Genomic DNA, 72,089 nt, shown 5'->3' with positions numbered 1-72,089 from the left:
AACTTTTATCACTGCTTTGCTATTTCAATGATAGTACACAAAAACTTGATGGATATGCTAGATAATACAATCAGAGCATAACTCTTATTAGTCATAGGCTCTATAAAGTTATTTGTTCAAAATAGAGATAATATTTTAATTGAAATAGGTTCATAAATCTTTGGCCACTGTGAATCTTATAACTGATCATAGCTTCTTTGCTGCCATTAGAAATCTAAAAGTCCGTATCTAGCGTGTGAGAAAGTCCTTATAATATATGTTTTTAGACTCACCTTAACGTGACTTTACTGTGTGTGTGTGTGCTTGTGTTTGCTGCACTTTACAGTGTGTAGACGTATACTCACGCACTCATATACATAGGTTCACACATGCATATGCATTTTGAATGTTTTGTATACAAGAAATGAGTTTTGAGTTTGAACGGAACAATAATTAATGAATTAATTAAATTAATGAACAAATGAAAGACTGTGAGGCATACCAACAATTCTACTCAAATCACCTTTCCGTTTGGATGAAGTCTTTGTGCTACTGTCATTTTCTGAAATCTCCTGATAGATGGTGCTGGTGGTTTATTTTAGCATGCTAAAAATGGGTCAGATATTTCTTTGTTTTTTTTTTTTTTCTCCCAAATCTCATGTGTTTTGTTTTCTTTAATAGATTCCTTCAAAAAGGTGGGATCTTGCCCTTGGTTTCTAATGAAGCCTTTTGTTAAGTTCAAGCCCAGTAATCACAAACAATGTAAAAGCTAATGGTTGAATGAGAGACATAGGTTGCTCTTCTAAGGATTTCAGTTACACTTCAGTTTTTATATTCAGCAAATAAGAATGCCTTTAAAACCTCTCATCTGTACATAAAAGTGAGTAAAAATAGAAAAGAAGTGATAAGAAGCTACAATTACAGAATTTACGATAGAAATATAGAGAGCAAGATAGCATTGGTCCATTTAAGAAAGAGAAATGCACTTTTAATATTTTTATAGAAAAATCCCTTCAGGTTGATTTGCATTGCCTATATTTAGCACAGATAATTGAAAAGAATGTTTGATGGTAGTGGTATCAAAATCAGCCTGTGAGGAGGAGAGATAATGATTGGATTGCGCTGGCACCGTCACCCTCCCCACTCCCCCAAGCTGTGGACCACCGTGTCTGAAGCCTCCTCCCCCTCCTGCCCAGAAGTGCTGGCAGCTTTCTCCAGGTATTCTGTCACTCTCCCTGACCTCGTAGACCCGGCTCACTGTGGACATCCTGGGTATCCTCAGTTTTTAATCACACACAGTGCTATATTGTGTTTTGATTCCAGAGTCCTGATTAAAATTCCTTAACTGGCAGGAGTATATATATTTTTTTAACTGCAAAGGTAGTTAGAAAATAACTCAGCAAAGAGGATTTTGGCTAATTTAAGCTGTTTATCATTCTTCCCCATAAAAAGCAAAGAGAAATAAAGAGGGAGAGGGGCAAGGACAAAACTTGGAGGTGAAATCTATCTATCCTTAAACACTCCACTGGATGTGGTAGCCACCCAGTTACAAAGTGAGAGCACAGAAAGATTATTCTTTTTAGCCTTAGTATGCTCAGCACAGAGAGAATCCTATTATCTCTACTATTCCGTTGAGAACCTGTACTCACCTTTCCCTTATCTGGTTGAAGAATATGCTACTGTGGCATAATAATTTTTGTGAGTTGAAGGCATTAGAGTTCCTGAAATCCCTTATTTGCCTAAAAGTAGAGCCTCCCAAAAGAACTCAACTGTTAAAAATTCCCTCCAGGGAGCCACAAGGGACAGTTGATTCTTATCACCTGAGACAAACAATAAGTCAGCAGCACACCTAAAAGACACTGTCAAAAAGCTATCATAACTCCTGTCTGTTCTCCGAAGGACTCATTTATCTTACCGAAAACTCATTTGTTTTCCCATAAGTGCCTTTCTCTATGCCCCACCTCCCCTTCTAAGAATTTACTTGTTTTCCCATGTGTTCTTCTCCCCATTCCCTTCACCTATATGTTCTAAATTCTAACCACCACTTTGAGTCACATTTTTTGGTGAACTTTCTTATGTGCATAGATGGTTAAAATCTGTCATTTTTCTTGCGAATCTGTCTTCTGTCAATTTAATTTGCAGGCCTCCCCAAACTCAACATAAGAGGGTAGAAGAAAAGTTTTTCCTCGAAGACAGGGTTTTATGCTTATGCTTAACAATTTTAGCAAAATTCTCTCTGCCTTTTGTTTAGGGTGGCTTCCAGACATCAATGTATTATAGAATTTCATTTGTATGTATTTAAAAAGATAAAGTTATAACATGTATACTCATATGTATACATAAATTTATTCCATATAGTTTTCACATATGGCCGTTTATGTAAAACTATTATTTCTGAGATCCCCTTAAAACAAAAGGAATCATGAGAAAACGTTGTCTTTAGAAAAAACTGAACTCTGGTAAATGAGGAGTTTTCCCAAATCCTTTCTTACTACAGAATCCAGTGATTTAAAAGATTACATTTTGTATAATGCGTAGAAAAACTTTAAATTCAAGTTTATATTACCAAAGAATTTTTTATTTTTCCCTTTCCATTTTTTTTTTTTTAATAGCTTGATGCTGAAGAGAAAGATAGAAACTTGGCCCTGTTTTTTATTCCTTTCTTATCATGTTTGTTTTAGACCCTGGGTGGCTAATTTATGGATAGGGATAAAAAACACAACATCCAAGCAACATCTAGCAAAGAGCATATGGATATAGATATATAAAAATCTGGACTTGAAAAAAAGATAGATACTGAACTGTCTGAAGTATTCTTCATTCGGCAATAAAATGCTCTTAGGAGTCTTTTTTCTTTTTAGCAAAATGTCTAATCATATCACTTCCCTGTATAAATAGTCTGCATGATATTGCCAAGGCATTTTACATGGTATTCAAGCCTAATTATTTATCTTCGTCTATTCCTTTATAGCTCCATCATAGTACCTATCACATTCTATTATGGTTATTTGTTTACTTTTCTGTATTCACGACTAAATTAATATTCCATAAAACAGGAATATTTAATGTCTCTATCTCCAAAAACTAACACAAATTATATCTGTATGCCAGCACCTAACTCATGTTTAGCGCACAGCAGGTGCTCAATATATGTGTGTTGAATAAACTCATATTTGGAATGCCTCCGCTGATCTTTCTGCCTGCTTAGCTCTTTTTTTTTTTTTTTTTTTTGCGGTACACGGGCCTCTCACTGTTGTGGCCTCTCCCGTTGCGGAGCACAGGCTCCGGACGCGCAGGCTCAGCGGCCATGGCTCACGGGCCTAGCTGCTCCGCGGCATGTGGGATCTTCCCAGACAGGGCCACGAACCCGTGTTCCCTGCATCGGCAGGCGGACTCTCAACCACTGCGCCACCAGGGAAGCTCTGCCTGCTTAGCTCTTATACTTCAATTAATATTAAATCCAGAAAATCTTCTTTTTAATGGCTAGCCTGGTCTCACAGGCTGAATTAATCACACACTAATCTATGCCCCCAGGGCACTCTGGTCATAGCACTAGTATCACATCGAAATATAGTATTTTAAGTGTTTGTTTCTATATGTCCTTTCAGGTAAGAACTAGATCTAATTCATTTTTATCGCTCAGAATCTAGCATTGTGTCTATCAAAAAAGAACTGCTGAATAAATGTGTGTGAAATGAATAAAGGAGCAGCCTCAATGGTGGGAAATATACAAGGTTTTATTTCCTGGGTGGAATTGTATCCCCCAAAATAATATGTTGATATCCTCAATCCCAGTACCTCAAAATGTGACCTTATTTGGAAATAGGATTGTTGCAGATGTAACTAGTTGAAGAGAGATCATGCTGGAGTAGGGTGGGCCCTTAATACAATATGACTGGTGTCCTTATAAGAAGAGGAAAAACAGACACAGGGAAGATGGCCATGAAGACAGGGCTAAAGATTGGAGTTATGCTGCTATAACCTGAGGAACACCTGGGGTTACCAGAGGCTGGAAGAAACAAGGAAGATTCTCCTCTAGTGGTTTTGGAGGAAGCATGATACTGTCAACATCTTGATTTCAGACTTTTAGTGTCCAGAACTGAGACAGAATAAATTTATGTTGATTTAAGCCACCCAGTTTGTGGTGCTTTGTTAGGGAAATGCTAGGTAACCAAAACACCTAGTATGTTTAAGCTGTCTTATGTATGTTACTTGGGGTTATCTTTAAAATGGAATTGGTGTAGGCAAGAAAATAAAAGCATATGTGATACTTAAGGATTGCCTCTGCTCTGTAAGGTGTTAATGGTCTCCCAACATGGCATCCACCTGAAATGTGAGCTCTTTGAAGTGAACAAACAAATGAATGAACATATAAGTTACTGGGTAACAGTAATGTATGGAAAGTGATGCCCTTTGTTTCCAAATGTCTCAAAATTGGGAGCAAACTGTCTTTAGAATCATAAAAAAGTGATAATAAATTTTTACTTAGAATCTATAATGAGAGGAGGACACAAAATGAAAGATAGTAGATTCATCTATTCATTATCCCCTGTTTTGGGGATACAGCAGTGGGCAATAAAATGAAGGTCGCTTCTCCTGGAGATTATATTTTATTGGGGTAGAGCAGAAAAAACAAAATATAGGATACATTGGATGATACTATGAAAAAAAAAAGAAGTAGGATAAGAAGATGAGGAATATTGAAGGGAGGTTACTTTTTCAGTTGGGGTTGTCAGACGAAGTGTTTTTCATCAGATAGCATTCGGGTAGAATGGGGCAATGAGCCATATATATGGATCTATATAGATATATATGTGTATATATACATCAGATATGTGTATGTGTGTTTATGGATCTATATAGATATATATGTGTATATATACACATCAAATATGTGTATGTGTGTATATGGATCTATATAGATATATATGTGTATATATATATATATACACACATCAGATATGTGTATGTGTGTGTATATATATATATGTGTGTATATATATACATATATATATATATACACACACACAAAGACACACACACACACACACAGACAGAGAGCGAGAGGGCAAAGGAAACATGTCCTAAGGTAGAAGAGTATTGTTGGAATAGCAAAGGAGCCACTATTGCCTGTGAAGGGGAGAAACATGTGACAGGAGATAGGTAAATGAAGACCAGCTCATGTAGGCTATGAAGGCCATTTGAGAATTTTTCCTTCTCCTCTGAGTGAGTCTGCTTATGGGTTAGTTGTAAGCAAAGGAATAATATGATCTAACATAGGATTTCAAGTGTCCCTCTGGTGGCTGTGTAGAGGAATTCAGCATGGGGTGAACAATGGTAGAAGTTGACAGACTAGTTAGATGGAGACTGCAGGAATCTATTTGAAATGTCATGGTGACTTGAACTAGTATGAGAAGTGGTTGGAGTTCTTACGTTCTGAAAATGGAATCTGAGATTTGCAGATGGGGTATATGAGTAGACCTGAAATGAGTTTTGTCAGACAAGTAAACATCACGGTGAAGAGGGTAGTAGTGAAGGTGGGAGTGGAAGGGACAGCACTGCACACCTATCAGAAGGCATGGAGGCTTAAGGAAAGAGTACATGCCTGAGGAACTGGAAAGCCCTTGGAGGAAGAGGAGAAGAAAAGCAAATGACAAGGGTGATTTCAAAGCTCAAGTGGACCTAGCTTATATAGGATCTGCTGCTGTGTTCTGGAGGCTGGAGTTTATCCTGAATGTGGAAAGGGGTCCTTGAAGGTTTTTTGAGGAGTGAGTCAGTTTTATATTTACAGTGTAGGATGCTAATGCTGACAGTAGATTGGAAAATGGATGGAGAGAGGGCAGGGATTGAGGATAGAGACCAGGCTGGAGATTTTGCAGTATCTCATTTAAGAGACGATGGTGGCAATAGCACTATAAATAAGGAGAAATAGACAGACAAAAGACATTTATGAATAAAATGGCTAGACTTAATCATTAGTTGAATACAGGAGGTGAGGGAGAGGGAGACAGCAAGGTAACTCCAAATTTTCTGACTTGGGTAACTGGGTTGTGATGGGCCATGACCAGCCTTGTCCACAGATACCTTCTAAAAGGACATAAACAGAAAACTCCTAGGGTCTGAGAGCAGAGGCACAGATCAATGACGATTGCGCACAGTGCAGGCACATCAATAATGCCAAGGCCTGAGGGCCGAGCCTTGTATGACAATTTGCTTCAAAGTGCTGATGTAGCAACAGGTAAAGAGCCAGTATCCCCAAAGTTCTGTATTTCCTCTGACCTGGCAGGCATCTCTTTCTCTGTGAGTGGTCAAGAATACCAAATTTTGGAGCTTCCCTGGCGATCCAGTGGTTAAGACTCCATGTTTCCACTGCAGGAGGCATGGGTTAGATCCCTGGTCAGGGAACTAAGATCCCACATGCTGTGTAGTGTGGCCAAAAAAAAAAAAAAAAAACAAATTTTGAGCACTCCTTCTCATGAAAACAAGGAATGAATTGGGAGCCATGCCTATCACTTGTATCCTTTGCACTTCCTATTGTGGCTTCATGAATAAACCATAGAGAAGGGCAAGCCAAGCCAAGTCATCACCATCTCTAAGCTTTCAGCCATTACCAGACTAGCTCATGGGTGGATGATTGTGCCATGAATTAGGTTTGTGAATAATAAAGATGAAATATATTTGGGGGAGGTGGGGGAGGGTAGGAAAGACAAGAAATCCAAGAAGAGATTTCCTGGGCCTGTAATTCAAGTTTAAAACCTGTGTCTAGAGACCCCAGATGAGGTCTGGCTTCAACCATAGATATGGATGCCATTAGGGAACTTAGAAGATCCCAGAATGAGGTCAAAATAAGGAGACAAAAGAGTCAGGGATTGATTTTAGGAAATTTCAGAATGCAGGTTATTAATATAGGAATAACATCATTCTGGAAGAGGAGACCAAGAAGGAACTTCCAGCAAGCTAGTAGAACAAGGAGAAAGTGGATCTCAGAACCCAAGGGAGAAGGGATATTTATAGGTTGCAGAGAGACCTACTGAGGTACAGAATTAAAACTCCCCACTGGATTTATAGGAGGTCATAGGTGATGTTAGGTGTAATCACTGTGATAGTGAGGTACAGAAATCAGATTTCACTGGGCAAATTAAATGGCAGGTGAAGCACTGGAGACAGCGCGGGTTTAGCACTCTTTCCGATGTACAGGCTTTTAGGTGAAGGAGAGATCAGATGATGGCCGGAGGAGAATGTGAAATCAAAGAAGATTTATTATGTTAAACTGAAGCATATTAAATTTTTTAAGAGTTTATTTGAGCAAAAATCAATTTGAATATGGCAGCATTCAATCTAGCGGATAGAAAGGAGCTCTGAGAAGCTGTACAAAATGAAAGACTTTTATAGGCAGAAGGGAGCAGGAACAAGGAAGTTATACTAGTCAAAAAAGCAGATTGGTTACTGCAAGGTTACTTTCCTTTAGGGGATGGCAGGTAATCAGACAGATTACCTAACTAGTGCTGATCAGGTGATTCCTGATGGACTGGTTTAAGATTTCCTTTCTGGGAGAGCCAAAACAGTAATTAAGTCTCAGTTTTGGTGACCTTGGGCTCAGCATAAGTGGCTCAGTTTTGGGCCCTGTTTTCTTATTTTTTAACAATTTAATGTGGCACAGCCATAGAACACTTGCATGTTGAGAAGAGAAGCAAGTCTTAAGCAAGTTTTTAGAGGCATCATTTGAACCACAGCTAGAATAAGCTATCGAGTGAGGCATTGGAGAAAGCAGATGGTTCCATTATTCTAAGGTTTAGATTTTACCTAGTGAGTTTGCTGGAAGAATATTTGCACTGGGTGTTAAAGTCATTGTTGGGAGATTTAATGGTTTAAGTAAATCAAGTCTAGGTTACTAGGAGTTGAAAGCAGGAGGGGACTAACTCATTAAGACTAACCCTTCATCCTCACAAAAGCTGGGAGGTTAAAGTGAGAAAATGGTAATGTGGCACACAGTGAGTATTCCATCAGTGCTGGCTCTCTTTTGAATAATCTGAAAAAATATATATAAGAATGTGAGACCCCCAAAACGTGTCAAAATTAGAGAGTTCATTATTAGCTCTAAGAAAACTTGTCTCCAGTAGGACACTGCAGAAACTGGGCAGAAAAGTCTTAACAAAGGCAAATCCCTAATTCAGAGTCTTTTTGTGTGCCTTAATAAAGGAAGGGGCTTGAGGAAATCCATGGCACAATGGCACCTGATTCAGACAGCTTATCAAGAGTCCAAGAAATGCTGCACTTCTGAGTTCTTGTCGAATAGATTCTATAAATGCTAGACTCTTAGGAGACAAAGAAGTGCTAGAAATATATCTAGTGATCTCTGAGACAAATGCAGCAGACCAGCTCTGTGACTGGTCTCACCCTTATTCCTATTTCAAGGCAAATGCTTCTAAATATTGGCCCATTCACACTCAACAAAGAATTCCTATGATCACGTGTGTATTTTAAAATATGCTTTAAATTTTTTCACTTTACTTTTTATACTTTCTTTTTTTTTTTTCCTTTACACTTTCCACAATGCTTTGAAGAATGAGCCTTTGTTGAAAGAATCTAGATTTCAAATAATCCCTCTCTATCCTCCTTCAGTTCAGTACTACTTTCCTCTCTTAGGCTGTCCTCTACCAGCCTTCTAGATGACTGACCTCCTTGCAGGCAGAGAACCTTGCCCTTTGCACCTTTCAGGCCATCATTAGTCATTTCAAAAATTTTACAGAGTAATGATAAAGAAAACTGTTATTTGAAGGACTTGGGCTGTGCATTATTTTTTTGGCCTTGACAAATACCCATGGTAAAATGAAGACTTCAAAGGGCCTTCGTTAGGGCCTAAGAAAGGAACAGTGGGAAAGTTAATTACCTGGAGCCAAAAATCCTATTTTCCCTTTAACAGCCCAGGGCTGCACTTTACAAGCAATCAAATGGAGTGATTTCTGGCAAATAGTCAGCCTTTCTTGAAATGCTGAGTGCAATTAGATGCTCTCCTGTCTGTCATTAAAGACAAATTGTTTATAAATGGTTAACATTTGAGTACTACACTGTCTTCAACCTTTATCATAATTATATTTCCAATATTGACTGAAATATTCTAAACTGAGAAATGGGAGCTTATTGCAAGGTTAATTGCTTGATAATAAATTACTGTTGATCTTAAGAACACTAGCACTGTTTATTTATTTTGCCTTCATTTTCTTCAGGGGTTTTGACATTTGCATTTCAAATATATTCAGAAGAAGTCTTCTGTGAAAAGAATCATCCATCCCCTGACAGTGGCTAATTTTCTTCCTAATTGGGACTGTGAACCATTCAAAGAAAACAAACTCTCAACCCTGTCCAAAACCCACTGGCTCAAAAGAAACCCAGATGTCATTAGGGTTGTCAGTGCTCCCTGATGAGAGAGAAGGGTGAATAAAGTATTTTTGACTTGTAGAGGATGTTTCGAGATTGTGATATCATATGCTTCTCCCATGCTTGATAGCAATTTACTTCTTTATATTGTATTTTAACTATTCAATGCACTATTCTAATCTGTTTATTCAACTGCACTATTCTTATTCAGTCACTAGTCACCCTACATAAAACTAGGAAGTTCATACAAAAGGACACAAGGGTCAGGCTCCTGAAATTATGGTGATACCAATTTAGACTCTTCCGCATCTTTCAAATGATAAGGTTTCAAACTGGCACTTGGGTCTATTTCATCAGTACTATTTCAGTACTTTCATCTTAAGAACTGAATCTAAGAGGGTTGAGGAGAAGTTTTTTGTTCAGAATTCTGAACAAAATAATACGGATATCTTCCTAGTTATAAAATTTAGAGCACGGTGTTTCTAAGTGGTAATTATCATCATTAAAACTGAATGTTTCAAGGTGTAGATATCAAGTCTATTCTAGGGACATCAGTAGAACCCAAATGCTCATTTATCCATTGCCTGTCCAATAAAACCTCTATTTAATAATAAATGATAAACTATGAAAGAGTAACTTAGCCATTAGTTATTTAGAAGTTACTATATGCTAAGGGAGTGTGCTAACTCCTTTTATGTATTTTACATTTAATTTTCATAATTACCCTAAGAAATAGATTTTATCCTTTCCCTTTTATAAATGAATAAACTGAGTTTTGGAGACATTATTTTCCCACAACTAGTAAATGGCAGAGCTAAAAATCTGACGAATATTTGTCTGTTTCCAAAGCCATGTTCTTTCAAGTAGACAATTACCTAATAATCTGAACATTATATGCTATTATTACCCACTTTTTCAAAAACAGCATTATAAATACTATAGAAATAATGAAGGCTCTTGACAAACTAAGTACAGGAAATTAAGTAAAAATCTTTGTTAACAAGTTGAATCTTAACTGCATTATCTATATTTAATGTGTGTGTCCTGAACTTACAGTAAAAGTCTAGAGTAGGATCTGCAAACCACAAACCCCTAGCCAATGACTCTTTTTGTAAAGAAAGATTGATTGGAACATGGCCATCCCCATTCATTTACATACTATCTATGACTGCTTTCATTATAAAACTATGAAGGGTCCTAGAATATACCATTGTGGCATAAGGATTATTTTGAGCTAAAGACAGTTGAGAATCAATAGATGAAGGCTTTTTCTGAACTCCCTTTATCTGCTTAAAAATAGAGTCTCCCAAAAGAATTCAACTGTCATAAAACCCCTCCCTGGAGTTTCACAACCAGGGAAGATTAACTCCTATCACTGGAAAGAAGTCAGCAATGGGGATAAGAAATAAACAGAAATTGTCACAAAACTATCATATCTCCCATCTGTTCTGCTAAGGGCCCACGTATCTTTCCTAAAAGTCATTTGTTTTCCCACAAGTGCCCTTTCTCCTCAACCTGTTCCCCTATTGATATGGTATATAAACCTCAAATTCTAACTGCCTCTTTGAGACACGTTTTGTTTTGTTTTGTTTTTGTGAGCTCTCCTGTGAACATATGAGTAAACTTTATCTTTTCTCTTGCTAATTGGTCTTTTGTCAGTTTAATTCGCAGGGCCCCAAGTAATAGACCTAAGAGGGTTGAAGAGAAGTTTTTCCTCCCTGATGACTGCTTTGTCAAGAAGTTGCAACAGAGACCCTATGGCCTGTAAGTGTAGAATGTTTGCCATCTGGCATTTAATAGAAAATTTGCTGAACCTGGTGAGGCTGAATGAATATTCAGAAATGGAACAGAGTACTTCACTACCTTTTAGCCAACTTCATAGTGAATCTGAAGTTTATAAGAAAAGGCACAGCCATATTATCTACTTGCAAATAATCATGTAGATAATAAGGAAATATATAAGCTTCTTTGCTGCCATGTTGTTTATGTGGTCACCAGCAATGAGAACCTAGGAAACTTTCTTGTCCTAAAGGTTACCGTATAATTGTAAAAATTTTATCAAATGATTCTGGTTTAAATTCCAATGAGATATACAGTGTGTGGTATGTATGTAACACAATAACATTCAAATACAAATAATCTGGAAAAATCATTCTTTAATTTCTACTTTAAAATTTTTACAGAGTTTGATTATCTAATAATATAGCTATGTATGCTTCCTCTTCTGTTAATTTTTTTTAACATGTTTCTTGGAGTTTAATTGCTTTACAATGGTGTGTTAGTTTTTGCTTTATAACAATGTGAATCAGCTATACATATACATATATCCCCACATCTCCTCCCACTTGTGTCTCCTTCCCACCCTCCCTACCCCACCCCTCTAGGTGGTCACAAAGCACTGAGCTGATCTCCCTGTGCTATGTGGCTGCATCCCACTACCTATTTAACATTTGGTACTGTATATATGCCAGTGCCACTCTCTCATTTTGTCTCAGCTTACACTTCCCCCTCCCCGTGTCCTCAAGTCCATTCTCTACATCTGCATCTTTATTCCTGTCCTGGCCCTAGGTTCTTCATGACCATTTTTTTTTCTTAGATTCCATATATATGTGTTAGCATATGGTATTTGTTTTTCTCTTTCTGACTTACTTCACTCTGTATGACAGACTCTAGGTCCATCCACTCACTACAAATAACTCAACTTTGTTTCTTTTTATGGCTCAGTAATATTCCATTGTATATATGTGCCACATCTCCTTTATCCATTCATCTGTCAATGGACACTTAGGTTGCTTCTGTGTCCTGGCTATTGTAAAGACAGCTGCAATGAACATTGTGGTACATGGCTGTTTTTGAATTATGGTTTTCTTAGGGTATATGCCCAGTAGTGGGATTGCTGGGTCATATGGTAGTTCTATTCTTAGTTTTCTAAGGAACCTCCACACTGTTCTACATAGTGGCTGTATCAGTTTACATTCCCACCAACAGTGCAAGAGGGTTCTCTTTTCTCCACACCCTCTCCAGCATTTACTGTTTGTAGACTTTTTCATGATGGCCATTGTGACTGGTGTGAGGTGATACCTAATTGTAGTTTTTTTTTTTTTTTTTTGAGTGTTCCCCATTGTTTTCTTTCTTCTCACTGTAGTTTTGGTTTGCATTTCTCTAATGATTAGTGATACTGAGCACCCTTTCATGTATTTGTTGGAAATCTGTGTATCTTCTTTGGAGAAATGTCTATTTAGGTCTTCTGCTCATTTTTGGATTGGGCTGGGTTTTTTTGACATTGAGCTGCATGAGCTGCTTGTATATTTTGGAGATTAATTCCCTTGTCGGTTGCTTAATTTGCAAATATTTTCTCTCATTCTGAGGGTTGTCTTTTCACCTTGTTTATGGTTCCCTTTGCTGTGCAAAAGCTTTTAAGTTTCATTAGGTCCAATTTGTTTGTTTTTATTTCCATTTCTCTAGGAGGTGGGTCAAAAAGGATCTTGCTGTGATTTATGCCATAGAGTGTTCTGCCTAGGTTTTCCTCTAAGAGTTTTAGAGTGTCTGGCCTTACATTTAGGTCTTTAATCCATTTTGAGTTTATTTTTGTGTATGGTGTTAGGGAGCATTCTAATTTCATTCTTTTACATGTAGCTGTCCAGTTTTCCCAGCATCACTTATTGAAGAGGCTGTCTTTTCTCCACTATATATTCTTGCCTCCTTTATCAAAGATAAGGTGACCATATGTGCATGGGTTTATCTCTGGGCTTTCTATCCTGTTCCATTGATCTATATTTCTGTTTTTGTGCCAGTACCATACTGTCTTGATTACTGTAGCTTTGTAGTATAGTCTGAAGTCAGGGAGCCTGATAACTCCAGCTCTGTTTTTCTTTCTCAAGATTGCTTTGGCTATTCGGGGTCTTTTGTGTTTTCATAAAAATTGTGAAATTTTTTGTTCTAGTTCTGTGAAAAATGCCATTGGTAGTTTGATAGGTATTGCATTGAAACTGTAGATTGCTTTGGGTAGTATAGTCATTTTCACAATGCTGATTCTTCCAATCCAATAACATGGTATATCTCTCCATCTGTTTGTATCATCTTTAATTTCTTTCATCAGTGTCTTATAGTTTTCTGCATACAGGTCTTTTGTCTCCTTAGGTAGGTTTATTCCTAGGTATTTTATTCTTCTTGTTGCAATGGTAAATGGGACTGTTTCCTTAATTTCTCTTTCAGATTTTTCATCATTAGTGTACAGGAATGCAAGAGATTTCTGTGCATTAATTTTGTATCCTGCTGCTTTACCAAATTCATTCATTAGCTCTAGTAGTTTTCTGGTAGCATCTTTGGGATTCTCTATGTATAGTATCAAGTCGTCTGCAAATAGAATTTGCCTGTGAAGCTATCTGGTCCTGGGCTTTTGTCCGTTGGAAGATATTTAATCACAGTTTCAATTTCAGTGCTTGTGATTGATCTGTTCATATTTTCTAATTCTTCCTGGTTCAGTGTTGGAAGCTTGTGCTTTTCTAAGAATTTGTCCATTTCTTCCAGATTGTCAATTTTATTGGCATATAGTTGCTTGTAGTAATCTCTCATGATCCTTTGTATTTCTGCAGTGTGAGTTGTTACTTCTACTTTTGCATTTCTAATTCTATTGATTTGAGTCTTCTCCCTTTTTTTCTTGATGAGTCTGGCTAATGGTTTATCAATTTTGTTTATCTTCTCAAAGAACCAGCTTTCAGTTTTATTGATCTTTGCTATCATTCCCTTCATTTCTTTTTCACTTATTTCTGATATGACCTTTATGATTTCTTTCCTTCTGCTTACGTTGGGGTTCTTTCGTTCTTCTTCCTCTAATTGCCTTAGGTGTAAAGTTAAGTTGTTTATGTGAGATGTTTCTTGTTTCTTGAGGTAGGATTTTATTGCTATAAACTTCCCTCTTAGAACTGCTTTTGCTGCATCCCAAAGGTTGTGGGTCATGGTGTTTTCATTGTCATTTGTTTCCAGGAATTTTTTGACTTCCTCTTTGATTTATTCAGTGATGTCTTTGTTATTAAGTAGCGTATTGTTTAGCCTCCATGTGTTTGTATTTTTTACTGATTTTTCCTGTAATTGATATCTAGTCTGAAAGCATTGCGGTCAGAAAAGATACTTGATACTATTTCAATTTTCTTAAATTTACCAAGGCTTGAGTTGTGACCCAATATATGATGTATTTTGGGGAATGTTCCATGATCACCTGAGAAGAAAGTGTATTCTGTTGTTTTTGGATAGAATGTCCTATAAATATCAATTAAGTCCATCTTGGTTAATGTATCATTTAAAGCTTGTGTTTCCTTATTTATTTTCATTTTGGATGATCTGTCCATTGGTGAAAGTGTGGTGTTAAAATCTCTTACTATGATTGTTTTACTGTCGATTTCCCCTTTTATGGCTGTTAGCGTTTGCCTTATGTATTGAGGTGCTCCTATGTTGGGTGCATAAATATTTACAATTGTTATATCTTCTTCTTGGATTGACCCCTTGATCACTATGTAGTGTCCTTCTTTGTCTCTTGTAATCGTCTTTGTTTTAAAGTCTATTTTGTCTGATATGAGAATTGCTACTCCAGCTTTCTTTTTATTTCCATTTGCATGGAATATCTTTTTCCATCCCCTCACTTTCAGTCTGTATGTGTCCCTAGGTCTGAAGTGGGTCTCTTGTAGATAGCATATATATGGGTCTTGTTTCTGTATCCATTCAACCAGTCTGTGTCTTTTGGTTGGAGAATTAATCCCTTTACATTTAAGGTAATTATCAATATGTATGTTCCTATTACCATTTTCTTAATTGTTTTGGGTTTGTTATCATAGGTGTTTTCCTTCACTTGTGTTTCCTGCCTAGAGAAGTTCCTTTAGCATTTGTTGTCAAGCTGCTTTGGTGGTGCTGCATTATCTTAGCTTATGCTTGTCTGTAAATGTTTTAATTTCTCCATCAAACATGAATGAGGTCCTTGCTGGGTAGAGTAATCTTGGTTGTAGGTTTTTCCCTTTCATGACTTTAAATATGTCTTGCCACTCCCTTCTGGCTTGCAGAGTTTCTGATGAAAGATAAGCTGTTAGCCTTATGGGGATTCCCTTGTATGTTATTTGTTGTTTTTCCCTTGCTGCTTTTAATATTTTTTCTTTGTATTAATTTTTGATAGTTTGATTAATATGTGTATTGGCATGTTTCTCCTTGGATTTATCCCATATGGGACTCTCTGTGCTTCCTGGACTTGATTGACTATTTCCATTCCCATATTAGGGAAATGTTCAACTATAATCTCTTCAAATATTTTCTCAGTCCCTTTCTTTTTCTCTTCTTCTTTTGGGACCCCTATAATTCAAATGTTGGTGCATTTAATGTTGTCCCAGAGGACTCTGAGACTGTCCTCAATTCTTTTCATTCTTTTTTCTTTATTCTGCTCTGCAGTAGTTATTTCCACTATTTTAACTTCCAGGTCACTTATCCATTCTTCTGCCTCAGTTATTCTTCTATTAATTCCTTCTAGAGAATTTTAAATTTCATTTATTGTGTTGTTCATCATTTTTTGCTCTTTAGTTCTTCTAGGTCTTGTTAAATGTTTCTTGTATTTTCTCCATTCTATTTCTAAGATTTTGAATCATCTTTACTGTCATTACTCTGAATTCTTTTTCAGGTAGACTGCCTATTTCCTCTTCATTTGTTTGGTTTGGTGGGTTTTTACCTTGCTCCTTCATCTTCTGTGTGTTTCTCTGTCTTCTCATTTTGCTTAACTTACTGTGTTTGGGATATCCTTTTTGCAGGCTGCAGGTTCATAGTTCCCCTTGTTTTTGGTGTCTGCCCCCAGTGGCTAAGGTTGGTTCAGTGGGTTGTGTAGGCTTCCTGGTGGACAGGAGTAGTGCCTGTCTTCTGGTGGTTGAGGCTGGATCTTGTCTTTCTGGAGGGCAGGACTGTGTCTGGTGGTGTGTTTTAGGGTGTCTGTGACCTTATTATGATTTTAGGCATCCTCTCTGCTAATGGGTGGGGTTGTGTTCCTGTCTTGCTAGTTGTTTGGCATAAAGTGTTCAGCATTGTAGCTTGCTGGTTGTTGACTGGAGCTGGGTCTTAGCGTTGAGATGGGGATCTCTAGGAGAGTTTTCACCATTTGATATTACGTGGAGCTGGGAGGTCTCTGGTTGACCAATGTCCTGATCTCGGCTCTCCCACCTCAGAGGTACAGGCCTGACACCTGGCCGGAGCACCAAGACCCTTTTGGTAAGTCTGAGGTCTTCGGCCATCATTAAGTGAGTGTTCTGTAGGAGTTGTTCCACATGTAGATGTATTTCTGATGTAATTTTGGGTTGGAAGGTGATCTTCATGTCTTACTCCTCTGCCATCTTGAAGGTCTCCCTCTTCTGTTAATTTTCTGTTCAAATTTTACTGATCTTCTCATAAATATTTATAAACATTATATATACGTATTTGCTTTTAATACTACATGAATAAAAGTAGTGGGCATCTTTGTTTTGTTCCCAATCTTTGAGAAAATGCTTTCAGCTATACACAATTGAGTATGAGGTTGGCTGTAGGTTTGTCACATATGGTCTTTATTATTTTGAGGTATGTTCCCTCTATACCCACTTTGTTGAGAGTTTTTATTATAAATGAATGTTGAATTTTGTCAAAAGCTGTTTCTGCATCTTTTGAGAAGATCATATGATTTTTATTCTTCAGTTTGTTAATGCAGTGTATCACATGGATTGATTTGCAGATGTTGAAACTTCCTTGCTTCCCTGGTATAAGTCCAAGTTGATCATGGCATGTTATCCTTTTAATGTCTTTGTGAATATAGTTTGCTAATATTTTGCTTAGGATTATGGCATCTATGTTTATCAATTTTATTGGCCTGTAACTTTCTTTTTTTGTGCTGTCTTTGCCTGGTTTTGGTATCAGGGTGATGCCGGCCTCAGAGAATGAGTTTGGAAGCATTCCTTCCTCTTCAATTCTTTGGAATAGTTTGAGAAAGATAGGTGTTAACTCTTCTTTAAATATTTGGTACTATTCACCCCTGAAGCCATCTGGTCTTGTACTTTTGTTTGTTGGGAGTTTTTTTCTTTTAATTGCTGATTCAATTTCATTACTGGTAATCAGTCTATTCATATTTTCTAATTCTTCCTGATTCAGTCTTGAGTGATTGTAAATTTCTAGGAATTTATCCATTTCTTGAATGTTGTCCATTTTATTGACATACAATTGTTTGTGGTACTCTCTAATGATCCTTTGTATTTTTGTGGTGTATGTTGTAACCTCTCCTTTTTCATTTCTGATTTTATTGACTTGGGCCATCTCTCTTTTGTTCTTGATGAGGCTGGGTAAAAGTCTATTAATTTTTTTATCTTTTGAAACAACCAGCTCTTAGTTTCAATGGTATTTTCTATTGTTGTTTAGTCTTTATTTCATTTATTTCCCCTCCGATCTTTATTATTTCTTTACTTCCACTAACTTTGGGTTTTGTTTGTTGTTCTTTTACTGTCTCCTTCAGGTGTAAAGGTTAGATTATTTGAAAATTTTCTTGTTTCCTAAGGTAGGCTTGTATTGCTATAAACTTTACTCTTAGAACTGCTTTTGCTGCATCCCATATGTTTTGGATTATTGTGTTTCCATTTTCATTTACCTCCATGTTTGTTTGTGTTTTTTTTTTTGCGGTACGTGGGCCTCTCACTGTTGTGGCCTCTCCCGTTGCGGAGCACAGGCTCTGGACGCGCAGGCTCAGTGGCCATGGCTCACGGGCCTAGCCGCTCCATGGCACGTGGGATCTTCCTGGACTGGGGCACAAACCCGTGTCCCCTGCATCGGCAGGTGGACTCTTAACCACTGTGCCACCAGGGAAGCCCTACCTCCATGTTTTAAAATTTCTTCTTTGATTTCTTCAGTGACCCATGAGTTGTTTAGTAACATATTGTTTAGCCTACACCTATGTGTGTTTTCCTTCTCCCAATCTCATTGTGGTTCCTTCTTTGTCTTTAGTTGTGGAAAACCTTTTTTGCTAATCTTCAGGTTGTTCTCATAGATAGTTGCTCTGTAAATAGATGTAATTTTTGTGTGTCCAATGGAGGAGATGAGTTCAGGGTCTTTCTACACTGCCATCTTGGCCACCTCTTGTTCATTGATTTTACTTTTCCAAAAATGTATTAAGTAATTTGGAACTTAATTTAGATAAATAGGTAAGCATTAAATCATATCAGAGACCCCAATTTTCCAAACCTTCCTGTTAGCATAATAATGGTCACTAAAAGTTGCCAAATCTAGGAATACTCAAGGTGTCGCCTGCCCATTCTTAGACATGTTTCATTTTTGGTGTACTTTTTAACACTTTTAATTGGACACTTCTAATGCAGACAACAAAATTGCAGGTGATGTGCATTACTTCAGTGTTTTCGCTTTCAAGAAAGTGAATTTACAGCAGGAAGCTTATATAAAACTGGTAATAAAAATATGTACTTTTTCACCACCCACAGCCTAATAATCACAACTAGTACCCGATATTTATTAGTGGGAACCAAGAGCTTAATTTAAAAATAAGAATTAGAAATACTCATATGTGAGAATATTAAGTTTTTTTCTGGTATGTACCAAGCATGCTGATGTATAAGTGCCCAGTAAATGTGTGTTGAATGAATGGAAAATTGATAATATTTTCCATAGAGTCGATCAAATCCTTGATATTTAAGGTGAACTGCGGGTTTATCCTCTCTACTCCTTCCTACCAGTCCTGGCCGAATCCTCTTGATCTTTATTCTCCCTTCTAAGACAATACATAAGTATAACCCCTCTTCTACATGTAGTCTTTCATATAGTTTATGACAGTTTTAATTTCCTATGGAAGATACTCCTGATTTTTTAATATGTAAACTCTATGTGAATAGTATTGAATTTATTAAGAGTGACACCAAAATGTCTGATACAGAGTAGATACTGAATAGTTTGGAGGATAAATTTTAGATACATACAGTGTTTCCAATATACTATATCCTATATTTTTAATATTTTAAATACTATATTTTAAATCTTAAATACTAAATTTAAGTATTAAATACTAAATACTAAATTAAATACTACATTTTAAATTTATATTTTAAATCTCTCTGTAAGTAATATTTTTTCCTGTATGTTCACATTCCTCTTCAAGCATAGTATACAGAATTTAAGGAATTGTTATTTTGATGAATGTACTTCAGTCAATGCAGACTAGGATCATATTAGCCCTTCAACAAACATTATATTTTTAGATTAATTATACCTCCCTATTCACAAGTTAGCTACTGAATATCTAGCATATGCACAAACAGAATGTTAAAAAGATATAAAACTGTGTTATTTTGCCATATTTATACATCTGGATGTTTAAGTCAAGTGCACATTTGAGTGCCTTTAAATTTCTTGAATTTTCTGAGAAAAATAAAAGAAGATTAAAAAAAAAAAAGTGGGTGATGTTTTGGCTGGTGATAGACATCAAACATTAAAATGCCAGAAGAAATATTTAGTTTTGTTCACATCCCCTATTTGACCTGTGTCCTCTAACATTTATGCTTTTTGGTTTCCAAGGGTTGTTGAGTGTTTTAATCATAAAGATAATTAAGTAATGTCATTTACCTTTTATTGCACCGGGGATCTGACAGAAACTGCAAATACATATATATATATATATATATATATATATACACACACACATATACACACACACAAGGCCTTAAAAAATATATCCCAATGCTTTCTCCCAAAAAGCAGGGTTTAAAAGTGCTTGAAAATTGAAACAAAATGCTCCTCTGGCACATTTGTGTTGAACAAATATTCTACTTTTTAACTATTGGGGCTCCAGGTCCAGTCCTGGGGCATCTGTTGTGTTGATAGTTTCAATATTTTCTATATTTTCGAACTGGCTTCATATTATGCAAGACTTTTCCTTGTGTAGACTGCAGAATACTGGGATAAAACCCATGGATGAGCACACATGAAGGAACATGGTAAAAGTCTAATCAATCACTCTTATTTGCATCGTTCTACTTCCCAAGTACATTGTAAAGACTAAGAAAAAGTGATAATTAAAGAAACCTAGGGCTTCCCTGGTGGCGCAGTGGTTGAGAGTCCGCCTGCCGATGCAGGGGACATGGGTTCATGCCCCAGTCTGGGAAGATCCCGCATGCCGCGGAGCGGCTGGGCCCATGAGCCATGGCTGCTGAGCCTGCACGTCCGGAGCCTGTGCTCCGCAACGGGAGAGGCCACAACAGTGAGAGGCCCACGTATCACAAAAAAAAAAAAAAAAAAAAGAAACCTAATAATAGGAGGCATTTAAATTAATTTTGCATTTAATTTTATTTTCCTTTTTTTGCAGCTTTAGAGTAGATAGCTAGACAATTAACAGAGGAGAGTATAAGGATCGTAAGAAGAGATGGTAAATTAAATGGATGGTTCTGAATTCAAAGAATTTTCCTAAAATGGTAGATTCTAATGAATGAAAGTAGTTTTCTGAGTTATGAGTTTACAGCACAATAAAATTAACATTCAAAGTTTCTTATATTGTCCTATAAATAGCTACAATTATCTCAGATTTATAATCAGATTGACCACATCATTTCTTCTTGAAACCAGAACATTTTAAGAGTGAATGGGTGAGCTATGGGTAATATGCCTGGGCAATAGGCATAAACACAGACTGTTCCAGCCAAACAATGTATATACGGTCATGCCCACACAGTGTTCTGTAACTAAGAGATTATCACTGATTTCTATCAAGTTTTGAGTTTTTGTTTGTTTGCTTTCTTTGATTCCTTCTCTTTTGTTCTTGCCTTTCCTCTTTCTTGCAGTGTTTTTCCTCAGATTTTCACGTAGCTGACAACTTCTTATTCAAATTTTAGCTGTAATATCTCATTTTTAGAGAGCCCTTTTTTAGAGCACCCTATGAAATGCCACCCACTCCACGGCCCACCCACTGCCACCCATCCCACTGCCCACTCACATTAATATATCATTTATTGTTTTCTTCTCTTCATAGTTATAATCATGATCTGAAATTATCTCATTTATTTATCAATACTTGCTAATTGTCTGTCTCTCCCACCAAAATGTAAGCTCCATGAGAAAGGGACTTTCTGTGTTGTATACTGCCAAATCTTTAGACCTTTGAAGAATCTCTGGCTCAATAAAAATGTGTTGAGTTCCTGAACAAATAACTAACCAACCACCATTACCAGCTTATATTGGTGTTTAGAGCTGGAACTAGAAACAATGGGAAATAACTTGAATTTAATGTGTAGATTACTTGAAACTTCTATGATTTCATGGCTTTGGAAAATGCAGATTTTGTTCTATGTTAATTACATTTAAGAAGTTTGGGTCATTTGAACAAAAGAAATGGATTATGGTTTAGGGTATAACATCCTTTATCTCAGATTCTTAGTTCACTTTATGGCAGATGTACATAAACACAGATATACCATATGAAGGATTCCAAAGATTAATGCCTTCTACATGAAGTTTTTGGTTTTTTTTTACAACGAATGAAAATCATTCTGCCTTCTTAGGGAGGTATAGAAATAGCCAAGTACACTATGTACCAAGGGGGAGATTTAACTCTATGTTTGTAAATCTCAGGATGTTTCTAAGTCAGTTTTATCGATATGCAATTACAACCTTGAAACTCATCTATCATTAACTGTAGTGGGAGATAACCTGAAATTCTAACTGGCAGATTCCCCTCCTCTCTTCTTGAACACAGTACATAAATAATCCTACAGAAGTGTCCCTGTTATCTCAATATTAATTGCATCAAAATTCCTTGACCAGCACATTATATGCCACTGAAAGAAAGGGGAAAAAACCTCTCAGATGGGTTGAATTTTCTGGAGATTTTGCCTCTTTTTCAAATTAAAAAAATCTATTAGGAAGAATAAACTCATAAAATTCTACTTAAAGTTGAATGAGGAAATGGTTGTTCTTCAACTGAAACATTTTTTAATTGGTTGTAGGATTCTTCAAACAGCTACAAGAGAAAAATTATTAGAAATAAGATTAATTTTTCATGTGATATAACTATTCAGCTTGGTCTAAATGTAGTAGCAGAACTAGAATTCTGCATAGACAGTGTGGGCAACATTCAACATTTGAAGGACATTGAAAGAGCAACCTATCTAAAAATCTCTTACGCTCTATTGTCCTTACTTCCCCCCATTTTTTTGTCCTAAAAGTATTACCTTAAAATTTTATCCACAAGATGTCTTTGATAAAAGATTGTTCATTCTCTTCACACTTGTCTCCTAAGCTCTTCTTTTCCATGCTTACTATCTTTTTCTGTTATTAATAAAAGTATTTTAAGTGCAAACCTTTAGTGAATTCCTGGTGACATCTTTATAAAGAGTATTTGAAAGATTATTTCTAAATCTTAGTTAAATGTTATTAAGCCTTTAGGGAAAGTGGCAAGTATAGTCAGTGATACCAAGTTAGAATCTTTTAAGTATGAGGAAATGTCCAGTCACAAACAGTTGACTGAAAAAAAATGCTTCTGATTCCTGACTAGAAGATCTAGCATGGCTGCTAGCTTATCCCTTAAACCTAAAACCAGAAATAGAAAGAAGAATGACACTGATGGGTTCAATAACCTGACAAATGGTAAGAAAATCCTGGGGAGAGAGAAGACATTTGGGATCACATCTGTAATGGGGACCCTGGGAGTTGAGGTCAGAGGAGAATTAGATGTTTTAAAGCGGGCAAAAGCTTTATAGTTGTGTCTTTCTCTCTCCCCTACTTAAGCATGGGGGGATAACTGCCTGTATTTGCACTATTCTGGGACAGAAAAACCAGTGACGTCACAGTGAAGCCAACCAGAGGTGACAGGGTAACATCAGTACAGAAAGAGGTCCAGCTGAGGTGGAGAGCACATAGTATCTAGAGCTAATAGGGGGGTAGCTCCTGAGAATTTTCCTCTCACCACTCTTTGTCTAAATGATTTTACCTGAAAGAAACAGTTCAGGGCAAAGAACAAAGCCAGGGATCAAACAAGATATACCAGGAAAATATCAATTCAAAGAAAAGCTGTGATACTGATTTTAAACTTATTTAAAATATAATATACAGGTTTGGAGATCCTGGCTAAAATATAAATGCACTAAAAAAATATTTCTTATTTTCAGATGACATGATTATCTACAAAGAAAGCCCAACAGAATCAAGAAATTAATAAAGTGAAAAAGAGAGCTTGCTGAATATAAAAAAATCTTGCAAATATCATTAGCATTTTTCTGACCTAGTAGTAAGAAACTAGAAACTATAACTGAGAACACAGACACTGTCCCATGTAAGCTTCGTAACTTAGAAATTTGGTCTCTTGTTTTTGCTATGGTTATTAAGAGAGAGCTAACATGTTATTTAATGAAAGTTTATTGACAAACAAATACAGCAAAGCACTATCCCTGGTGATTAGCACAGAAAATTGTCAGAAAGACAAAATATCAGCTTTGCTTCAAGGGAACAGCCTAGTAAAATGGAGGATGATCTCTACCAATGAAGGTAAGTTTGTATGTTTATATATATATACAAAAATAAAATACATTTTTCTTAACATTATTGCTTTTGAAACTAAATTTTTGACTGAAGATGCACAAAACAGTATTATATGTATTTGCCTCTTGAGAATACTAGTAACTGTTTTTTAAAAATAGGTACCCAATTATCTGACATAAATTAAGCATTTATTGTAATCTTACAGCTAGTAGTGCACACAGGTCTTTTAGACAGGAATATGAAATAGAAAATATAGTTCCTGAGTATAAGGCCCTTAGAAGCTAGTTGAGGAAATAAAACATAGGCACAGGAAACAACATGATAGCAATTACAAAACAACTATCAACCTGTGTAGTAAAACCTCTGTAATGAGAACTAACTAGAAATAAGCTAATTTAAACTAGTTAAATATGTACTTACTTCTTCCAGGTATATAAAATAGCTCACACTAGGCTAAATAATGCTCCATAAATTAGTATGTGCTAAATAATTTTGCATAAATAATTTCTGTGGTGGAAATACCTCCACTGTGGGCAATTTCAAGCTACCAATAAGAATTCCTTAATATTTACAGAATTACCTTAATACTCATGAACCAGTATGAGCTGGCTCCAGCACACCACAGTCTATATTTTAAAAGCATATTCTCTTTCATTATCTCTGAGAGTTACTACTTCCCTTCCCACTCTGACTGTTGGAGAGAGATGTGGAGATGTTTTCTTTATAGTCAATTTGTTTCAAAATGTCTTACTTCTTATATGTTTTGTTAGAAAAATATCTACAAATGTCATCTGAAATATTTGAATCTTTCGTCTATGAAACCATACCCTTAACCACTGTGTGGTTTAAAACAAACTTTGTGACAAGATATATGTATAGGTATTATATTTGTTAATGATATGTTCTTTGCATTTCATTGAGACTATTTGCTTCAGAGAGTATCCTCATCTGAGAGAAGACTTTATCTTCTCAGTATCCTCCAGCCAAATTCATTTTTCTCAATTTTTTTCATGTTACTGTTTCCTAAAAACTTAGCACTTACTTGTAAAACATCTTGGACTTGGTTTATCTGAGATACTGCAATGTGGATTATTTGTGATAGGAATATTAGAGAGTTAAGCTGGATACTGTTCTTTGACAGTTTTTCTGTTGATGTTTTTTCATCAGATGTTGGAAAAGCTGCTGTACCCTGGAGCCCTTGGGCATAATAATGTTAGTGCCACAAGCCGGTAGCAGTAGGTTTTGAGCTTGGGGAGTCTTGGAAGCAGGGGTAAATACAGACAGCTAGTCTGAAATTCCAGCTGTCTGTCCCTTTTGTACATGAAGAGGTAAGGATGACGTCCAGATTATTTTATTTTCCAGGAAAGACTGTGGGGGAATATACGCTTAAATTGCAAAGGCAGTTTCACATCAAATCGTTTATTAAAGTCATTACCATTTAGCCTCCATAAATCCCCACAGGTCACTTAGATGGAGAAAGTAAGGATATGACGTGCAGTAATATAATGTGGGCGGGGGTAAGGTGAGGATTTAGTCAGAGAAAAAGGAAGAAGGAAAATGTTTTGAAAATGTATTGAAAATGCATTTATATCAAAAAGACTCATTTAAACTATATGGTTTCGATAAGGAAAGGAAAAATAACTCATTTATATCCAGGGCCATGAATAAGTGCATGTAACATATATTGAAATCTCACTTAATCTCACAAGTAAATTGAATCAGTTCCCTGGAGGAAGTTTCTTCATCTGATACATCATAGTATAAAATAAGAAAAGTAATGAGGTAAAGGTATGATCTTACTACGTATGGCTTTTAGAGTATATGTAAAGATGTTTGACATTCTTATACCTTTAAAAGCATGAATTGACAGAAATGAAATAGGTAATGATGAGATGGTGCTTTCAACTGAAATTGAACAATGATTTATTGATAATGTAAATATGAAAATTATTCTGTAGGTACTATGGTGACCACAGTTATGAATAAACTGCATGCACTTAACCATTAAGAGCATATAATTTAGCAGAGGAAATAAAAATCATATATAATTAGATTTAAAATGCAGCAGGCCATAATAAGATCTTTATACAGTGGTGCAAATAGGCCATACGAATTTAGGGAAGAAAGAACTTTTAGTTCTGAGTGGAGGGTACCTGGGAAAATTTTGGTAAATATATAGCTTTGAAGCAGAATATTAAAAGGCACCTAGAAGTTATATAGGAGATATCTGAGGAGTAGGGGCATTCAAAATACAAACCTTTGCTTTTTAATTGTTAATTTATTACTCAAAATTTATTGATTGTTCTATTATATGTCAGACCTTGTGTCTGATGCTGGGAGGAAGGATGAATAAGGTGTGGTCTCTGCCCTCAAAGAAATAATAGTGATGGTTCATGTTATGAAAGCAATTTATCTTTTTTCCTTTTTCCTCCTGTAGTATAAATACATTGATACAAACTTTTTAAAAATTGTGTTTAACCAGTCAGTTAGGGTTATAAGTGGAGAAGATGATATATAGAGAAAAGAAGTTGAAAAGTAATAAATCAGAGCAGGTAGCATATAAATATGATAAAATGTGTAAAAGCCAACCTAATTCTTGAACTTTAGCATCAGCGTTGTTTAGCACCTAGCCTAGTTGATATATTTTTTAACATCTCTCTGTTCTCTGTGACAAAAATTGTTTTGAGTAATAATTAAGTAGTATTTAATAATAATTATGTTTATTTGTTCTTTATTAATAAAACTTAATAATTTAAGAGAATTACTTTCAATTTTAAAGCTATTAAAATTTATTAAAATATTTCATGTGTGAGCTAAAATGGCACTTAACCAATTGTAGTATTTCCTAATAGCTGCTATAGCTAATTGCCACAAACTTAGTGACTTAACACAAATTTATTGTCTTACATTTCTGGAGGTCAGAAGTACTAAATGGGTTTCATGGGACTAAAATCAAACTGTTGGCAGAGCTATGTTCCTTCTGCAGGCTCTGGGGGAGACTTTCTTTATCTTTTCCTGTTTCTAGAGGTTTCCCCTCTTCTTTCTTCAAATCCAGCTATTACATCACTCCAACCTCTTGGACCCTTGTGATTACACTGAGCCCACTCCATCTCAAGATCCTTAATTCAATCACATGTGCAAAGTCCTTTTGGCTGAATAAGGTAACATTCACAGATTCAGGGATTCTGACATGGACATCTTAGGGAAGGGGTCATTATTTTGCCTATCATACCAATCAAAAATATTGTGTCTTACAGTTTGCCCTTTCTTTCACTGTTTTATATTTTAAACACAAATAAAAACTCCAAATGCTCACATTGAAACTGAGCAAGACCCTGCGGGGCCTTCCCAAGACCCCCCGCCTGCCCCGCAACTGTGTCCCCTTCCTCTTGTTTGTTGAAAAGTGTTAGCCTCCTAGGCCTTCCTAGAGTTCCAAAGAGCAAATTTAATCAGAGAAATGCAGAAATGAAAGAAAACAGTTAAGCAAGACAAAATGATAATAGTTTAAAAATAAACTACTCCTTTAGTTCCTTCTTAAGGAGTATATCCTTGAGTTATTCCCTTGAGGTTTTTTTGCAGCTACTAAAGCCCCCACCAGGTGGAAGAAATTAACTGGTGACCACCAGCATGTAGACACCAGACTGGTTGGAACCAGAAGGTTGAAGATGTTGACTCCCAAAATACCACCCTGTTACCTCACCATCAACCAATCAGAGAATTGTGCACAAGCTGAGCACACACCCTGTGACCCTCTCCCTCACACTGTCTTTAAAAATCCTTCCCTGAAAGCCAATAAACACTGTACTTTCCTTCGCCACAGACCTGTGTCAGTAGACTGGCTTTACTGTGCGTTGGGTGAGTGGACCCAAGTTTGTTTCATGAGCATCATGCATGGATTGACAGAACTGAAGGAACTCAAGTACTGGGTATTTTGTCTTTATTTTTACAATCACTGTGCTCAATTCATTTATTTCTATCTAACAAGCTAAACACAAAAATATGTTTATTTCTAATCTATTAAATAGGGTTTTTCATAGGCATTAGATAAATGAACTGCACCCAAAGTGAAAAATTTTGAATTGCTATGAAATTTTCTTGAAATAAACTTGCATAGTTGAGACTATATGTTTCAGGGCCAGTTGTATAACTAGATTTTGCCTGAAATAACTTTAATGAAAGAAACAATATTTATTAAAGGATAAGCAATGAAAATGTGCTAATGTTAAACTTCCTTGTACATTAGTGAAACTCAAGAGTAACTGTAGCACTTGTTTAAAAGTTAGACCATCAAAAGATCCTTTTCATGGAGAGGTAATTTACCACTAATATTGTTTAGGATCATGATAAGAAAAAGAAGATCAAAAGACATCCTTTCATCATCTCTACATAGGAGGGGACTGTTCCTGCGGCTCCACCTTTGGTTTGCCATTGAATCAGTTACATTCTTTCCAGATGCATTTTTAAAAATTTCTGTTTATCAAAGTCTAATCTGGCTATTTCAGGTACAGTAAGTGCTGCTATAATGAGACATCTGTGTGCCTAAAAATGACTATACAAATTCTCAACACTGGGACTTCGTTAAATTAACAATTGCTACGTAAAGGCCTGGGTATCTGAGGTGAGCTGTGGTTCAACAAAAGACCTCAAGAGAACTGAAAAAGAGAAGTTTATTAGTCACAGATCTTGGGGGAGGTAAAGGCGTTCCTCAGAGACTACATGGAGAGATTAAGGCAGGGTGTAGGCAGAGAGAGTGGCAGGGCATGGGGCACATGCCTTCACTAGGGTCCGTGGGCAGAGGGCTTTGGGATTCCAGGGCTAAAACCAAATTGGCTTTGAGGGGGTCTTATATAAGTAGCGCACAAGGAGAGGGCCCTGGGAGGTGGGAGAGACTGCTTATCACGAGGGCAGTTGCCGAGAGTCATATCAGGAACTTACATTTACTTGTGACTCTGCAGGCTATCTAGGGTGTGTAATCGAGGGTGTGCCTAGTGTCAGTTCAAGGTACCTGTAGGCTGTTTGCCACGTAAAACAGATGCTGGATGCCAAGGCAGTAATATAGTTAATAGTTTAGCTAAACTCTTAACGCACAAAAAAGTCAAGATCACAGGACTTATGGGAACAATGGGGTTAGAGCTACAACACTCAAAAACTTCTGTGACACATTAAAAAAAGATAGGAATCTAATAAAAATGTTAGCATAGTTTTACACATTTTAAATTGTTAAGAAATAGATAAATAATTCAATATGACACTTTATCTTGACAGAGACCTGAAGTTTACATGGAAGGGGGTTTTGGAAGGGTTGTAGCCTGAGAGTTATTGTGAAATGGCAAAGGGAGGGTTACCTGAAATCAGTCCGAAAGCTGTGATGGCAGCTGTGGTTCATAACACATTGGATGAACTGCGATAACTAGTAGATATCTGAGGTGTGTGCCTGTATGTATTACGTATATTCATATACGTCTTGGTTCAGCAGGGTGCAGTTTTTTGCCATCACGTAGCTTTTCTCACTGATGAAATTACACATAAGCAAGTGTGAAATTGGCATGATGCTCAAAATATTCCTTAATAGATAAATTAATAAATCAATTGGGACAAATTTGTGTTTTCAAAGCAAGCATAATAGCAGGGCCCACCATAATGTCACTTCAACTCTGAGTGGCAACATGGAGAAATACAAAAGCATGTTTTCCAACTTGCAGATCAGAGAACATGCCTAGTACGGAGAGACCAGAAGGTTTCATGTCAAGTACACAGCACCTGTGACAAATACTGCCCCCATTTTTCCAGGCAATACCAACATATCCCAGTACTTTTCCCTCTTGGGTCTTAACTCTACCTCAGAATCTTTCTAAAGACAAATTTCAGGAGAACCACTGCTAATCGGCTGGAGTTGGCATCAAGAGATGGAAAACCGCTTTGCCATTATCAAGGGTGGAAAAAAGCAGGAGTTATGACGTCTTTTAGACTTGGGTTCAAATCTTGGTTTTCCGCTCTTACTTGTAAGTTGTGAGTCTTGAAGAATTACCTAGACTCTCTTGGCCTCTGTTCTCTGAACTATTAACACTGAGCTAACAATGCCTACTACAAATAGCTGTTGTGAGAATGAAATAAGGCCACATAGACAAAGTACCTAATGCAGTGTCTGCATCAGTGTGCCTTCAGCAGTTTTCTTAACTTCCCCTTGGGCAAACAAAGAAGCAGAGAAGTGTCTTGATTGGGGGTAGAGGATAAGATGGAGGTATATCACGAAACTCACAAACCAAAATAATCATCTTACTTTTAAGTGTGCATGCTTTCTGTGCCCTCTGCATGAAGACACATTTGAATGAAATGTTACCAAACCACAGATACATGGCACATTTATCCTGGGTAAAATACAGATCCTCTGAAATACTGCTTATCACTTCTCGTCATCTGTCCTAGTCACCAGGCAATGCTTTACAGAACTGAACTTTGAACAAAATATTTTGGTTGCTTCTCGTGGTAGGCAGGTGTATGGGGGATGGATTTTAAAACTAAATGCAAAGATAAAGGTGCCAGTGGAGAATGCTTGGCTCTCTCTCTAAAAATGTTGACGATGACTTATGATATGACCTCAGGCACACTTGACTGAAGGAAAAAAGCTCCAATTCATAATCATTTCTTAATGATATCACAAAAAATTAAGCACAAAAAGCATGGAAATTCTTGCTTATATTATTCAAAAAATAAGGAAATAGTTGGGCATTAAAATAATTTTAAAAGATGTTGTTGAAAAGCAATCAGTGTATTTCTCTTAGTTGGTAAAATAGAGACCCTCTTGCACTGTTGATGGGAATGTAAATTGATACAGCCACTATGGAGAACAGTATGGAGGTTTCTTAAGAAACTAAAAATAAACTACCATATGACCCAGCAAACCCACTACTGGGCATATACCCTGAGAAAACCATAATTCAAAAAGAGTCATGTACCACAATGTTCATTGCAGCACTATTTACAATAGCCAGGACATGGAAGCAACCTAAGTGTCCAGCGACAGATGAATGGATAAAGTAGATGTGGCACATATATACAATGGAATATTACTCAGCCATAAAAAGAAATGAAATTGAGTTATTTGCAGTGAGGTGAGTGGACCTAGAGTCTGTCATACAGCGTGAAGTAAGTCAGAAAGAGAAAAACAAACACTGTATGCTAACACATATATATGGAATCTAAAAATAATAATTCTGAAGAACCTAGGGGCAGGACAGGAATAAAGACACAGACGTAGAGAATGGACTTGAGGACATGGGAAGGGGGAAGGGTAAGCTGGGACGAAGTGAGAGAGTGGCATGGGCATATATACACTACCAAATGTAAAACAGATAGCTAGTGGGAAGTTGAGGGGTGGGATAGGGAGGGTGGGAGGGAGATGCAACAGGGAGGAGATATGGGGATATATGTATATGTATAGCTGATTCACTTTGTTATAAAACAGAAACTAACACACCATGGTAAAGCAATTATACTGCAATAAAGATGTGAAAAAAAAACATACTGTTTGCAGTCTGCCAAAAATGTGGATACTATTTCTTGAGGAGGTAAATTGCCCAGCTATAATATTTGCTATCAAAGGCACTACATTATAAAGCTTTAGTCCTCATTTCAGAGGCAGAGACCTGTTTCTTTGGTATTGTAATCTTTAGACAAGAACATTCATGCCCATAAACATGGACAACAATAAAGCTACCCAGGACAGATGAGACTTGAACACTGGCAGAGCACATTGTCGTTTCTGCCATGGTTGTGCCAGTTACACGGTCCCTACTGGAAGCTGCTCGTTGGCTGAGACATCATTTCAATTCAGAAGAATTGAATACCAGTGAGGTTTTGTGTTCTGGTATAAAAATGGAAGTGCTGAGCTAAAGTTAAATAAAAGTCAGAGCTCCAGGAAAGTAGAAGAGGAAATTATTTCTGCTCCAAGTTAATGCTAAGGATGTACAACAGATTCATGCCAAAATTAACCTCAGTTTAGACTGGATACGGTGTCAGATATGTTTTCATTGGGTAAGAATCCTGATGAGGAATTTTATATGTTATTAGTATTTCTATTATTTTACTGTGAAAGTGATGATTTTCCACTATTCTAGCCAACTGTATTTCAGGAGGTAAAGGGAATATAGTATCACTGTTTCTTCAGCCTGACAAAAAGATGTGGCTTGTGTGTCTGATACTATAGAGAAGATGCATTCTGATCTGTTAAACCAATAGCTATTTCACAACGTGGACTAGAACCACATGCCCTTCTCTGTTTGAACAGTTAAAGGACTGGGGTTCACCTGGAAGCTGGGGTGTTTTTGAAATAAACCTTCAGATGTACAGTGTCTGAATATCCCAATCATTGCCCAACATTCTCTATTTTCATTGTCAGTGGCAACAGGTCTGATGGAAAGCAGTAGATAGCCTTGTGGTGTATCAAGGTGGTACCAGTGTCCAATGAAATTGACTTCCTGCTGGAAGATGTCACTTAATATGGCATTATCTAGCCTGCCCACCTAAACCCAGTTGACTTGCCATCTGCTCCACAGTGAAAGTGGCACAGTTTCCAAGAGGAAACATCCTGCCATCCTATATAATGGCCTTTGGGATGGAAAGCCAATTGACCGTGGTAAGTTAAGTTGATTAATTGTTGATGTTAAAATTAAGACTGCAAGCCAAAACAAGAAAAAAAAAAGTAAGATTCTAGTTCATCCTGATTTTTTTTTTTCAGTCTGAATTTTTATGCTGAAAATGATTCAGGTTGTTTGCTAAGGTGCTATATTTTTAGAATTCACATTTACAGTAAAATATCTATATCTATAGATATTTGAGACTAATAAATAAGGCTTGTGAAATTATTAATTATGTACTGCCAGATTTTGAGACAGAATGCTAATTTTGTAGTTTTCTACAAATTACACTCAGACTCAAGACACGGACACATGCATACATCTTTGTGCTTGTACTTAGCATACTATGTTACCCGAACATCCTCAGATATTGTCCTGATAGGCAATTTTTCCTCTGCTAAGAGAAAATGACCTCAAAGTTACATTATATGACCATTAACTCACATCAGTGTACTCCTCTCAGAATAGTTCCCTTTGAAAGGGATTACCTTGCCTGATCTAGCATAGCACCAAGAACACAGAATGAGCTTAGTGATTAACATTTTTATTTGATATTACATAAAATTTATCTTCATGAACTTCTAAGGTTGTAATTCAATGACACTTGGATTCTGCAGCCACCAGAGCTGTAGTTTTTCTCAGTGTGTGTTCTTTACCCGTGATGCGCTGTTGCGTCAAAGTCTATGTCTCTCATAGTTTATCGGTAGTTTGAGGTTTTTCCCACCTTATAGCCTAAGCCTTTCCCCAGTTTATAGTTTAAGTCTATGCCCATTTTATAGTTCATATATATGTAAGATCAGTTTTTAATTTCCCTATATTATGTTTAAAATTAGTCACATTGGTTTCTTTATGAATTTGTTTTCATATTTTTTGGGGTTTCCTCATGAATTCATATTTCATCTAAATGATTGTTGAACTCATGTTCAGGGTAGGAGACAGCTCTACTCCGCAAGGGCAGCAGAGAGACTAAATAAATAAATCTAGATGGCCCTTGGTCTCACATGGGCAGATGCACCAATCAACCCCACGGTGAGAAAGCTATAATGATGAGATATGTTATGGACTTGTTGGCTTCAACTCCATCAGTCGTGGAAAACACTGAGAGCAATTAGATTTGACATTGATACACCCTCATACTCAAAACTCTGGGGGAAGGAATTTCCCCCTGCCACAGCCACCTGCTTTCCAAACAGGATCTTTAACTGTTTGTATAAAATGTCTGGCTCCTTAAAGAGTGAAAGTATCCAAATTAAACCTAAGCAAGGGGCTCTGTTAATTCTGAATTGAAGATTTCTTCTAGGCAAGAAGGCAGATGGCATTTGGAAAAGGATTGTAAGATGATCCTTGAAAATCCTTTGGACTTTCTCTTTCCAGATATGCATGAAGACATTTATAAAACTTAAGGGAGGGCAAACCATGGGAAATTTGATAAATTTATAAATATTAGTAAATGTACAATTGTTTTGTATTTCTTTTCATTACAGAAGATTTTGAAAATACATATTTGGAGTATTTAAATATGTGTAATATAGATATATTGTGGAATGAAGATCAAACAAAGCAGGAAAACATCTTTGGTAATTGCTGAAGTTATGCACAGTATTTAGGTTTAAGCATTGCTGTGAAGATAATGTAAAATATTTGACATACTATATATATTTTAGTAATTCTGGCTCAAACATTTAAGGAACAACTATTCCAAAAAGCAAATTAAAAAAAAAAAATCCTAAGAATTACTCTGTTTTATTGTTTGCTTAAGATTCCTTACCTGGGCTTCCCTGGTGACCCAGTGGTTAAGAATCTGCCTGCCAATGCAGGGGACACAGGCTGGAGCCCTGCTCCAGGAAGATCCCACATGCCACAGAGCAACTAAGCCTGTGCGCCACAACTACTGAGCCTATGCTCTAGAGCCCATGAGCCACAACTACTGAGCCTGTGTGCTACAACTACTGAAGCCCGCGTGCCTAGAGCCTGTGCTCCACAACAAAAGAAGCCACCAAAATAAGAAGCACGCACACCACAACGAAGAGTAGCCCCCGCTCATCACAACTAGAGAAAGCCCGCGCGCAGCAACGAAGACCCAACGCAGCCAAAAATAAATAAATTAATTAAATAAATTTTTAAAAAAGAATGAAATTAAAAAAAAAAGATTCCTTATCTAAGATAAATCGTATTGTATAAATGGTTGAAAGATGATTCTAATTGTTTTTTAAATATGCTTTTTCTTTATTAGCCTTCTTTAAAAAACTGCTTTGTCATTTCTATTGGTCAAAGTCTATGAATACGTGAATTTTTCCCTAAATGGTCCTATGTTAGTAAATAAAATGCGATTCAAAGGTATTTGTTAACTTTTTTTGAACAGGCTTGGGACAAAGCATATAAAAGCATATAACGATGGAAATCGTTAAGACCACCTGATCTCTGCTTCACAGCAAAACTGACATATGTGAAATTGGACTCTAGCTTATCATCTAAAAAAAAAAAAACCTAAATCAATTCAAGTTATTGCACCTTCAAGATCATTTTAGGAAAAAGATATTAAGACAAGAAGCCTTATTCTTAGCCAGCATATTTCTCTTCTCAGGGTAGAACCCCTGAGAGCAGGTATATGGTCTCTTTCACATGCTCATCACAGCAGTCAATACAAAGAAGCCTTCTCGTTTGTGCCCCAGGCACCGACACCTACCTTCCCTATCTCCACCTGTCTTTTTTATTTGTTGGTTTCAGTTTGGTTAGATATTTTATTAAATGGCAGTAATATAAGCAAGACAGGAATTTGTTACTTTCTTATACAAAAGAAGACTTCTTTGATTCTAACTTTCTTCTCCTAGGATAATGTCATCATGTAATGACATCATGTCACTACATTTGAATTTCAGGCCTAAAGAGGGGGACAACTAAAGGTGAAAAGGGAATAGTTCACTGAGAATAAATTTTGTCTAAAGATATGTTGTATACTATATTAACTTCTTTCACTAGAATATTTATGAAAATGTTTATTAATTTATAGTAAGGTGATTTTCTAGAACTTGGCAGGATCTGTTTTTTCTTTTCCTTGTCTAGATTTACTAAAATTATGTGGAGACTATGGATATATATAGTTGTAGTTTTCTGTATATAATATGCTTTTGTGACATAAAATAAAAATCAGTTAATTCCAAAATGACATCAGTCTTTCCTAAGTTTTTTTTCATTCCTCATGCAACACTAAGTTGAGAGAATCCCTTCATGTGAATGTAAGAAGAGACACTGTGGGCATGGGCTCACTACCCCAGTGATCTGATTGGACTGAGAAAGTAAGCACCACTTCTCAGTGATACCTGGAAAAGTAAATTCCTTTGAATTAGGTGCCCTCACAAATAAAAGCATTTCCTCTTTATTTTTCTTTCCTGCTTAATTCTGAAGCTTGATACAGAGACAGAGTCAGAATATGTCTATTTGTAACTTCAAAGACCTAGGGAGGATTAGACGCTCTGAGAGCATATCCAAATCTAGGGGTTTGCTGTGACATAGTTTCCTTGAGAAATCTGTTGAGAATCTAAACTTACATGAAGAAACTCCAGAGGAGGGGGTCAAAGCTAATATTTGTTTCTTTCTTCCTACATCAGTTATAAAATCCATGATATGCTGATCTAGCTAGAAGCTCAGTTGTCTTTGACCGCAGTACTCCTTCATTTGATCCAAATACACAAGTGGAAAAGGTGGCAACTATTTATATCAACAATCAAATTTCTCAGTGAAAGAATTTAGAGCTATTACATTGCACAAATAATTAATCTAACCACCCACACAAGCAACCATGCAAATTTTGTAAAAAGAACTATTTTTATGCACATCTATCAACCCAATTACATGCTCAGGAATCAGTATCATTAAAGGATGTCCTTATGTGTACAGTGCACTAGAATACTGAGGTCCATTGCTTAGACTTCTGGTGTCCTATGCACGCCTCATTCCTGAGATTTTAATGTGTGGCTGCACAGTGAATACACTGTACATATTTTACCACTTGCCCATTGTATTAATTTTGTAAAGTCAGAAAATCTGTCCTTTGTGGATAGAGACAAGTGGACACAAGCTTATAATCTTTGCAGAAGCATTAGTTTTATCATATGCAGCTGTGAAAGAAGGTTGGGTGCATTTAATTAGGTTATTTGCCTCACGTTGAACCAAGTGGATGCTCATTTCAACATTCCGCTTTGTTGTTTTTGTAGATCTGTATGGATGTCTGGGCTGAATTAAATGTGAGGCAGACAGAGCAAATCTGTATACTTTAAAATGTAAATTTTTATTGCTTATCCAGAATGAGTCTGTTAATCTAGGAAGACATAAAGTTTATATTTATCATTTAGACTGGAGTAAAATTTATGTGCATTCCCTTAATATATGAATTATGAAAAGTCAAAATGTATATAAGGGATTCATTACTGTGCTTGATTAGAGGTATTTTACCATGTTTTGCTTGCTTTTGTGTTTCTTTTTTTTTTTTTAACATTCTAATGTGTGCCAATAAACACTCTGTGGAGTGTTACTAGACAAAATTTGAATGAAATTAGGGGGTAAAATTACATGAAAATAAAATGAAAAGAGTTTTCAGGCAGAAGAACTTTAAGTATAAAGGCCCTGATTGGGTACAGGTGTGTTGGGTCTTAGACTTAGCTAGAAAAGAATGAGATGAAGAGTGGTTAAGAGATGAAATCAAGGAGATAATCTGGGATCCGAGCATGTAAAACCTTTTAAGGACATGGTTAGGACTTTGGAATTTATTCTAAATGTGTAGCAAGTCACTGGCGAATTTTGAGCAAAGAAGTGATATGATAAGCTTTATGTTTTTGTTTTTTTTTTTGCTGTACACGGGCCTCTCACTGTTGTGGCCTCTCCTGTAGCAGAGCACAGGCTCTGGACGCGCAGGCTCAGTGGCCATGGCTCACGGGCCCAGCCGCTCTGCGGTATGTGGGATCTTCCCGGACCGGGGCATGAACCCGTGTCCCCTGCATCGGCAGACGGACTCTCAACCACTGCGCCACCAGGGAAGCCCCAAGCTTTATGTTTTAAAAGGATATGTCTGGTTGCTGTGCGGAGCAGGAATTCACTATTCATAGGAACTGTCTATGAATATTACTTTTTCTTTCTTTAACATAATGATATAATTAATTGCACTGATATATTTCCTGATATTAAACTATCTGTGCATTCCTGAAGTAAACTACACTTTATGTAGGGTGTCACATGCAGTTGACTTTAAGTTATTATTTTTTCTGAGATATTTATATTAATGAATGAGGTTTCTTTTCTAAGTTTTATCAGGAAGTTAGGAGAAACTGAAGCAGGTACTGTTAAATTAAAACACAATTTAAACTGGGTATCTTAGTGATATATTTGAAACATACCTAAGAAAGTAATCAGAAAAGAGCTGGCAAATGTAAAATTATATTTGGATTAGCAAAGTAGATTTTAAAACGAATAGGTTGGGATCAGTATTATTCACCCTTTGCTGTTAGATAGGAAGTGAGAAGTCAATCTAGCATCTGAAACAATACAGTGGTTTGATAAAACAGCATTTTACTGATTTTTATGCTTTCATTCCTTAGTGGAACAAAGGAGTGAATGAATAAGTGAATGGATGGATGGATGAATAAATCACCAACATTTTCATAGTACTTTTCAGAATACAAAGCTCCTTTCCCCAACATCACTCACAATAGTTTTTGCAATAAAAACTCTAAGAAGTGAGCTATTCCAAGGTTTTAAGAGAAGCAATATATTAAAGTGGTTAAGAACACCCAGAATGCTGGGATTCAAGTCCTGTCTGTGCCTCCTATCACATGTGTAGTATCTGGTAAACAACTTCTTTGCCTCCAGTTACCTCATCTGTAAGATGGAAATAATATTTTACGGTTTTATTGTGAACATTAAATGACTAAGGCATTTAGAACAATACGTGCAGAATAGTATGTGTTTAATAAATATTTGCTTAAAAAGAGAGTGAAGGTAGTATTAATTGTATGGAATAGAACTGGCCACAAACAGAAGTTGTTTCAAAGTAGCACTCTTTCCATTAATAAGGCTAATAAAAATACAATCACGAAGGGCATGCTAAAAAATTTGATCTATCAGCTCAGTATTCTCACAAAAGAGAGATAATGAATATTTAGTGTTTTGCACATTAACTGGCACATAAGTGCCATGGTTATTATAAGTTCATTTAGCCAAGTTAAGGACCTAATTATTGTAAGGCTAAAGCATTTATATAAATATAGCATGTTGCTATGAAGACAGTAGCAAGCTATATACTAGCCAGAGATTTGCTGTTTGTCTCTACTGGCTATAGACAGCTCTTTTCAAAGCACAGCTTGTTATATCGTCCTAAATGCCATTCAACCCAATTTTCCTCTAGGTGTCCATGTGGACAATGGTATTTTGCAATGTTACTCATCTATTAGGAAACAATGTCATTTTCAGAGATTAGAGATGACTATGTTATCTGGCCAGGGCTGTTTGTCACTCCCCGACACTCGTTAGTGAGCCCGGCAACAGAAGATTCTGCACACAGTGCCACCTGTGTGTTCAAAAGCTTTTACTCCCATTTACTCTGAGTTTGCTCAGTTTGGAAGCATGACCAAACTCTAAAAGTCATTTACCAGCTGGGTGGGAGGAGAGATAAAAACAGGGCCAGAAAAATTCTGCCCAGACCACCTGAAGAGGTATTTCTAAACATATCACCAGACCTGAAAACGTTCTATTTGAAATGAATGTATGTACTACCTAACATGAATGAATGTATAATACTGACAATTTTTTTCATAGTGAAATAAAATTAAATACATGAGTGTGAATAGTCCTGTTTATGCTATCATCTCAAATATTTGGCAGTGATAATTAAGAACCTGGCATTTGGCAAGTTTTTCTTATAATAGTCATAGTGTCTTTATGTGTCTGTGGTCAAATAATAGATGGCCATTTCAGCTGAACATGTAGCAGTCTCCAGGAGTTGGCTTCTCTCTCTTTTTGGGTAAGCATTTCAAGTTGAATCTTTTTTTTTCTTGGTGTTGAGGTATTCTGTCTTTTATGGTAAGTGCTTTACAACGTAATCTTGGAGAAAACATATTAGCCTTATTACTATATAACCCTATTAATAGTGAATGAATGCATTTTATTTAAATTAATAAAATGGAAGCTCAAATAGAGAAAGATTGAAGGATTGGGATTTTGGGGGGAAATATAGAAGCTAGCATTTCTTATAATTCATATCCTCATGAAATACTTCAGTAATATCTTCCCATTACCCTTCTCTGTGGAATTATAATTTATCCAATAAACCCTTCTGCAAATATAAAGTCTGCCTCAACTACTTAGTGAGTTTGTTTTTAAAATTAGTTACTCCTCATGCACTTTTTTTTTTTTTTTTTTTTTTGCATACGCGGGCCTCTCACTGTTGTGGCCTCTCCTGTCGCGGAGCACAGGCTCCGGACGCGCAGGCTCAGCGGCCATGGCTCACGGGCCCCGCCGCTCCGCGGCATGTGGGATCTTCCCGGACCGGGGCACGAACCCGTGTCCCCTGAATCGGCAGGCGGACTCTCAACCACTGCGCCACCAGGGAAGCCCCCTCATGCACTTTTAAATGTCTTTTGTTAAAACAGTTTTTTGTTGTTGTTGTTTTTCCTATTTATTTATTTAGTTAGTTTTGGCTGCGTTGGGTCTTCGTTGCTGTGCGTGGGCTTTCTCTAGTTGCGGCGAGCGGGGGCGACTCTTCGTTGTGGTGTAAAACAGTTTTAATCATGAGGAAACTGGGTGAACTCATGACTAAAATTCTTGAGAGGATAATCTTAAATGTCTGGGATCATATTTCCTAAGCGGTCTTTCTGCCTCAGAAAATGATTTATTAACCAGAGTTCAGCTGCTTTTTGCTTTTGTTGTTGATGACAAAAGGCATGTTTAAGCATGTTAAATTAGCTTAACGTAGTGGACAGAAATGTTGGTTTACCATAGGAGAATTCGCTGCCAATGCATATTTCTTCTTTGTGTTACATATAAGGAATAGTTAATCTGACCTCAAAGAAAAGAAACATATGCCTCCCTAGATAAGGTTCTAGAGATGAATGAGTCTGTCTGCTATATAGCATTTGTTGGTCAGAGAGAAGGGAGAAAAAAGGAGGGTGGAAAATAAGCAGAAAATGAGACTCACCAAAGGCCTGATTCTAAAGGGAAAAAGTGAAATAAAACAGAAATGACACATAAAATGGAAGGAAAGTGGGGTGAATAGATGTGGAATAAAAAATAAGCACAGGTATATTGGCAGTATACTGCTGAGTCTCTCTGGGGTCACGTTTGTTATTTGTCCCTTAGCATATGATTCTGGAATGTTAAACAGTCAATGTGCCTGTTTCTAATAAATTAGGCTGTCAAAAATAAATAAATAAACTCAATTTGGGGACTGTGGTCCATCAATTATATAATTCTAACAGGCACAACTACTATCCAAATTCTATTTTGGGCAATGTCTCTATGTACTCAACGAATTAAGACTGCAGTCTTAATTGGCCCAGTTTGGTGTGGTTCAGGTAGCTGGAAGCTGAAAGAGGTGGTATCACCTAATTCATATCACTGGGACAATTCAGGATGGCTGTATTCAAGTTCCACAACTGCTTTGCCACCTATTACACTGTCCCATTTTATGCCTGCTTGTCTTACTCATTACCCTTTCCTTACTCTCTTTTCCACTCTACTCCATTTTCTAAGTTGGTTATACTTTATTTTGTTAAGAATACTTATGCCAGGCAACTCCTCCTTGATCTTCCAACGTTACTCGATTTACTGAACACTACTTTATTCTTAAAATTGATCCTTCTATTTTCAAGATGCTTCACTTACCTGGTTCTCCTTCTACCTTTCTGATCACTTCTTGTTTCCTTTCTTTCTCTCTCTCTCTCTCAAAATGTTTATAAACAAATAATAGTCAGTGAGAAAAGTGCTCTTTTGTCAAATAAATTTGGAAAATACTACAAATAACACCCTCTTCTTGGTAACTTACCAAAGCATTTAGATTCTTTTACACGTCCTAGGAATAAAGAATCTTGTTTGTGTTTAACTCAACATTTAGCACTATTTCAAACACTCTTTTTGGTTTCTTGTTTACTGCTATATTTTAAAGGATCATGTATCTGCAAATAACTGCATATAATGGGCCTCAGTTGCTATGTCAAACATTAATCCAACATTTCCACTTACCTGTTGAATATCTTGGTCTGAATATTATGTCAGAACTTTGAATCAATATTAAAAGACATGTCATTTTTCCCCTTAATAAAAATATTTATCAGTTGGCTTCAGTGAGCCAGGCACTGCTGGGTGCTAAGGATAGAATGATAAACAGGATGTAGTTTCTGTGATGGAGATAAGTAAACATAAAGTGTGGTGGGGTTTGGGAGAGATGAGGACAAGAAGGGCGACAGATCTAAACAGAGATCAAATTGTGAAAAGCATGGAATGCCATGCTATGGAGTTTGAAGTTTTTCTTGACAACAAAAGGCAGCCCTTGAAGGATTTTAAGGCCAGCGATGATCAGATTTTTTCAAAGACCAGTATGACTCCAGGATGAGGTATACATTAAAGCAAGGCATAGATTCTTCATGGAGTCTATGAAATCAGTTATCGTAAGACAATAAGACAATTATGAAATTAATCAGGATCTGCCTCATGTTATTCTTGGGTGTGAGCACTTTTCTATTTTCTAAATGTGAGGTCCTTAAGGACAGTAGTATCTTGTTTATCCTTGTATACTTGCCCATCCTTAGCATATTTCTTTGTACAGACTAGTTGCTTTCTTAACGATTGCTTGGTGAGTAAATAAATATGAACTTGTTACTGTTTAAAACATGTTGTAGAGCACATTTCCTCAATGGACTGATAAGCCAAAAAAAAAAAAACAAAACAAATGAAAGCAGTTAATGAGAATCAAGAGAAATAGGGAATTAGCGATGGGTGAAATACAATCATAAAGAAAGAAAATAAAATTTGATGATAGGAATTGCCTATTTAGGAGACATATGAGTTCAGAGGCCTGGTAATTTAGTACAAAGACTTTCACTTCTAAGTCACAGAACTTCAGTCTTCCCATCACCATTAAAAAAAATAAGTAAATTGTTGGGTAAGCAGCCACTGCTCAACCTGCCACCCCTCTCTCTGGGATTGCCCAATCAGTGCCCTGCACCTGGAACATTCCCTTATACGGAAGACAGGTGCCGAAGTGTCAGCTGACTCCAGATTTTTCTTTCTTATTAGCAGGAAACTTTCCCACGTTCTGGGTACACAGTGAATTTCCTTGTATTGCTTACATGTGTGTCGTATGGACAGGTCCACCAGTAAATCTGCCCTCCCCAACCCAAGGTAAAGGGGTCTTCGCCCACAGCATGAGAGAGGTGCTGAAGCCACTGCCTTGTGTTGGCTATCAGAAGGGACCTGGTGGCCATGGATGACAGCACACACTATAGACACTGATCTCGCTGCACCTCTTCTCCTTTCTGTGAGTAAGGCTTCTTCCAACCAGCATATTATGTGTTGAGTCCTCTTTAGCAACTCTGCACCCAGAGGAGATGCAGTGGGCCGAGGGCTGTGGGCTCCTACTTCTGGAGGTTGGCATTGTTATGATCTCTGCCATCTTTCATACAGTGGAAATCCTCACTTGGCATTGGCAGCTGGTTCTGCCTCCCCAACATAAACCCATAGTTTGTCAGGACTAAAACATGGAGTAAAGTCAAGGGGCAGACAGTTTCAATTTGGTCACTATTTGGTAACCACACCTGAAGTAAAGCTCAGTCCAGGGTGCAGAAAATGAGTAAAAGGAAGCCTTAAAATGCTGGTGGTTCCCTCTCGTGCCTGTCAAGAGTATGAAGTTGAAGGAGTGTTTTGCATATCCATTGGTTATTATGTTTTTGAATGATAAGCTTTAAGCTAAGAGTCTAGAACTATTATCTGGTTTCAGTGAACTTGGAGGAACTCTTCTACATTCTCAGCAAATGTTAAAAAAATATAATGTGGTATCAATAGTTTCTTGAATATTTATTATGTGCCAGGATCTATGCTATCGCATACAAATCATCTCTACCTACCCATTATTATCCCCACTGTAGAGACAGGAAAATTGAGGATCATGGGGATTAAATAACAGCTAATAACTGGCAAAATATAGCTAACTTCAAAGTTTATGATCTTCATCTCTATATTTCATGCTTCATCACTTCATCGAAAGAAGAGAAAATAATTAGCTTTCTCATGAGCTCAGCAGTGCCTAGGAATTCTTTTGGCTTCAGTTTGGATTAAAACTGCTAAAAAGCCATTTATTTCAACTGCGTTTATTAAAAATTCTGCCATGCTAGTCAAAATATTAATAAAAATGGAAACTATAAGCCACCATTAAAAATACTTTTCCCTTGGTTATATGTTCACCTGGATCAAATATGTTATCTTCCTGACACCAGGAAAAATGGCTCAGATTTGCCCAGCAAAAGCTTGGGTGCCCTGAAAATTCGTATTCTAGTAGCAGAGATTCACACATTTTGATGTGATCATACAAAAATGTAGGAATATTTCTATTAGCCGTTATCACCAAAATAAAAATCAAAGTGTGAAAAGCTCCAATGATGGATGATAATAACAAGTAGCCAATATTGTTCCCTATGTTTGATGAGTATCCCAGGCAAAGCCAGAGTTAATGTTTTATTCTTTCTAATGCATATTAAAATTTTTTCTTCTGTTTTTAGCTTTTGAAATTGTTTTGGCTTTTGAGTTGTCTCGGCTTCTGGGTGGATAAAGCTGCTACCAAACTTGGTTTTGTGTGCTACGCTTAAAAGGAAGCAAACAGACCATTTTAAAGTGTCAGCAGAGATATATGTAAAGACAGAAGTGAATTACTCCTGCAAAGAGTAGAGGAGTCCAGCAGCCTGAAGTAGACTCATTAAAATTAGCTTCATCTAGTATCATAACCAGGGCCTTAGGAAAATCTATGGTATTTACTCTGTGGGCAAGAAATAGCTATGTCATATTTTAAAGGGAATCATTGATTCTGTATTTTTCTCAACCTTGAAACAAATAATAAAGTGCAGAAAGGAAAAAAAGAAGCTGTTCTGATTATTTTCCCTGAGACAACGGGTAGAAAGGCTTGGACCTAATAGGAAGGTTATTTTGGAAAAGCTATAACTGTATCAATTTCAAAGTAATATGAATAGATGCTCAACCTTGAGCAGCTTGAACAAAACACTGCAGAACTTGTGGATGCCCAGAGAGCATATACAGAAGACTCACTGAACAAGGCCTTTCAATACAGGTAGCTCATACATTTTCTCTTTTTTGCTGAAGCTGAAGCCTGAAGTAGAATAGAGATAGACAATTCTCACCTTGGTGATAGTTACTGACAGCGAAAATGATATTAGGAATAGAGCTCATTCTGTAAACTATCAGAAACCAAGCCTTTTACTCTTAACTTGGAAACATTGATATAGGCAGAGGTTATGTTGAATTAACAAGTAGAGCAAGGACTAAATCTTTTTTTGAACACAATCCTGGTTAGAATGTCCTTTTGTAGAGGTGTTCTAGGGGAATTTGCTTCCACAGGCCATAAAATTTTCTACCTTTGTCCCATTCAATGAAGTTTTATGTTCCTTTTAATGAGGTGCTGAGAATTTTTGTTTCCATGATTAGAGAAATGGCTTATATATCTATGGAAGCACAACTGAATATTGGCTAAAATTCATATTTACCTAAAGTTGATGCATTTTACTTTATTGATTGATGGGGGTGAGGTAAGAGAAAAGATATCTTGGAGTTCAGATGTTGAATGGAAAAAGATAATAAAAAAATAGGAATAAGCATGTGGAGAAAAAGTCCAGCTACTTAACATTGGGGCAATATGTACTATTATAATACTTTCAGAGGCATTTCATACAGGGCGTCTTGCTTTTGTGCTGAACTCAGGACTACTGGAACAGAGAAGTTGATGGAACAGCTGAAGTTCGAATTGATTTCCCCTAATGTTCAAGGAGGTAAGACTTTCTACTTAGAATGGAGATGTATTTTAATAATGTCAAGATAGTAGGAATAAATTCATTCAGCTTAATCCCTAGGCAGAGTTTTCCTCATGGCAACATTACCAGGTGAGCCCTAAAAGAAGGGAGCCGATACTAACAGCCCTGTGGGAACACCCTGCCACCTTTCCTCTACACAAAATACAAGTTACTCCATAAGCCACTGAGAAAGATCACCATTTTCCTTGTAATACTCAAATAGCAATCAGTGCAAAAACAATATTTGTACTCTGTTTTAAGAAACTTAGCAAGATCAGATGACCCAAATGCTGTTTGAGTTTTATTAAGAATATGCCAGTCTTAGTGAAAATGTGAAAAAATCAAGATTGTCATAATAAAACCACTTATTGTGGTGACAAAAAAAAAGTCAGTCTAATAGTTTCTTTTTTGTTTCAATATTAAGAGAGAAAAGTAACTTTTAATTTTTATTTTAAAAGGAATCAGAAGAAGATATATATGTTGGATTGTTCCAGAATCTTGTTACACTCAAAAGTGAGCATGGATCTAGTTCTAAATCATTTTCTTGGCTTAGATTTAGAAAAGGTTCCCTGTAATTCAGGTAAATTGGTCCTCAAAAAACAAACAAATAAACAAACAAAAACCAAGTTTTTAACCTCCAAGTTGCCCTTGGCTGAAGCTTGTTGCTCCATAGGCTTCCCAGCTGGTGCATCTGGCTCCAGGACAGGGCGTGTCAGGTTCTGTCTATCATAATGCTCCACTTGACCTCATGGTTCAGAGACGAGTGCAGATGATGAAAGGAGATGCTGTCACTCATAATGTGAGGTGTCTGCTGGGGAAAGTCTCAGAAACCCTCCAACACATTATTAAAAGGAAATAAATTGGAAAGGAAAAGCTCAGCTTGCTGGGCAAATTGAATTTTATTTGGTTCAAAATTTTCTCTCAGACAAAGTTAAGAACACATGGGAGTAAACAAAGATTACAAAGTTGGGTTTGGAGATTTTTTTTTAGTTCGGAGATAGATGTCAGAATTCTCCCACTTACTCAGCTCAGGCTTCATCTCACTTGCTAAAAATTCTTTGATTTATCTGGCCATTATTTTAAAAATAAGTTAGAAAAGCCTGTGTGGGTTTTCAAATTGATGATACAATCTAAGATATTACTTAAATCTACACAGTACTTATTACCTTTCAGAAATAAATGCTTTTTGTTTTATGCTATTTTGTAATTGGTGCCCAATGACACCAAAACATCTCTCTGTGTTTATGTGACATTCTTTCACATGGAGGAAAACTGAGACTGGTCTTGGTTAAAAAGCAGATTCAGAGAGAAAGAAAAGAGAGATCTAGAGAGTAAAAAGTTAGGAATAAAACTACAGAATATTAGAGTTGGAAGTTTTCTTAGAAATCATCTAATTCCTAAAATATACAGAATTAAGAATATTATTTTCACACGATGTTCCAAAAATAAAGTTCCATTGTTAAAGAAACATGAGCAGTAATGTATACTAAACCATCATCTGTAGATGCTCATTGTATATTAGTGTATTAAAGACCTGAGAATTAAAAAAAAATTTTCAAAAACTGTTTAACACGTTTCTTCATCATTTCCTCAAGTAATGTAGTGTGGTGGTGACGACTCAAACAGATTTGGCTCAGAATCCTAACTTTACTATTCATTAACTGTGTGTACCTGGTTAAGTCAGTTAGCATCGCTAAGCCTGAATTTACTTATCTAGTAAATGTGGGATAATATTATTTACCACCTAAGGTTGGAGTGGGGATGAAACAAGAAAATGATAGTAAAGATCCTAGCTTTGCAGCACCTCACACATAGTTTGTGTCCTCTTCATATGGTAGCTTAATTAACAAGATAGCCTTTGATAAAAATGACACAGGAAAACATAGTTGTTACGGGAATTAAAGCAATGCATAATTTTGAAAAGGAAATTGTAATAAATTGTTAGTGAAAGTAAATGTCATGCAATACATAGAGTTACTAGTAAGATGTGAAATCTTTGGACTCCTAATAATTGTCCTCTTTCATGATGGTTTAGTCATCTTTCATGGATTATGGATTAGGTGATTACATAGAGTAATGATAAAGGTACACAATTTGGTACTGTATCATCTAGATTCAGATTCTAACCTGCCAATTCCTAGTTCAGTAATGTTAGCAAGTCACTTGACATTTTGAGCCAGTTTTCCTATTTGTAAACCATGAATTAAAATATTATTCCTCTTTCTAAGAGTTGTTGAAGATAATTAAGCTATAGAAATTCACCATTCGTTGAGAGTTTACCATATCCTAGGCCACAGTTCCTAGGTAAAAAGGTAGTAAATGTTTTGCATACAGTAAGTGAGCAACTGTTCATGAAGATGCTGTACAAACTACAATGCTATTAGTAAATATTAGTTAATAGTAACAGTTAATGCTGCTTGGCACCCCATGGTTTCTGAGTAATTAACTAAATATCTGTATGACTTCAACGTCTAGTAATTACATGGAGGAAGAAAAGAAGATATACTCAGTCCCCAAGTAATTTTGACCTTTTAAAGAACGTTTAAAATCTGTTCTAATATCAAATTTCAAACAATGCAAGAATCCAGGTTCAATTTGCCCTGTGCTATCTGGGATCTTAGTTTTCTTAGCTCAGACTTTCAAGGTGTCTGTCCCTAATCAACTGTGGATGTGTTAGGGTTACATAAAACTTTCGTGGATGGACCCAGTAGAAATGAGAGTATGTATTATTATTCTGATTTTTCATACGAGGAAACTGAGGTTCAGACAGGCCAACCAACAGAAAGTTAGAGAGTCAGGACATGCACCTAACTTTTAAATTTCAAAGTCTAGGCCACCTTCTATTGTGTCCAAGATATGAAAAAGAAAGATAATTTAACATGATTTCTAGAGCTCAAGCTCTATCAGATTAGCTTTATTAAAGGATTGATTTACTTTAAAAAATGATCCCTGGGGTTATATTATGTATTAAAAATATAAATTTATTCTGGGAAGTTTTATGCCAGTTAATTATTTTTATATTCATAAGTGGTTACCAAAGATGCTTGAGGAATGTTCAGTCTGTACAGTTTTAAGGATAAGAATTATAATCTCCCATAATCCCTCTATGGAGATAGAAAGTAAACTGGGTAATCTATGTTCAGCTCTGGTACTATGTTTGTTTTTTGATCATTTTTGCTCTTCCTTCTCTAAATTTTATACATATGCTCTCTAAAACACAGGACAAGTATTGAATAGTTAGATATATAATTTTCCAACCACTATCTATCATTTAGGATTAAAAAAATCCCTTTTGGGTGAAAATCTTTTGGGAAATGACTTATCATATAATCTGTATAGAACTTTCATCAGTAAACACATATTTCAATGAGTATTTGTCAAACATCTTTGCAGTCAAGGTGTTGTGCAAGGTAGTAATGGCCTTCCTGTGTTGAAGGAAGTTAAGAATCTGGTGAGTGAGGTGGACAAAGTCAGAGAATATTTAACTGATAAGGAATGTACTGGGCCAGCACATGGACTAGGTCCTTTGCTCTGCCTGGATGTGCACACTAAGCTTCTCCTAGTGCTCTGTTCATTCATTCTTCCAAGGCACACTCACTGTGAGTCAGTCAGATATCAGGAATTTCATCAACCTCTTGTGATACTACCATAAAAAAATTAACATAGATCTATAAACCTTGTTCTCAAGAAATATGAATTTAATTGACTATTAGTGACTATGCTATTGCATTATAGATTGACATGATATAGGAAGTAGAACAAGCTATTGGGATATATGGAATGAAAACTGCCCAGACATGGGAACTCAAGGAAGTCTTTCTCAAAGTGGCATCTGAACTTATAATTGAAGTCAGAGAAAGAGTAGCCAGAGAAAAGTGGGGGAAGTGAAGGAAATATTCCAGCCTAGAGAAAAGTACATAGGAAGAACAGCCTCAGCTTCATACACTAGAACAAATAGAATTGAACCAGTTGAGTAAAATTTTTGAGAAAGGGAAAACCATATGTGAAGTTATAGAGGAGTTAAATCCACCATGTATATGAGGAAGCACTAGTATTTGGGTATACTTCTATAAAATTCTGCAGTAAATTCAGACTATACTACAAAGCTACAGTTATCAAGACAGTATGGTACTGGCACAAAAATAGAAATATAGATCAATGGAACAGGAGAGAAAGCCCAGAGATAAACCCATGCATATATGGTCACCTTATCTTTGATAAAGGAGGCAAGAATATACAATGGAGAAAAGACAGTCTCTTCAATAAGTGGTGCTGGGAAAACTGGACAGCTACATGTAAAAGAATGAAATTAGAACACTCCCTAACACCATACACAAAAATAAACTCAAAATGTATTAAAGACCTAAATGTAAGGCCAGACACTATAAAACTCTTAGAGGAAAACATAGGCAGAACACTCCATGACATAAACCACAGCAAGATCCTTTTTGACCCACCTCCTAGAGAAATGGAAATAAAAACAAAAATAAACACATGGGACCTAATGAAACTTAAAAGCTTTTGCACAGCAAAGGAAACCATTAACAAGAGGAAAAGACAGCCCTCAGAATGGGAGAAAATATTTGCAAACGAAGCAACTGACAAAGGATTAATCTCCAAAATATACAAGCAGCTCATGCAGCTCAATATCAAAAAAACAAACAACCCAATCCAAAAATGGGCAGAAGACCTAAATAGACATTTCTCCAAAGAAGATATATAGATTGCCAACAAACACATGAAAGGATGCTCAACATCACTAATCATTAGAGAAACGCAAATCAAAACTACAATGAGGTATCACCTCACACCAGTCAGAATGGCCATCACCAAAAAATCTACAAACAACAAATGCTGGAGAGAGTGTGGAGAAAAGGGAACCCTCTTGCACTATTGGTGGGAATGTAAATTGATACAGCCACTATGGAGAACAGTATGGAGGTTCCTTAAAAAACTAAAAATAGAACTACCATATGACCCAGAAATCCCACTCCTGGGCATATACCCTGAGAAAACCATAATTCCAAAAGAGTCACGTACCACAATGTTCATTGCAGCACTATTTACAATAGCCAGGACATGGAAGCAACCTACATCTCTATCGACAGATGAATGGATAAAGAAGATGTGGCACATATATACAATGGAATATTACTCAGCCATAAAAAGAAATGAAACTGAGTTATTTGTAGTTAGGTGGATGGACCTAGAGCCTGTCATACAGAGTGAAGTAAGTCAGAAAGAGAAAAACAAATACCGTATGCTAACACATATATATGGAATCTAAAAAAAGAAAAAAAATAGTTCTGATGAACCTAGGGGCAGGACAGAAATAAAGATGCAGACGTAGAGAATGGACTTGAGGAGACAGGGAGGGGGAAGGGTAAGCTGGGACGAAGTGAGAGAGTAGCATTGACATATATACACTACCAAATGTAAAACAGATAGCTGGTGGGAAGCATCTACATAGCATGGGGCAATCAGTTTCGGTGCTTTGTAACCACCTACAGGGGTGAGATAGGGAGGGTGGGAGGGAGACGCAAGAGGGTGGAGATATGGGGATATATGTATACGTATAGCTGATTCTCTTTGTTATACAGCAGAAACTAATACAATATTATAAAGCAATTATACTCTAATAAAGATGTTAAAAAAAAAAAATTCTGTAGTCAAGTAGATGGAACATGAGCCCTGAGGAGGAAAGGAGGGTCAAGATTAAAATGGATCTTGATGTTATTAGGTAATAGGAAACCATTGACAGGCATCATACTAAATCATTGCTTAGACTGACTACCTCAGATTTACAGGTAATAAATGGAGGTCCAGAGAGGTTCTATAATTTGCCCAAGGGCACACGGCTAGTTAGAAAAAGAATTGGAAATATAATGCTAGTCTATAGAGACCTGCTACACATGCCTCACCTTCAGGCATTTAAATTATTTGGAAAGCTTAAAACAATGACAAATTGATTGTCTATCAAGTAACTGGTAGAAGTGGCTCCTCCTCTCAGGAAGACTCCTAAAATATGTTCTTCCCAGTGTAAATCCTGGGATGATGGCTAGATAAACATAAAGGAAGGCAATGCTTGCTTGATTTGCAATATTTTTCTTTTTCATCACTCCCTTTACACCTCACTTATTTTTGATTATTCATTGTCTCTCACCCTGAATATGAGTTTTAGAAGGTCAGTGTCATCTTGTCACAGACTGAGAGCTGTCTCCCCTGAGTTCCCCAGCACCTGCGCACAGAGTTCACACTGATTCAGATTAGCTCTGGGTCAGCAGCGCTGTAAGGAGACGGTTTTAACCCCTTGTAGACCTGATTTCTTTCTTGGAGTGAGGCTGAGTAAAACACATTTGCAGAACTCCTCTTTCCCTGATCTTTCCTGCTCACTTCCTGCCCTCTCTCCAGAGCAGGCCGAATTTTCTCCCTCAGCCTGCAAACTTCTGTTTTCTGCCTGGCTGCGCTCACCGCCTTCTTATGACACCTTAGGGAATTGCCCTCTTATTACCACAATTACAATCTGTACACATTTCATTAAACCAATATCGCTTCGCACAGGCTTTCTCCACAGAACTGCACAGCTGGAGGCCCATTTCTTTTCCTCAGCTTAAACACTTTGACAGGTTAAGAAAGCTATTATGTCTGAATAACAGGTGTTGCAAAACAATGTGCATTTGATGCTTAAATGAGAGAGCTTCTTTATTGACTGGCTTTATTGCAGCTAAGGCTCTCCTTTTTCACAATGACTGGATTTTTATTGTTTTTACTGCTTTTTAAAGTGTATTCTCTTGTTTCAGAATAGGTCTGAAGTGACTGTGTGTGGTTATTTGTTATTCTGCTGTCCTCTCTTTTATATTATTATTATTAGTGCTTCTTGCTTTACTTTTCAGGTGAAGAATAGTTGCAGAAATAAAAGGGTTTTATTGGGTCTCTCTTTCTCTCTACTAGAAGAACATCCACTTCATGAACAGCTCCCAGAGGACCTCCAATGGGATCCTTCTCTATTATTTTCCCTCCACTTATATTGCCTTACTCACTTCTCTCACCTACCTTCCAGTTACCCAATTAATTGGCTCCCAAATGAGAAACAATAAAATACATCTGGAGGGAGAGTTTACTGTTATGGTCCCTTATCTGAATATCACTCACATTTTTTGTTTAGGACCTGGCTGCATAGAACATACACACTGGTATATAATTTTTGGTATTTATCCTTTATCTCTTGACATTTTGTTTATTTTTCCTTACATTCATCAATGTTAAGCAAATCTTTATTCCTTTTCTCTTTTTCCTCACACAATACCATGCTCAGCAGGATATAGTCTGTTTTATTATTTCAATAAGATGACTTTTGCTGAAGAGACAATCACGTGTTAAAATACCATTTTTCAAAGGCAAGTGCTCAGTGAGAGAGAACACATGATTATGAAAGCATAGAAATGGATGGAAATAAAAGATGGCTTTGAAATATTTACATGGGTATCCTTACAGTATCTAGTGTAGTTCTCTTCATATTGTGGGCACTCAGAAATGCTTATTAACTCAAAGATAGGCCATAACATACTTTTTAAAAGAGAAATTTGGGTTTCATGTTTAGTTACATTTTTATGGTAGTAAAAAGCCAGAAGAAAAAAAAATGAAGGCAAGAAAAAGCTCATTATTTCCTTGAGCTGAATATTTTCAATTCTCCTAGTGTATTCAAAAGTTGTAATCATCCTAATTATCACCTATTTGTTTCCATGAAGGCAAATGAAGTCATATCTGTGATTAGGTGAGACACGTATTTTACTCAACATATGTATAACGACAACTAGAGTTGGCGCCTAGTTCCCTAGTATCTTCAGTATCTAGGGCATTTTTGAGAACAAAGTAAGGGCCCAATAAGTGATTGCTGAATGAATTAACCTTAGTCCCTTTAGAGGTGAATTCTTCACCTGGATTTCAGATGGTTCCAAGACCTCTTGAAATTCTAAGTACAATTTTGTGTATATGCACAGGAGTGGGGCAGTAAGAATTCTTGGTTTTCATCTGATTGTCGAAGGAGTCTGTGACTCCAAAATTTATGAGCATCTCCTTAAAAAGAAGTCCTCTGAATGATAATAATAATTTTGTAAATGCAGGAATTATTTATTGAACCTATAGCTTAAGCATATTTTTCTACGATAAAGTTACGCCTAGGTGAACATGGAATTTAGGAAACTAGGTAAGCTTTACTTGATCTGATAAAAATATACTCTTAAATTGTTTAATTGTTTCTTCCCAGAGCCAGAGACCAACTGTGATCATCAACCTACAATTGTATTACAAATTGATATTTTTAATAATAACACCCAAACTTGTACTTTCTGTAAGTGCTTTACAATTTAAAAAAGGCTTTTTCATTTAAAGGACAACAGAAATCCATCCCACTAGAGTACTGATTCGCCAATATCCCTGGGAACAGGTGAGGCCAGTTCTATTTTCAGGGATTTCCAAGTATAGTGTGTCTAAATCTCTGTGATGCCTAATTATTATTTTTTTAAAGTAGTAACTCTACATTTATGAGGCAGTTCTCCTAAGAATTTCAATGAACTTCATGAAGTTTCTACAAACTTTGTAGAACAAGACTGTGATTCTCCTCACTTAACAGGTAAGGAAACTAAAATGAAGATTTAGTTCAATGATCATTCTCATAGCTATTTGGACCATGACTGGATATGCAAATCAAAATATTAACCCTGGATTTTTCATTGGTTTCCTGCTTCTAAACTAATACATACAGAAAAAAATTAAATATTTATAGTTTTAGGAATACCTTTGCAAACAAAAAAAATCTCCTAATACATATTTTTCTTTCTGATTTAAAACTGAGAAAATAATTTTACCTTAGGAAATTGGTTTTAAATTGAAGGAAAACATTTTATATCTTTGAGCTAACAGATTTAAATAAAATGTTATGAATACCTATCAATATATTAAAATCTAGTAAAATAGTATATGATGGAATAGTTTATGGAAATCCATTATAACAGCTTTTTAGAATTATCTGCTCTCTTAAGATAATTCCAACATGTGGGTGATACAAGAATTTTCAGGAAAAAGTTTTGTTTGAAAGATGAATGAAAGATGACTATCAGATTGAGAAGATTCTGCTTTTGATTTTTTCTTTAAGTCTCAACTATGTTAATTAAGTTATTTAGCATGACATGGATTCCCTGTATCTGAATTTTACTTTGGGCCATTTTGAAACTTTGCATCTTTAGGTATTTATGTGAAAGAATATGAAAAAGTTAAATTCAGTTTTGCCTCTTATACATTCTTCCCTTTTGAGTATTATTACAAGGTATGACACTGTTTGAACAGATTCTCTGATTCAGCCTATTGAAAATAATAGAGAGAGAAACCAAGATGGCGGAGGAGAAGGACGTGCTCTCACTCCCTCTTGCGAGAACACAAGAATCACAACTAGCTGCTGGACAATCATCGACAGGAAGACACTGGAACTCACCAAAAACCACACCCCACACCCATCCAAAGACAAAGGAGAAGCCACAATGAGACGGTAGGAGGGGTGCAATCACAGTAAAATTAAATCCCATAACTGCTGGGTGGGTGACTCAGAGACTGGAGAACACTTATGCCACAGAAGTCCACCCACTGGAGTGAAGGTTCTGAGCCCCACGTCAGGCTTCCCAACCTGGGGGTCTGGCAACAGGAGGAGGAATTCCTAGAGAATCAGACTTTGAAGCCCAGTGGGAATTGATTGCAGGACTTCAACAGGACTGGGGGAAACAAAGACTCCACTCTTGGAGGGCACACACAAAGTAGTGTGCACATTGGGACCCAGGGGAAGGAGCAGTGACCCCAGGGGAGACTGAACCAGACATACCTGCTAGTGTTGGAGGGTCTCCTGCAGAGGCAGGGGGTGGCTGTGGCTCACCCTGGGGACAAGGAAGACACTGGCAGCAGAAGTTCTGGGAAGTACTCCTTGGTGTGATCCCTCCCAGAGTCTGTCATTAGCCCCACCAAATAGCTCAGGTAGGCTCCAGTGCTGAGTTGCCTCAGGCCAAGCAACCAACAGGGAGGGAACCCAGCCCCACCCATCAACAGTCAGGTGGATTAAAGTTTTACTGAGCTCTGCCAACCAGAGCAACAATCAGCTCTACCCACCACCAGTCCCTCCCATCAGGAAACTTACACAAGCCTCTTAGATAGCCTCATCCACCAGAGGGCAGACAGCAGAAGCAAGAAGAGCTACAATCCTGCAGCCTGTGGAACAAAAACCACATTCACAGAAAGATAGACAAGATGAAAAGGCAGAGGGCTATGTACCAGATGAAGGAACAAGATAAAACCCAAGAAAAACAACTAAACGAAGTGGAGATAGGCAACCTTCCAGAAAAAGAATTCAGAATAATGATAGTGAAGAAGATCCAGGACCTCGGAAAAAGAATGAAGGCAAAGATGGAGAAGATGCAAGAAATGTTTAACAAAGACCTAGAAGAATTAAAGAACAAACAAACAGACATGAACAATATAATAACTAAAATGAAAACTACCCTAGAAGGAATCAATAGCAGAATAACTGAGGTAGAAGAATGGATAAGAGACCTGGAAGACAGAATGGTGGAATTCACTCCTGTGGAACAGAATAAAGAAAAAAGAATGAAAAGAAATGAAGAGAGCCTAAAAGACCTCTGGGACAACATTAAATGCAACAACATTCACATTATAGGGGTCCCAGAAGGATAAGAGAGAGAGAAAGGACCAGAGAAAATATTTGAAGTGATTATAGTTGAAAACTTCCCTAACATGGAAAAGGAAATAGCCACCCAAGTCCAGGAAGCGTAGTGAGTCCCATACAGGATAAACCCAAGGAGAAATGCGCCGAGACACATAGTAATCAAATTGGCAAAAATTAAAGACAAAGAAAAATTACTGAAAGCAGCAAGGGAAAAATGAAAAATAACATACAAGGGAACTCCCATTAAAGTTAACAGCTGATTTCTCAGCAGAAACTCTACAAGACTGAAGGGAGTGGCATGACATACTGAAAGTGATGAAAGGGAAGAACCTACAACCAAGATTACTCTACCTGACAAGGATCTCATTCAGATTCGAAGGAGAAATCAAAAGCTTTACAGACAAGCAAAAGCTAAGAGAATTCAGCACGACCAAACCAGCTCTACAACAAATGCTAAAGGAACTTCTCTAAGTGGGAAACACAAGAGAAGAGAAGGACCTACAAAAACAAACCCAAAACAATTAAGAAAATGGTCATAGGAACATACATATCGATAATTACCTTAAATGTGAATGGATTAAATGCTCCAACCAAAAGACAAAGGCTTGATGAATGGATACAAAAACAAGATTCTTATATATGCTGTCTACAAGAGACCCACTTCAGACGTAGGGACACATACAGACTGAAAGTGAGGGGATAGTAAAGATATTCCACACAAGTGGAAATCAAAAGAAAGCTGGAGTAGCTATACTCATATCAGATAAAATAGACTTTAAAATAAAGAATGATACAAGAGACAAGGAAGGACACTACATAATGATCAAGGGATCAATCCAAGAAGAAGATATAACAATTATAAATATATATGCACCCAACATAGGAGCACCTCAACACATAAGGCAACTCCTAACAGCTATAAAAGAAGAAATCGACAGTAACACAATAATAGTGGGGGACTTTAACACCTCACTTACACCAATAGACATATCATCTAAAATGAAAATAAATAGGGAAAAAGAAGCTTTAAATGACATAACGGACCAGATAGATTTCATTGATATTTATAGGACATTCCATCCAAAAACAGCAGATTACACTTTCTTCTTAGGTGTGCACAGAACATTCTCCAGGATAGATCACATCTTGGGTCACAAATCAAGCCTCAGTAAATTTAAGAAAATTGAAATATCAAGCATCTTTTCTGACCACAACACTATGAGATTAGAAATGAATTACAGGGAAAAAAACGTAAAAAACACAAATACATGGAGGGTAAACAATATGTCACTAAATAACCAAGAGAACACTGAAGAAAAAAAAGAGGAAATTAAAAAATACCTCGAGAAAAATGACAATGAAAACACAACAGTCCAAAACCTATGGGATGCAGCAAAAGCAGTTCTAACAGGGAAGTTTATAGCTATACAAGCCTACCTCAAGAAACAAGAAAAATCTCAAATAAACAATCTAACCTTACAGCTAAAGGAACTAGAGAAAGAAGAACAAACAAAACCCAATGTTAGCAGAAGGAAAGAAATCATAAAGATCACAGCAGAAATAAATGAAATAGAAACAAAGAAAACAATAGCAAAGATCAATAAAAGTAAAAGCTGGTTCTTTGAGAAGATAAACAAAATTGATAAACCATTAGCCAGACTCATCAAGAAAAAGAGGGAGAGGACTCAAATCAATAAAATTAGAAATGAGGGCTTCCCTGGTGGCGCAATTGTTGAGAGTCCGCCTGCCGATGCAGGGGACACGGGTTCGTGCCCAGGTCCGGGAAGATCCCACATGCTGCGGAGTGGCTGGGCCCGTGAGCCATGGCCGCTGAGCCTGCGCGTCCGGAGCCTGTGCTCTGCAACGGGAGAGGCCACAACAGTGAGAGGCCCGTGTACCACAAAAAAACAAAAAACAAAGCAACAAAAAATTAGAAATAAAAAAGGAGAAGTTACAACAGACACCACAGAAATACAAAGCATCCTAAGAGACTACTACAAGCAACTCTATGCCAATAAAATGGACAATCTGGAAGAAATGGACAAATTCTTAGAAAGGTATAACCTTACAAGACTGAACCAGGAAGAAATAGAAAATATGAACAGACTAATCACAAGTGATTAAATTGAAACTGTGATTAAAAATCTTCCAACTGGGCTTCCCTAGTGGCGCAGTGGTTGAGAGTCCCCCTGGCAATGCAGGGGACACGGGTTTGTGTCCTGGTCCGGGAAGATCCCACATGCTGCGGAGCGGCTGGGCCCGTGAGCCATGGCCACTGAGCCTGTGCGTCCGGAGCCTGTGCTCCACAACGGGAGAGGCCACAACAGTGAGAGGCCTGTGTACCGCAAAAAAAAAAATCTTCCAACCAACAAAATTCCAGGACCAGATGGCTTCACAGGTGAATTCTATCAAACATTTAGATAAGAGCTAAGACCCATCCTTCTCAAACTCTTCCAAAAAATTGCAGAGGAAGGAACACTCCTAAACTCATTCTATGAGGCCACCATCACCCTGATACCAAAACCAGACAAAGATACTACAAAAAAAGAAAATTACAGACCAATATCACTGATGAATATAGATATAAAAATCCTCAACAAAATACTCACAAACAGATTCCAACAACATAGAGGATCATGCACCACGATCAAGTGGGATTTATCCTAGTGATGCAAGGATTCTTCAGTATATGCAAATCAATCAAAGTGATACACCATATTAACAAATTGAAGAATAAAAACCTTATGATCATCTCAATAGATGCAGAAAAAGTTTCTGACAAAATTCAACACCCATTTATGATAAAAACTTTCCAGAAAGTGGGCATAGAGGGAACCTACCTCTACATAATAAAGGCCATATATGACAAACCCAGAGCAAACATCATTCTCAATGGTGAAAAACTGAAAGCATTTCCTCTAAGATCAGGAACAAGACAAGGATGTCCACTCTCACCACTATTATTCAACATAGTTTTGGAAGTCCTAGCCATGGCAATCAGAGAAGAAAAAGGAATAAAAGGAATACAAATTGGAAAACAAGAAGTAAAACTGTTACTGTTTTCAGATGACATGATACTACACATAGAGAATCCTAAAAATGCCACCAGAAAACTACTAGAGCTAATCAATGAATTTGGTAAAGTTGCAGGATACAAAATTAATGCACAGAAAACTCTTGCATTCTTATACACTTATGATGAAAAATCTGAAAGAGAAATTAAGGAAACACTCCCATTTACCATTGCAACAAAAGTAATAAAATACCTAGGAATAAACCTACCTAGGGAGACAAATGACCTGTATGCAGAAAACTATAAGACACTGATGAAAAAATTAAAGATGATAACAACAGATGGAGAGATATACCATGTTCTTGGAGTGGAAGAATCAACATTGTGAAAATGACTATACTACCCACAGCAATCTACAGATTCAATGCAATCCCTATCAAATTACCAATGGCAATTTTTACAGAACTAGAACAAAAAATCTTAAAATTAGTATGGAGACACAAAAGACCCTGAACAGCCAAAGCAGTCTTAAGGGAAAAAAATGGAGCTGGTGGAATCAGACTCCCTGACTTCAGACTATACTACAAAGCTATAGTAATCAAGACAATATGGTACTGGCACAAAAAGAGAAACACAGATCAATGGAACAAGATAGAAAGCCCAGAGATTAACCCATGCACCTGTGGTCAACTAATCTATGACAAAGGAGGCAAGGATATACAATGGAGAAAAGACAGTCTCTTCAATAAGTGGTGCTGGGAAAACTGGACAGCTACATGTAAAAGAATAAAACTAGAACACTCCCTAACACCATACACAAAAATAAACTCAAAATGGATTTGAGACCTAAATGTAAGACCAGACACTATAAAACTCTTAGAGGAAAATATAGGAAGTACGCTCTTTGACATAAATCACAGCAAGATCTTTTTGGATTCACCTCCTAGAGTAATGGGAATAAAAACAAACAAATCAGACCTAATGAAACTTAAAAGCTTTTACACAGCAAAGGAAACCATAAACAAAATGAAAATTCAACCCACAGAACGGGAGAAAATATTTGCAAATGAATCAATGGACAAAGGATTAACCTCCAAAATATATAAACAGTTCATGCAGCTCAATATTAAAGAAACAAACAACCCAATCCAAAAATGGGCAGAAGACCTAAATAGACATTTCTCCAAAGAAGACATACAGAGGGCCAAAAAGCACATGAAAAGCTGCTCAACATCACTAATTATTAGAGAAATGCAAAATCAAAACTACAAGGAGGTATCAACTCACACCATTTAGAATGGGCATCATCAAAAAATCTACAAACAACAAATGCTTGAGAGGGTGTAGAGAAAAGGGAACCCTCTTGCACTGTTGGTGGGAATGTAAATTGATACAGCCACTATGGAGAACAGTATGGAGGTTCCTTAAAAAACTAAAAATAGAATTACCATATGATCCAACAATCCCACTACTGGGCATATACCCAGAGAAAACCATAATTCAAAAACACATATGCACCCCAATGTTCATTGCAGCGCTATTTACAACAGCCAGGTCATGGAAGAAACCTATATGCCCATCGGCAGACAAGTGGATAAAGAAGATGTGGTACATATATACAATGGAATATTACTCACCTGTAAAAAGGAACAAAATTGAGTCATTTGTTGAGACGTGGATGGATCTAGAGACTGTCATACAGAGTGAAGTAAGTCAGAAAGAGAAAAACAAATATCGTATATTAACGCATGTATGTGGAACCTAGAAAAATGGTACAGATGAACCGGTTTGCAGGGCAGAAGCTGAGACACAGATGTAGAGAACAAACGTATGGACACCAAGGGGGGAAAGCCCCAGGGGGCGTGGGGATGGTGGTGTGCTGAATTGGGCGATTGGGATTGACATGTATACACTGATGTGTATAAAACTGATGACTAATAAGAACCTGCTGTATAAAGAAATAAATAAAATAAAATTCAAAAATTAAAAAAAAAACAAAACTAAACTTTCTTTGGGTTATTTGTATGGAAATATGTTAATATAAATGTTTCAGACATTACACGAAATTCCTAAAAATCTTATATGTTCTGGTATAATATTATAAGTCATAATTCTAGTTATTACTTTAAAATGTATATCTCAGAAATAACTAAATTTTCTTGTCAATTGCATTATTATGAACTTTCATCAAATCTTTAACCGTGGTCATTTTTAAGTCTTTGGTCATTTACAGACAGTTCTGGGTGAACTCTGATGCTTTTGCAAAAATGTTCCTATAAAAGGGTAAAAAAAAAAAAAGAAAAGAATAGAATCAGTTGCCCATAACAACTCTGTCAATTAGATTGTATCTGTGCTGTCTTTCTGTTGTCCTAGAAGTTCATCTTCTTGAAAGCATTTGTGTTACCGAAAGTAACGGAGCCTGGTAATGCTGGCCATCACCTTTACTTCATTTGCATTTTTGTCCAATATTTTATCCCCAAGTTCCCTTCTCTCTCCTGAATCCCCCATCACTCCACTGTATCTCATCAGGTGCTCTCTCAGCCACATAGAGGCAGTCTGCTGTGCGAAAACAAACTGTGTACTAACTACAGTTTCCCATGTGTCTGGGGCTTCTCACGCTTGTTCCTTAAGCCACAGCAGCTGGGATGACCCAGATACTAGAACTGTTTTCCTCTCTCTGGGTTTCCCCATTTCCAGGAACGACCATTGTTGCATTACCTTTAGGATTTGAAAACACAGCATGATCCCTGTGGGTGGTACAATTTTCCTCTGCTGGAAAAATTAGGGCACAAAACAAAACTTAAAGCCCCAAAGAGCAAGAGGGTGAATGTAGCAAAGCAGAAAGTATTAGCACGGTGTTCCACTGTGCCAGCAAATATTCCCTCCTGTGTGTGTGAAAACATAAGAGAATTACACACTCAACTGCCTGGTTATGGGCAACAGGCACCAAGAATGAATGCAGTTTTCAAATACAATAGGGAAATGAGAATTTATTCAGTCTGGGGATTAAATCTAAGCAAAAAAGAAAATGTCATAAAGAAAAAACATGTATGATTAATTTAATAAGATTTATTTTCTTCCCAGCAAATGCTAAATAACTTATAAATAATAGTCCCTGGTCATAGAAGGAAAATAAATAAATTTCTAATTTTTCTTTTGGCTTATGCTGAAAAAGGACCTTAGCTATTAGTCAATATCCCTAAAAGATTTTATCTAAACCCGTGGTTCTTAAACTTGGGCATGTATTACAATCACCTGGGGACTTGGTAAAAGTACAGAGGCTCAGGTGCTATTTTGCTTCAATATGTTGGCCTCTGTACTCTGGTAGCCTTCCAAACAATTCTGCTACACACCCAAGTTTGAGAACCATTGATCCAAACCATGAGGGGGAAGAACCAAAATACTTCAATACTGTACATTTATTTATTTTAAATTTTTTGTACTATTTTAAGTTATAAATTTTAATAGTAACTTTGGAGCCATCTTAGACTCTTTTCATATCACACATCCAATCCATCAACATATTTTGTTGGCTCTTTCTGTAAAATAGAGCCCAAAGCTGATCACTATTCATCATCTTCACCACCACCATCCTACTCAAAGTCAATATGATCCTCACCTAGGCTATAACAACTGGACAGATTCCTTGAATCCTAGTCTACCCCGATCCCAGTCATACAGCAGCCTCAGGGATCCTGCTGACACTTAAATAAGACCATGTTACTTTCCTTCTAAGAATCTCCCACAACTTGCAATGTAATTCAGAGTAAAATCCTATGAGTTCTGGACCCATTACCTCTCTTTCCTCTTCCCCTCACTCACTTCTCTCAACCACATTGCTTTCCTTGCTGTCCTTTGCACATGCCACTCCTGCTTCTGTCTTGGAACTCTTGTCCTGACCTGTTGCCTTGTTTGGATCACTCTCTTCCATAGTAACTACCTCAATCACTAACCTGCTTCATTCAAACCTCTACTCAGCAGGCTTCTTGCTCACCCTTGGTAGAATAGAACCCCAGACCCTACTGATTTAATTTTCTTGTGTGTGTGTGTGTGTGTGTGTGTGTGTGTATTTTAAACTGTTGTTAACACCTGAAATGTTATATATTTATCTGTTTACCCTTAATAGAACATGGGCTTCATGAAGCTGAGGTTTTGTCCTTTTTGTTCTGAGGGGTGGTGTATTATTAGCATTCAACAGGGTTCTGATAAGTGAATGAATATATAATTTCTTCCAGAAATACCCCAAATCACCAACTGGATAGTATTCTTGAGATTTATGTTAAGTTTATGAGTGTCATTTTACATATGAGAAAACTAAGGCACAGACCCACCTATTTATTTGAGGGCATTTGTCTAACTAGATAGAACTATATTTCTCCCAAACCCCCTGGACCTGTGTCTGGAATTCAGACATATCATGACTTCCAAAACAAAATCTTATTACGTATCATCTCCTCTGGACTTCACGCTTTACATTTAAAAATGACTTTTTTTGAAGAAATATTACATATGGTAACAAAACTTTTTTTGGTAATCATCCTGTGGACACACAGAAAATGTATCCAATTGCTTAAAAGAAAATTGATGAATGTGATATTTAGACTAAGTTTTAGTTTGTTCAGTGTTCAAATCAATATCTCATTTCAGGCAACGTTTGTGTATTTCCTTGTATCATTTTTCCGCACACCCTCTATCCCAGCCTCTCCATCTAGAGTATGTTCACGGTGGGTGACTTTACAGTCTTTTATCATCCTAATATACCCAGGTTTTTCCATATTTAATGTCTCATTCCTACAAAGTCTTTATTTTGTAATCATAAAACAATTTAATTCCACATAAGAAGGCTTTGTTTATTTGGTAATATTCAATGTAATCCCTAGGTAAAATCCTTAGATATTTATGATAGTAAATATAAGCAGCAAGAGAAAAATATTAAACAAATGTCAGTGAAGTGGCTATTAAATTTAAGAGTGAGTGAATTAAAAAGCAATTAATTAATGGCAATTAGCTAAGTGGATGAGTTGATTTTTTTTCCTCTAAAAGAGGTTTTCCACATAATGACCGTCTTTGCTTTACAAGAGCTGTTCATAACCCTACTGTCATCCTACCGAGCACATTTAGAATGATGAAAACTGGAGTGTGAGCCAGGAGCTGAGGCTACGCCATGAGTACTGCATGTGAAGGCCAGGGAGATGGCTTAGAAGCTGCATCACTAAGCTAAGCATTTGGAATGAGAACTCTAGAACAGAGTACCCACCTTCCACTAAGGAAAGTCAAAATTGGTTCCAATAAGCCTCATGTCCCTACTTTCTTCTTCCAGAAGTCCACAAAGTCCAAGTGCACATAGAATCCAAAGAGAAGCTACAGATATATTCTCACAATTGATGAGAGGTCAGCAAGTTTCCTCAGTGTAAGAGTAATATATGAAAGTACATTCCAACAACAGTTATAAAATGAAATTTATGTTAAGTCACCTAAAACAGCAACAAAACTGTAAAGCACTTAAGAAAAAAACCTAGTAGAAAACATGCATTGAAGGATAATAGTTCATTACTTTATGACCTAATACTAGTTTTCATAAATTTTCTATGTGCTTAGAGTATATTTATCAAATCATTACTCAGAGAAAATAGATACATACATTATATGTCCTTTGGTGGAAGCTTGCTTAATTGTGCTGCTGCAGTCTTTTGAAATCTTACTATTTTTTATGTCATTTTCCAATATAATTTTTTAAAAATAATTGAGATTATTTTTAAGCATAAGGACACTGCAATGGATACTATGGAGAAAACATAAATGTCAATAAAGTGCCACTATCATTAGGATCACAACCTAAAATGAATTAAAATATGGGTGCCATTACCTATGGATGCTGTCACTTGGAGGAAGGCAAGCAAGGCAAAAACGCATGAACAAACAAAAAACTTTTTCAGGTGAATTCTACTAAAGCTTCAATATAATTGTATGTTAACATTTTCCCCATTTACTAAGAAAAATGTGCCTTTGAAACTAAGTAAGAACTTATTCCCTCACTGAACTTTAAAAGGGTAAGCATTTTGTAGAGTATCTCACAATCTGACCCAAGTTGTTTACTGGTCTGGGGCTTTTAACAGCCAGAGAAAACTCCATGAAAAGAAATTATAAAATAGCCCTTGTTTGTTTCCCATTCCAACTGCAATTTTTCAACTTCTTCCACCTATCAATGAAGAAAAGTACTGCTTCTGATAATAGGTAATTACTTTAGATAATAAGTTTTAGGCGGTTTAACAAGTCTTATAGTTCAAAAATTGATTTACCTTTTAAAAGAGAATTCAGTAAAGATCGCAATGACTCTTTTGGTTATCTAAGATTCTTATGTTAAAGTAAGATAAGTAGGCAAGGTAGTTAAGTTCAATTAATTATTTGTCAAATTGATACGATTCCTTTTTTTGTTTGTTTTCACCATGTATTTCTAGGTTAAGGGTATGGCATGTTGCATTTTGAACAAGAAGGCACAGCACGTTTTCCAGTCCTGTATGCTCTTCTAGAACCTAGCCACTTCATCAATCAAGAGATACAGTCTCTTTGCCCTCTACTTAAAATCAGGCTGGTCTTTGTGCCAGCCTTAACAAGTAGAATGCAGTAGAAGTGATTATGCATAACTTTCAAGGACAGGTCATAAAAGGTAATGTAGCTTCTACCTGGCCCAACCCCTGCCCCAGCTCTCTCTCTCAAATGCTCACCCTTAGAATCCAGCCGCTGTGCTGTGAAGAATTTCAGGTCACATGTAGTGGCCACAAGTAAATGTTCTGACCGGTATCCCAGCTAAGGTCTCAAATGAATGACATCAGCTTCCAGAAATGTGAGTGACCAAGCCTTTAAATGAATACAGTTTCCAGCCTTGGGGCCACCTCACATGATGCTGAGTACAGCAGAGATAAGCTATCCCTGGTGAGCCCTGCTCAAATTGCAGATTCGAGAGCAAAATAAATGTTTTAAGATGCTAAGATCTAAGGTGGTTTGTTGCACATTAGGTAACTAGAAAGAGGAGAAATAAGAATTCAACATCAAGAACCAAAATTACAAATTCTTCACTATTTTGTACATATTATAAGAATCTATATGTTGACTTCATGTAAGTCTGTTAACTTTTGTTTTCCATATTTTGGGATGATGTTATTAGACGCATACATGTTTTGAATTAATATATATTATCTATACAGTGAACTAATTCATATTAGATGTGTACATATTTATATTTATAATATATATGGCAGATTAATATTTTGTATGTTGAAAGCATTGTATTTCCTAATAAAGTTTTTATCTTAGAGTATCATTTATTTGATAAATGTACATATAAATATGTTCATATAGCCATATCAACTGCCTTCTGGATGGTATATGCCTAGTGTACTTTATCCATTCTCTTTTCTTCAAATTTTCTTTGTCATTATGCTATAAGTGTGTCTCTTATTTTTAAAAGCATGTAGCTGGATTGTTTTAAAAATGTCAATTTTTGAATTTCAACTGGTAAATTTAATTCACTTATATTTATTGTGATTATCAACATATTTATATTTGTTATTCCATTTTATTTTGTACTTTCTTTTTACCCAGCTATTGACATGCTTTTTATTCCCCTTCTACGTTGCAAGCAGGGATTATTTTCCCTTTCATTTATTGATTTTTTTTCTCCTTTGGATTGCATATTATAAATTCTCTTTCTAGTTTTTTAGTGCATATCACATTTTCAGTTTGCATATATAACAAAGATGAATCCACATCTCAACCCTCCTCCTGAACAATTTTAGGAACTTAGAATGCTTTAACCCTGCTTTTCTTCCCTTGACATCTTTCATGCCATTATTTTTCTGTATTTTAATTTTATGTTGTTATTCTAATTCTATAGACTAATCACTAATTTGTCATTGTTTTATGTCATAAGTGTTTACCACATTCTAGCAAAAATTTTCCTCATTATTCTTTGCTGTATCTCAGTACAGCTTTTGTGGTTCAATTTCCATTTTCCTAAGTTTTTGAACACCCTTTAGTGAATGTGATGATAGCAAATACTGTTTGATAATTAGAAAATATCTTTACTTTGCCTTCATTCTTATTAGTTATGACAGAGATTTACAAAAAAATTTTATTTTATATTGGAGTATAGTTGATCAACAACGTTTTGTTAGTTTCAGGTGTACAGCAAAGTGATTTAGTTATACATATACATGTATCTATTCTTTTACAAATTCTTTTCACATTTAGGTTATTACAGAATATTGAGCAGAGTTCCCTTTGCTATACAGTAGGTCTTTGTTGGTTATCTATTTTAAATATAGCAATGTGTACATGTCAATCCCAAACTCCCAGTCTATCCCTCCCCCGTACCCTTCCCCCCTGGTAACCATAAGTTGGTTCTCTAAGTCTGTGAGTCTGTTTCTATTTTGTAAATAAGTTCACTCATATCAGTTTTTTAAAGACTCCACATATAAGTGCTATAATGTATTTGTCTTTCTTTGTCTGACTTACTTCACTTAGTATGATAATCTCCAGGTCCATCCATGGTGCTGCAAATGGCATTATTTCATTCTTTTTAATGGCTGAGTAACATTGCATTGTATATATGTACCACATGTTCTTTATCCATTCATCTGTCAATGGACATTTAGGTTGCTTTCATGTCTTGGCTACTGTAAACAGCACTGCAATGAACATTGGGGTGCATGTATCCCTTCGGACCATGTTTTTCTCCAGATATTTGCCCAGGAGTATGATTGCTGGATCACATGGTAGCTCTATTTGTAGTTTTCTAAGGAACCTCCATACTGTTCTCCATAGTGGATGTACCAATGTACATTCCCACCAACAATGTAGGAGGGTTCCCTTTTCTGCACACCCTCTCCAGCATTGTTTGTAGATTTTTTGATGATGGCCATTCTGACCAGTGTGAGGTGATATCTCATTGTAGTTTTGATTTGCATTTCTCTAATAATCAGCGATGTTGAGCATCTTTTCATGTACCTCTTGGCCATCTGTATGTCTTCTTTGGAGAAATGTCTATTTAGGTCTTCTGTCCATTTTTTGATTGGGTTTTTTGGTTGTTTTTTTTTTTTGATATCGAGGCACCTGAGCTCTTTGTAAATTTTTGAGACTAATCCCTTGTCAGTCGCATCATTTGCAAATATTTTCTCCCATTCAGTGTGTTGTCTTTTCATTTTTATTATGGTTTCCTTTGTTGTGCAAAAGGTTTTGAGCTTAAGTAGGACCGATTTCTTTCTTTCTTTCTCTTTTCAAAGCATTTGTGGCATGAAGATAGTAAAGTTCTCCATCCACCATCTAAGTATTTCTTTCTTTCTTTTTTTTAAACTTTTATTGGAGTATAGTTGATTTAAAATGTGTCAGTTTCTGCTGTACAGCAAAGCGAATCAGTTATACATATACATATATCCACTCCTTTTTAGATTCTTTTCCCATATAGGTCCTTACAGAGTACTGAGAAGAGTTCCCTGTGCTATACAATAGGTCCTTATTAGTTATCTACTTTATATATAGCAGTGTGTATATGTCAATCCCAATCTCGCAATTTATCCCCCCTCCCTTTCCCCCCTTGGTAACCATAAGTTTTTTACATCTGTGACTCCATTTCTGTTTTGTAAATAAGTTCATTTGTACCATTTTTTTAGATTCCACATATAAGTGATATCATAAGATATTTGTCTTTTTCTGTCTGACTTACTTCACTCAGTATGACAATCTCTAAGTCCATCCATGTAGCTGTAAATGGCATAATTTCGTTCTACTTTATGGCTGATTAATATTCCATTGTATGTATGTACTGCATCTTCTTTATCCATTCCTCTGTCTATGGACATTTAGGTTTCTTCCATGTCATGGCTATTGTAAATAGTGCTGCAAAAAACATTAGCAGTGCATGTATCTTTCCAAATTATGGTTTTCTCTGGATATATGTCTAGGAGTGGGATTGCTGGATCATATGGTAGCTCTATTTTTAGTTTTTAAAGGAACCTCCATGCTGTTCTCCATAGTGGATGTACCAATTTACATTCCCACCTACAGTGTAGGAGGGTTTCCTTTTCTCCACACCTTTTCCAGCATTTGTTTTTGTATTAAGAGATTTTTTGATGATGGTCATTTTGACCAGTGTGAGGTGATACCTCTTTGTAGTTTTGATTTGCATTTCTATAATAATTAGCAATGTTGAGCATCTTCGCATGTGTCTTTTGGCCATCTGTATGTCTTCTTTGGAGAAATGTCAAACATCAGTAAATGTCTTCTGCCCATATTTTGATTGGGTTGTTTGTTTTTTGACATTGAGCTGCATGAGCTGTTTGTAAATTTTTGAGACTAATCCCTTGTCAGTCACATTGTTTGCAAATATTTTCTCCCATTTTGTTTTCTTTATGGTTTATTTTGCTGTGCCAAAGCTTTTCAGCTTAGTTAGGTTCCATTTGTTTATTTTTGTTTTTATTTTCATTACTCTAGGAGGTGGATCAAAAAGATCTTGCTGCGATTTATGTCAGAGAGTGTTCTATGTTTTCCTCTAAGAGGTTTTTTTGTTGTTGTTTGTTTTTTAATTGGAGTATAATTGCTTTACACTGTTGTGTTAGTTTCTGCTGTACAGTAAAGTGAATCAGCTATATGTATACATATGTCCCCTCTTTTTTGGATTTCCTTCTCATTAGTTCACCACAGAGCACCATGTAGAGTTCCCTGTGTTATACAGCAGGTTCTCATTAGTTACCTATTTTAAATATATTAGTGTATATATGTCAATCCCAATCTCCCAGTTCATCCCACCCACCCCCCTTCCCCCTTGGTATCCATACTCTTTTTGTCTACGTCTGTGTCTCTATTTCCACTTTGCAAATAAGTTCATCTATACCATTTTCTAGATTTTGTGGCCTTACATTTAGATCTTTAATCAATTTTGAGTTTATTTTTGTGTATGGTGTTAAGGAGGTTCTAATTTCATTCTTTTATATGTAGCTGTCCAGTTTCCCAGCACCACTTATTGAAGAGACTGTCTTTTCTTCATTGTATATTCCTGCCTCCTTTGTCATAGATTAGGTGACTATAAGTGTGTGGGTTTACCTCTGGACTTTCTATCTTGTTCCACTGATCTATATTTGTGTTTTTATGCCAGTACCATACTGTTTTGATTACTATAGCTTTGTAGGATAGTCTGAAGTCAGGGTGTCTCATTCCTCCAGCTCCATTTTTATTTCTCAAGATTACTTTTGCTATTCGGGGTCTCTGTGTTTCCATACAAATTGTAAAATTTTTTGTTCTAATTCTGGGAAAAAAATGTTATTGGTAATTTGATAGGGATTGTATTGAATAAGATACTGTTGAATGAGATAAAAGATGACCCTTTTGTTTATTTTTGTTTTTATTTCCACCTCTCTAGGAGATGGCTCAGAAAAAGATATTGCTGCAATTTATGTCAAAGAGTGTTCTGCCTATGTTTTCCTCTAAGAGTTTTATAGTATCTGGTCTGACATTTAGGTCCTGAATCCATTTTGAGTTTATTTTTGTGTATGATGTTAAAGAATGTTCTAATTCCATTTTTTTAGATGTAGCTGTCCAGTTTTCCCAGCACCATTTATTGACAAGGCTTTCTTTCCTTCATTGTATAGTCTTGCCTCCTTTCTCATAGATTAATTAACCATAGGTGCATGAGTTTATTTCCTGACTTTCTATCCTGTTCCACTGATTTACATCTCTTTTTATGATAGTACCATACTACTTTGATGGCTATAGCTTTGTAGTATAGTATGAAGACAGGGAGCCTGATTCCTCCAGCTCTGTTTTTCTTTCTCAAGATTGCTTTGGCTATTCGGGGTCTTTTGTGTCTCCATACAAATTTTTTTTTTTTCCTGCGGTACGCGGGCCTCTCACTATTGTGGCCTCTCCCGTTGTGGAGCACAGGCTCCGGATGCGCAGGCTCAGCGGCCATGCCTCACGGGCCCAACCACTCCACGGCATGTGGGATCTTCCCAGACCGGGGCACGAACCCATGTCCCCTGCATCGGCAGGCGGACTCTCAACCACTGCGCCGCCAGGGAAGCCCTCCATACAAATTTTAAGACTTTTTGTTCAAGTTCTGTGAAAAAGGCCAGTGGTAGTTTGATAGGAATTGCATTGAATCTGTAGATTGCTTTGTGTAGTATAGTCATTTGCACAATATTGATTCTTCCAGTCCAAGAACATGGTATATCTCTCCATCTGTTTGTGTCGTCTTTGATTTCTTTCATCAGTATCTTACAGTTTTCTGAGTAGGCAGGTCTTTTGCCTTGTTAGGTATGTTTATTCCTGGGTATTTTATTCTTTTTGATGTGATGGTAAATGAGATTTTTTTTTTTAAAGATATTATTATTTATTTATTTATTTAATTTATTTTTGGCTGCATCAGGTCTTAGTTGTGGCACACAGGATCTTCATTGAGGCTTGTGGGATCTTTCATTGCAGTGTGCGGGCTCTTTGTTGTGGTTCATGGGCTTCTCTCTAGTTGTGATGTGCATGTTTTCTCTTCTCTAGTTGTGGCACACAGGCTCCAGGGCACGTGGGTTTTGTAGTTTGCGGCATGTGGGCTCTAGTTGAGGCCTGTGAACTCAGTAGTTGTGGCATGCAGGCTTAGTTGTCCAACGGCATGTGGGATCTTAGTTCCCTGACCAGGGGTCGATCCCACGTCCCCTGCATTGCAAGGTGGATTCTTTACCACTGGACCACCAGGGAACTCCCGGGATTGTTTCTTGAATTTCTCTTTCTGATCTTTT

This window comes from Monodon monoceros, unplaced genomic scaffold, assembly GCF_005190385.1.
Source record: "Monodon monoceros isolate NGI ecotype Baffin Bay Population unplaced genomic scaffold, NGI_Narwhal_1 Super_Scaffold_20, whole genome shotgun sequence".
NCBI lineage: Eukaryota > Metazoa > Chordata > Mammalia > Artiodactyla > Monodontidae > Monodon > Monodon monoceros.
The sequence above is the reverse complement of the archived record's forward strand: the minus strand, read 5'-3'. Positions refer to the sequence as shown.